Source organism: Emydura macquarii, unplaced genomic scaffold (assembly GCF_026122565.2).
Source record: "Emydura macquarii macquarii isolate MOO-44397 ecotype Brisbane River unplaced genomic scaffold, CSIRO-AGI_Emac_v2 contig_1447, whole genome shotgun sequence".
Taxonomy (NCBI): domain Eukaryota; kingdom Metazoa; phylum Chordata; order Testudines; family Chelidae; genus Emydura; species Emydura macquarii.
The window spans coordinates 126,001-197,053 of record NW_027131584.1 but is presented as its reverse complement, the minus strand read 5'-3'; the positions used below and the strand labels follow the sequence as shown (position 1 = coordinate 197,053).

The following is a 71,053-nucleotide window of genomic DNA, read 5'->3' as shown; positions in this document are numbered from 1 at the left end:
CAGCACTGCTCCCCACAGGGGGAACCACAGAGGAAACCCAGGTACAGCTTGGGGGCAGGACTGATACCGCTCCTACCTAGGGCTGCACCACCATGACTACAGCTCCACTGAAGGAGCCAAGAAGAGGTACTCTGCCGGGGTTTGGGTGGTCAGACTTACAATGCCTGCACCTCCCCCATGGGTCACAGGGACATTCCTCAGGCCGAAACCACGGCCCACTCCCAACACTCTAGGGCAGATTGACCCCAGGCCAGTTTGGCCAAAGGAGGCAGCCCCGACACGGCCAGACTGAGAGGGAGCTTTGCCACAGTAGCAAGTGCTCCAGCTGGGACCAAAGAGTTTAGCTTCTGAGGGTCCACAGATCAGCCCCACAGCCCAGTGCCAAAGGTTTCATGTTGTTCTGCACATCCTGTCCCAAATGTCTATGGAGGGGGGTGTGAGATTGAGACAGAACTGCTGCTTAGCCAGTCGGTCCCCAATTTTTAGCAGTGCACGGGATTCTTCCATACTTCATCTTTGCATCAGGGATTTTTCTCTTAAATAGACTTTTTGTTTATTTTGACCCCAGTCCATGTGCAATGTGTGTCCCAAAATGAACTGATAATTGAGGGCAGATTTCATGCCTCTGTCGGGCAGAAAGCAGAGGGAACACTCCAAGTGTCTGCTAGATAAGAATTCAGAGGGACTGATTTGGAGAGACTCAGGACTGGATGACATTGCTGGGGCCTGGAAGTCACAGAAAGGCCGAGTGACAGGGTGCATGAATCTAGGGGATCACAGGTAATTCTGAAAGAGATCTGGTGATGGTTAGAGAGATGGAACTTAGCAATGGAGTGAGAAGACATTAGGTGTGAAGAGCTTCTGAAACTGTGAAGTTCCTCAAGCCTGAGCTCAACCAAATTAAGACAGAGCACCATTGATTAATGAGGACACATCCTTTCCCCCTCCTGACATGCAGGTTTAAAGTCAGTGGCGCCAGGCAATCACATTCTGCAGGTGTATTTTCAGTTATGTTATCTTAATAAGAGCTTATAAAATTATACAAATTTGGCTATCACTGTGAACCTTCTTGTCGTGCACCCTAGGGTCCCTATAAAATTCTTCTGGAGCCTGATTTTGGGACAAGGACCTTCTTATCGTCTGATCAGATCAATTGGTGAGCCTATAACCCCATTCAAATTACTAAAACACCCAAAAACAGGCTACACCAGGGAAGTTAGCAACTTTCCTGAAGCTACAGTGTGAGGCTGCTACTTGTAGGGTCCCTGGGTTGGGGCCTGTAGTAGAGGGTGTGTCCCGGCCCTCCCAAGAGCCATTCACTGGAGGGGCAAGAGCCCCAGAGAAGAGTCAAGGACCTGTGAGAACCAGAGACAGGACTGGGAGCCAGCAGGGAGTGGCCATCTTAGAGCAGCTGTATTACCCTCCCCCACCACTGGAGGGTGGAAGAACACTAAATGGTGAAGCAGTTCCCTGACCTACCACTAGATGGAAGTGATGGACCCACTGAAGTAGAGAAGAGCTTTGTCACAAGCAGCTATAAGAAAAATAAGGAAAAATGGGAAAGGTTAAAGGAAAGAAGGAGCCCTGCCCTGTGGGCATGGGGACTCCCCCAACTGATAGTCTCTGGGATGTAAGAAAACGTCACAGTCTGTCCCTTACACATTACAGGCCCCCCTCCCATGCCCTGGCTGTGCTGCGCTGATGCCACAAATAAGACGCCTGCTCTGGAGGTGGCCACACGCCCTCAGGCTCCAACCAGGTCACTGTACGTGTGAGAAAGAAGTTCAGCCTTGTAGTTTCTTCCTTTGTCTTTGGCTGTCTGAAAGTACAAAATACGTTTGTCAAACTGAGCAAGAACCCTGCTGTGACCCATCCGTGCCCAGGGCAGCCAAATGAGTATGCCAAGGTCAGGGCAGGCTGCAAAAGGAGAGCAGATTCTCCCCATGCTGGTGGGTGACACTGAAACCCGGCTTCCCAGCCAACCACAAACTGCTTCTGATTTCCCCACACTGGATATGAAAAAGCCAGTTCACAAATGCCCACAGCCCCCTTCACTGCATTCCAATTCCTGGCTCCGAAGTCAGCACTAGGTCCAGTAAAGAGACCAGTTATTTAAACTCTATGATCTTTACTAAAAAGGTTCCCTCTGACCCCAAGGGGTCAGCCACAGCACCAGACCAATGTAAGGTTGGATCTTACCTAAAACACCATGCTGCCAGCCAATCCTTTAGTAATTAAAACTAAAGGTTTATTGTAACATGAAAGAAAGAAACCATAAGAGAAATGTTAAAAGATTAGAGCAATCACATACATACAGATGATTAAAAGTCCATATATATCAGGTTTCTGGAACAAATGTGGAGCTGCAGGCTTGTTCAGTTCCTCTGGTTCACAACCAGTACCTGAATGGGTCTAAGTCCTTCAGTTCAGTTGCAAAATGAATTGATCCAGAGGTAGGTGTGTGTCTGCAGCTGAACAGGAACGCAGATAAAGTTTATTCTGTGGTTTGATCTTATATACCCTCCGGCCTTGGAAAGTCACAAAAACTAAACTGGAGTCCATAGTCACATGGGCCAATCCTGTTGACTCTTCAGGTGTGCTTGGGCCCTTCCCATCTGTGAGTGTCTCAATGGGCCATTAAGCAGGCTATTGTCTTGCCGCCTCTCTGCCTGGGGTGTGTCCCAGCCAGCCCAAATTGACATACAGAAGTATCAATACACCCATAACTTTTATTTTACATATAATACATGAACATAAGTCTTAGCATTTTACTCAGCATGATATATTCTTTCTAAAGGTACCTGACATGATGTATCTCACATGCATTATGATGATTCTGCCATACTGATGTCCCACAATTACTAAATGCCCCCCACTCAAGCCAGCCCATGTGACACCTGCTCACACAGGGACCGATGGAAAGCCACCTAGTGTCAGAAAGCTGCAGCATCGTCAGTGACTTCTCCCCAGCATCGGCCTCCCTTGGGGTCACGTGTCTCCCCTTCCCCCACACTAAAGGCCAGCCTACAAGGCCTTCTTGTCTGGCGACTTCTTCCTATGCTGGGCCCTTGCTCTCCCCAGCCGCTCACCACGCTGGGCTGCTGTGTTACTTGTAGCACAGCCAGCACTCGCTATCCCAGCTCTGGGCCCTCAGCTCCCTGCTGTAGATCAGCCCTGGCTCCCTGTTGTCACAGCTGGTCTGGGTTGCTCCATCTCCTTGGCTCTGGCTCAGCACTGCTGCTCTGCCTTCTGGGCTGCTTCTTTGGATCCTCTGATTCTGGCTGCTGCTGATCTGCCCCAAGCTCCACTCGGGCATCTGCTCTCTCCTTACCTCTGCCTTACGCAGGGTTGCCAGATTTCTATTGTGTCCATGGCTCAAAGTCCCTTAAAAACTAGCCCCAAAGTAGCCCAAGCTAGGTATTGAAACAAAGATTTTATTATTAACACATTGGTCCCTACATCAAATAACAAAGGAAAGCTGTCATTAGAGATGCAGCCTTTTTTATGTAATCCAAGCTGTGCTACAAGCCTGTAGCCTGATTTTAAGCGTATTCGTTATTTTATAGGGTTATAGGTTTGCCAATTGCTTGGATTAGAAGGTTTTTGTCCTAAATCAGGCTCCAGAAGAATTTTATAAGGACCCCCGGGTGTACAACAGGAAGTTCTTAATGATAACCAAATTTGTATAATTTTAGAAGTTTTATTAAGATAACATAAAATGATAGACAAATAACTGATATAGAAAATAAACAATCAAATGGATAATGGATAATACAATCTTAATTTAGAGATTCATATAATATATATTTCTAGGATATGCTTTGGATTCTTATACTCACACCCTTCCTTGGGTGAGAGAGATGTTTGATTCCTCAACTCTTGAGCAGAAGGGTGGAATAAGCACTGCTAGACAGCTAAGAGCTATAAACTAAGACTACAAATAGGACTATAAAATGAAGAAGGGAAATCTTAACACAAACTAAAAGAAGCTTCAAGAAAGAGTAGATGACGATCGCACCTAATAGCTCGATCTTCCCCTTCTTATACCCCAAGAATATAGGTCCTCCTTCTAAGTCCATATTTGGATTTTCCACTCCCAAATTATTGGGGTATGCATACTCTATAGGCCGGCAGGTTCATGAATATTAAGGATATACATGATATTATCACTTATTCCATGACTTCACCCATGTGGGTTTTGTGGTGTAGTAGTTTAGGCCTGACATCATTACTTTCAACACTTGTCTAGGCCAAAGGTCCCGAGTATGTCTGCTAACTGCTAACTCATTTAGGACAAACACGACCATATATGTCTTGTTTTTGTTATACCGTCAACACTTTCAACACTAGCTCCCGAATATGTGTATAATAATAATAATGTAGCTGTCATCCAGGATGTCCTGTAAGGTACCTTGCATTACAGCAAAATAGATATAAATTTATAATTCTATTATAATCACACAATCATACTTAAATGTATGAGAAAAGATACATATCTATATATTATGCAAGCAAGCAGGCTAGTTCTATGGGCTACAAAGCCCCAGCAGGAGTTGCTCCACATTAGCACCAAAGCTATGAGCGGACAATCAAATTCAAAATCAGAACCTCAGTCCTGGCACTTGTGCCCTGCCGGGGGGTTGGCAGATGTTTCAGACTAAAAACAGCGAATGACAGCAGCCTGGCCACTCCAGAGCACCCCTTATGGATTTTCCCAACTTTTTTGAATTCAGGACCTGCCCCTGCAGCCAGATTTCTTTAAAGTCCCACTCCTTCTGTACAGTAATGTCCTTCAAATAATGTCCTCCACCAGCATGGAAGCAAAATGTTTCCCTTCCCTTCTGAGACTTTCCTTGGATGAGAACTTGGGGAGACAGATTTGCAGAGGCTGTTGGCATCACCCTGCATGGAGTAAGTCGGCTGCTGGAAGCCAAGGTGAGACCATAATGCTTGTGGGCTGGTTACTGGTGTCAGGGCCGTGAGCCTTAAAAGCGCAGCTTTCACATCTTCACGGTTACAAGGCTGGTGGTGACAGACCCCTTCATTGGTCTAGTTGATGCCCAAAATATCACAGATGATGCCACTTTGCAGCATGTAAGTGAGGTGCTCTGTCGGAGCCACCGTATTGCCCTGATGACAGAGGGCATGTGGGAAACTCTTCAAAGACAACAGGTCACTTGCACTAGAAAAGGGAATTTGACGAGTATAGAACTGGAAAGCCTGAAGTTATGTCTTTGTTTATTTTCTGTGTAATTCATCTATGTATCTATCTATCCTCACTATTTCAGCATGTCCTTTTCTGCCAAACTGCTGCCTAACCAGTCGTCCCTATCTGTAGCGGTGCATGGGACTCTTCCATCCTTCATCTTGCATCTGGGATTTGCTATTAAATAGACTTCTTGTTTATTTTGTCCCCAGTCTCTGTGCAATGTATGTCCCAAAATGAACTGATAATTAAGGGGAGATTTCATGGCTTTAGGGGTACGAAGCAAAGGGAAAAACTCCAAGTGTCTCCTAGTTAAGAATTCAGAGAGACTGATTTGGGCAGACTCAGGACTGGAAGGGATTGTTGGAGTCTGGTGGATGGCACAGCTGGGGACCTTGTGATTGCAGAGAGGGGCAAAAGAGTCAAAGGTGGAGAAGAGTGAGGAATGATGAGAATCAACATACATAGTGATGGAAAAAGGTGGTGTTGTGGAAGTCTCAGATAGGCTTTGTGACAGGGTATGTGGGGCTGGGGGATGACAGGTGATTCTGACAGACATCCGGTGATGGTTGGAGAGATGGAAGTTACCAATGGAGAGGGCAGTGCTTGGTGATGCAGTGATAAGACATTCGGTGTGAGGAACTTCTGAAACTGTGAACTTCCACAAGGCTGAGCTCAGCCAAATTGGATCAGAGCACCCTTGATTAATGAGGAGACATCTTTTCCCCCTCCTGTCACACAGGTTTAAAGTCTTTGGTCCCAGGCGATCACATTCTGCAGGTGTATTTTCCCACTTTGTCACAAAGCTCTTTGGTTTTGACCCCATAAATGATAGGTTTGAACATGGGGGACAGAAGGAGATAGAGGTTGGTCAAAAGGATGGGAACGCGGGCACGGATGCCCTGATCGAACCTGAGATCCTATGAGAAGTCGTCAGAGCTGGTGGTCTGCAAGTCACAGAAAGGCCAAGTGACAGGATATGTAGGGCTCGGGGAGGGCAGCTGATTTTTTAAGAGATCAGGTGATAGTTGGAGAGATGGAACTTAGTAACGGAGAGGGCAGTGCTAAGATATTAGGTGTGAGGAATTTCTGAAACTCGGAAATTCCTCAACACTGAGCTCAAATAAATTGGGACAAAGCACCCTTGATTAACAAGGAGACATCCTTTCCCCCTCCTGTCACACAAGGTGAAAGTGAGTGGCCCAGGCGATCACATTCTGCAGATGTATTTTCCTACTTTGTCACGAAGCTCTTTGGTTTTGACCCCATAAATGATAGGATTGAGCATGGGGGGCACAAGGAGATAGAGGTTGGCCAATAGGATGTGAACGTGGGCAGAGATGCCCTGACCATACCTGTGTGTCAGGGTGGAGAAGAGGTTGGGAGTATAAGACATCAGCATCACACAGATGTGGGCTGTGCAGGTGTTGAGGGCTTTCTGGTGGGATTTCTTAGAGGAGATCCTGAGGATGGCCCTAATGATCAGCCCGTAAGACAGGCCAATGAGTGTCAGGTCTAACCCGATGATCATAAATGCTATTACCAGGCCATACATCCGGTTGATTGTGGTGTCACCACATGACATCTTCACCACAGCGAGGTGCTCGCAGTACGTGTGGAGGATAACACGGTTGGCGCAGAATGGCAGCCTCCGCAGTAGCAGGGGCACTGGCAGAATCAAGAGAACAGCTTGTATCAAACACACTAGCCCTAGCTTAGCAATTCGTGCATTGGTGAGGATGGTGGCGTATCTCAAAGGGTCACATATGGCGACATAGCGATCGAAGGCCATTGTTACAAGTACGGCTGAGTGCATAGCAGCAACCGCATATAGAAAGAACATCTGGGTGAGGCATCCATCCACAGTGATGCCTTTGAAACCGAACCAAAATATGCACAGTGCCTTCGGCACAACGCAGGTAGACATGCCGATGTCTGTGAGCGCCAGCATGCAGAGCAGCAGGAACATGGGTTTGTGCAGGATCTGCTCTTTGCTTACAGCAAACAGAACTGTGACATTTCCCAACAGGGTGATAAGAAAGAACATAGAGAAAGGGATGGAAATCCAGATGTGAGCAGCTTCCAGGTCCGGGATGCCGTTTAGGATGAATGTTGATGGATCAAAGTGGGTGAGGTTAAAAGCTGCCATAAGATGGTCAAAGTGCCAATCAAGCTCAGGAATGCTCTGGATACCTGTAAAGGGAGAGAAACCTAGTGAGGGGCTCGCTTGGTATGAAACAGCACAGTAAATATTTTATAGTTATTAACAATCTAGAAAGGGGGGGTGAGCAGTGAGGTGGCAGCATTTGCAGATGGCACCAAATTATTTAGTCCGTAATCCAGTCCAGAGATGTTCTGAGAGGCAGCTAACGAAGCCGGTGAATGAGGAGCATGGTGGAAGATGACATTCGATTTCAATAAGTGTAACATATATGCCCATTGAAGAGAAAAATGTGAACTCCTCAGACACCTTACAAGGTTCTAATTTAATTGTATAAACTCAGGGTAGGGACCTGGTGTCACGGTACACGGATCTGTGAAACCCTGCTGAAAGTGCCAGCATGGACAAAACTGAGGAAAATGTTGGGACAGAGGAGGAGCGGAATAGGGAATAATAACGAAAATACAATGCCATGAGATCAATCAGTCAATGTTTCAATCTCCTCCAGATGTGTCTGTGTAGTGCTGAGCACCCTTCAGAAATAGGATATTGCAGTACCAAAGGGGTTCAGGGAAGGCCTCGGAAACTTTCCTAGAAAGGGAGCTTGAAAAGATTAGGATTGTTTCCTTAGAATGGAGAGGAATAAAAGGGAATTTAAGAAGAGTCTATAAAATACTGACTGGTAGAGTGTATATGACGAATGTGTTCTCTCTGTCTCATAACACAAGGTCAAGAGGACATTCAATTCAACTGAAACATGGCAAATTCAAATCTGATTAAAAATGAATGCTTTCTTCACTCAGTGCATAATTAGACAGAGAACGTTACTGCCACAAAATGAAATTGAGGCCAGGAGCTAAGCAATAATCGGAAGGGTTTAGGACATCTTGGAAAGCCTTTATGCCCACGTGTTTCAGGGGACAAGCCAATCTCTGGCTGTTAGGCGTTAAGGTGACACCCTCATGTTTTTCAGGTTATCCCCCCGTACCTCCTTCGGCAGTCCCTGGAATGTCACTGTGAGACAGAGGACACTGGACTGGATGGACATTAGCTCTGTTCCACGATACACTTCCTTTTTTGGAAAGGGGCAACATTTTCCCCATGGAAACAGATATTATCATGCCAGGCTACGACTTTGTGCGCTGTTACTTCCCTTGTAGCTTTTGGTGAGACATATCTCTGACTTCAAGAAAGTAACAAGTACAGTGGTTTCGTTATTCTGCTTTGTTAACTGACAGGGGTAACCAGAGACGCCCATCAGCAAACCAGCTATTTACCCTTCTCATAGACACATGTACTATAAGGTGAGAAGAGACGACTATAATTATCTAGTCTGACTTCCTGCACAACGCAGGCCACAGAGCCTCACTCCTCCACTCCTGTATTAGACCCTGACCTATGACTGAGTTATTAAAGTTCTCAAATCATGGTTTAAAAACCTTAAGGTAGAGAGAATCCACCAGCAAGTGAGCTGTGTCCCATGCTACAGAGGAAGGCGAAAGAGCATCAGAGCCTTTTCCAATCTACCCTGACGGAAAATTCCTTCTCAGTTCCAAATATGGCAATCAGCGAAACCCTGAGCATGTAGGCAAGACTCACCAGTCAGACACCCAAGAAAGAATTCTCTGTAATAACTCAGAACCCCCAATCTAACATCCCTTCACAGGATACTGGCATATCTACCACCAGTAGTCAAAGATCAGTCAATTGAGAAACCAGGCTATCCCATCATACCATCCCCTCCATACATTTATCAAGCTCAGATTTGAAGCCAGCAAGGTTTTTTGCCTCACTGATCCATTTGGAAGGCTATTCCAGAACTTTACTTCTCTGATGTTTATAAACAGGAGTCTAAACCTCCTGATGGGCAGTTTATACTTCCTCTCCCAGCCTCGTATTTATCCCTCTGATGTATATATAAAGAGCAATCATATCTCCCCTCAGCCTTCTTTTGGTTACGCTAAACAAGCCAAGCCCTTTGAGCCTCCTCTCCTAAGGTAGGCTTTCCATTCCGCAGATCATCCTAGTAGCCCTGCTCTGCATCTGTTCCAGTTTGAATTCAGCTTTCTTAAACATGGGGGACCAGAACTCCACACAGTATTCCAGAGGAGGTCTCACCAGCGCCTTGTATAACAGGACTAACACCTCCCTATCTCTACTGGAAATATCTCGTGTGATACATCCAAGGAACGCATTAGTTTTTTTCATGGCCATATAACATTGTTGTCTCATAGTCATCCTCTGATCAACCAATGCACACAGATCATTCTCCTCCTCTGTCACTGCCAGTTGATACATCCACAGCTTATAGCAGAAATTCTTGTTATTAGTCCCTGAGTGCATGACCTTGCACTCTCCACTATTAAATTTAATCCTTTTCGTATTACTTCAGTTTACAAGGTCATCCAGATCTTCCTGTGTGATATCCTGATCTTTCCCTGTATTCTCATGCTTGAATACTGATAAAGTTTGCAGATTCCAGAAAAAAAGTGGGGGATCGTAAATAATGAAGAGGACAGATCACTGATTCAGAGCGATAAGGATTGTTTAGTAAATTGGGTCAAGGCAAACAAAATATGTTCTAATAGAGCTACATATACATATATGTCGAAGAATAAATAAGGTGGGTGATCCTTACACAATGGGGGACTGTATCGTGGGAAGCAGTGACTCTGAACAAATTTGGGTGGCATGAAGGGGTAATTAGCTAAAAATGATGAATCTCAACTAGGGAGAGAGAAGTTATTTTAATTCGTTTTTTAGCACTGGTGGAAGAGCCAGTGTGAGTAACTCCTCCTCAAAACAACATAAACCTTTAATGAATTCCTGCCAGTTAGAAACCCAGACACACCTTCCTCATGTTGCTTCTCCAAGTTGGCAATTGCTAAAGTTCCCAGGAAAATGTTGCGGGATTGGTCACAGGAGGGTGGATGGGCTGAATGGAGAAGGTGTCAGAAACAATCTACTACAGTATGCCCACATTACCTTACAATCTGAGACACCCCCCTGCCCTGGGAGATTGCAGGAGGCCTAGTAGTTACACCTCTTTGGTGTGTGAGATAGGCAGCATGTCCATTCCCTATTTCACCCTGTTTCAGGATTCTGCACCACTGCTATCTGGATACTGCATGTCCTGTCGTCCCCCCGTCCCCCGTCCCCCCCCCCCACACACACACACACTGTGTGTGCCTGAATCTACCCCAGTGGGATTTCCAACACTGCCTAGTTTCCTCTACCCAAAAACATTTTTTAATTTTTATTGCATTATGTTGCTTTTCATACTCTATAGAAGAAGAGATGCCGGGGAACAGAGAGAGCAGACCCCCCTACAAAAATTGTTCATTCTAATGGTTTTGAACCTCTAAGCTGTGAGTTTAAGATTTCAGCTACTCTCTTGTCAGTTCTTCCCTGATCCAGATGACCTCACCCATCCTTTGAGGCTGCAGGATGACAGAAGTTGAAGTTATTAGAGGCTCATGGCTAGTGAAAATCAGTCCATTTATTTAAGGCCCTCCGTGTGGATTTAGGGTGAATTCCTGGCCCTGATGGAAGTTTTGCCACTGATCTCAAGATGTCACCCTTAAGCGTGGAACTTTAGGCTCCCTGCTATGAAAATTCTGATGTCAGGTCCTCCGGGAACAGCAAGAGCTATTTTGTTAGGATACTGAAAGAGTCATAAGGAAGAGCCCCGGTTTATGTGACGTTCTGAGACAGTGCATCAATGATGGGGATTTCAAAACAAGGGGACGTGACTTTGCTCTCAATGATGCCACTGTGAATCTGGAGTGAGCTGCTGAAGACAGAATGTGAGAGCAGAATCTGGACAGTCTGTAAAACCCTGTGTGACTCATTTGTGTTGTGAAAACTCTGCTCTCACACATACCCCCTGCAGAGTCTTAACAAGGCAGTAAAGTTGCTGCATTGGGAAGTGAGAGCGAACCAGAGGAAAAAGGACAGAGACCAAAAAGAGGAAGATACTGAGAAAGAGAGAACGACACAATAAAAGAGACGGAAGTAATCTTAAAAACAAATATTTGTCTAAACTCTTTACAACAAATCTTTAGTTCCAATTTTAAATCACTTGGCTTTTCTGACAATACTAAACAGTTTTAGTCTCCATGTTGGAGAATTCCTGCCCAAATGGTTCTTGACCTGAACATTAACCAAGCCCTTAGCACTAACTTTATTGCAGAAACAGGCAACTCACCGAAATCCCATGCAGCAGAGAGAGGAAATCTCCTTACTGTGACCTGAAAATCAGTGTATGAGCCTCACGTCTGACACTCGCAGTGCTGAACCGGGACTTATATCAGTCCCCCGTACAGTCCCTGTGAACTCTCAGGTTGGCCAGGTTTCTGGGAGAATTCTCTGCGCTCCATGAGCAGTGGCAACAGCAGAAAATAGACCCTTGAGAATTTCAGTCTAAGAGCCTCCCCCGAGAGTGAAGAAACGATTCACTGATAACAGAGGCTCAGCTTGTCAGGGGAAACTTAGTCTTGCAGACTTGCTAGAGTTGTCCTTCACTGCTAAAACCCCAGAGAGAAAGGAAGAGCCAAGGGTTGGACGTGCTCATTTATCTCTCAGCATTTCTGTGCTGCTGCTCATTGTCATAGAATCTGAGCATCTGCTGCTACTCCCGGCTGATGGGCCCTGTGCTGAATTCCTGTGACCACAATGTGCACGTGGACAAGCTCTTTCGCATCCTTGTTTCAAACGTAGGATTTCCACACTGAGTAACAGTCCCTCCCATCCGATAGCATCTCTGACAGAGGGCAGCACAGATTGCTCCAGCTTAGTCATAAACCCCTCATGGTGCAATATCCTGCCATGGGAAAGTGCAGCTTCCTGAGCCCCCTTCAGTAATCAGCACGTGCCCTGAAGCCTCTGGACTGATGGCTTTTGCCTCTATTCCAGGTAGAGTAACTGCACAGACTATCACTGGGAAGGAAGGGTGGAGGCGAAGGGAGATGTTCAGAGGCAGGTTACGTGGCCATTGTCCTTCCACATTCAATGGGACTCTGCTCCCTGCAGTGCTTGTGCCTTTGACAACCATCCCAAGGGATCTAATGGATCATGCATTTGTCTAGAACTCAGGAGACTTTATTAATCCATGGCTCGGGCACAGAGCTCCTGTGTGACCTTGGACGTGTCATCTCATAATCTACTCTGGGCCTCAGTTTCCCCTCTGTAAAATAGGGAGAGCACTTCCCTGCCTCAGGGGGTTGTGGAGATAAAAATCCTTTAATTGTGGGGCACCCATATGGGGACCAGCAGTGTGGACGGCCATATGAGGCCCCAGAGGTACAGCCGTGCTTCTTTATCTCAAGCAGCATTCCTGCCTATTCCAGGACTCCATTCCACCATGGTCTGGATACTGCACACCCTGCCCCGTACACTGTGCATTCCTCCCCCAGTCAGTGCAGGAACACTCCCCTTCCACGATCCCCACAACTCCTGCTAATATCCGCAATCCAGTCTTGTGGGAACTTTATTTAGGCTTGGTCTACGCTTACCTCTGCGATTCGGCGGCAGTTGGCGGGAGCTATGCAAAGAAAGCAAAGAACTTACTGCACTTGCGGGGGTGGATTACTAACATCAACTTCTGGATCGACTGAGCGGAGCCTCACTGACCACTCAGTTGATCCAGATAAGTCAATCTGACAGTGGCAACTTTGCAGATTTCTCAGACTTCCTATGAATTAATTATCACTAACTGACTTCCAGTTATTGTGGAAAATCCGTAGTCCTTGTTGTGCTGCTCCGTAACACGTCAGCAGGACTCCCTCATTTCCTGCCCCTTTGTCCCTCGTCCTGGTGGATCCCAGGTTTTGCATTGCTGTGGTAGCTCTGTTCCCCTGGGAATGCCACAGCTGTTCCTGCAGGTGCTCCTCTCTGCACAGTCCCAGGAAGCCAGACCTAGGCTCTATGAAATGTGTTTTATTATTGTGGGTTTGGGGATTCATTATTTTCTATTTTCATTTTTTTCCATTAAAAAAATAAATCCATAATAAGGCGTTTTTAATTAAAATGGTTTGATCCATTAACCATTTCAGTAGCTTTACTATAAATGTATAAATATATTCAGAACTGGACTGCAGTTGGATTCACTGATTTCACACAAAAAGTCCTACAATTTCAACAAAACATTCCGCAGATATACAGGATATGGTAAAAAGAATCATTTTAAATTGGGGCACCCCATAGGGGGAGGGTGGTCTTCCCCCTGGCAATCTGGGGCCAGACATAGGGTGTCGATCTCATTCAATACAGAGCAGAGATTCCTTCCCGCCACCATAAGGGCTTCCCCGGCAGCAGCCGCGGTGACGGTTGCCACGGTGCCAACGGGGGGCCCAGGTAACAAAGGGGTCTGGGGATTCCTGCCGGGGCCCCCTCGAGACGGATCCCAGAGAGATGGTGCGGCCCACATCCGCTGCTTTGGTTGCCTTGGCTGCTGCCACCCGCCGGGGAGTGGAGAAGGGCTCGGCACCAGCAGCCCCTTGCATGGTCTTACAGGGGCTCCCCCAGCACCCCGCAGTGAGGGGGGGCTGGGCTCGAGCCTTGCGCTTGCCACGCTTGCCCTGCACGAGCACCTGGTTAGCGGGGACAGCACTGGGGGGCAAGGGCACAGGGGTTGGGGCTGGGGAAGGCAGGGGCAGGGCAGTGGGGAGGGAGAGGGATCCCCCTGGGGGAAGTCCCCACCGGCACCCAACAATGCTGGCCCTGGCTCCCTCGCCTTCTCAGGCCTGGCGGGCCCACCCGCTCGTCTGGGTGCTCCGAGGGCACCACCCTCAGCACCCGAGTGGGGGTGCCATCATGCGATGAAGGAGGAGGGGTGACCAGAGGGACTGATTGGCTAGGGTCACTGCTGCTGACCGGGCCAGCGCCCTCCAGAGTCTCGGCGGTCCCAGGCATCCAGGCCAGGGCATCACCCTGCAGAGATAGCACCGGGCCTTGCCCACTGAGTAGAGGACCTGGTACTGAGCCCCTTGATGGGGCACCAGAAACAGCCCCTCAAGCACCTCACCATCACGTGTGGGTCTTACAGCTGAGGGGAATAGGGCTAATCACAGAGAGGGGGGAAGAAGAGAGGCAGAAAGGCAGCTCTGGGGAGGAAGGCCGGGACGGAGAGAGCACCTGGGTCCTCCAGGGATTTCCCCCGAGGCAGGAGACAGCACTGTTCCCCTCATGGGATTCCAGGGGGGATGGAGCTAGGCTGTTCTCAGTGGTGGCAGATGACAAAACAAGGAGCAATGGTCTCAAGTTGTAGTGCAGGAGGTCTAGGTTGGACATTAGGTAAAAGTTTTTCCCTAGGAGGGTGGTGAAGCACTGGAATGGGTTACCTAGTGTCAGGGTCTATTAGCACCTTACTGAAACTCAGTGGGTCTTTTTGGCTGGTATCTCTTGCATCCATTGCCCCGGAACCTCCCCTCTCCCACCCTCCTTGCTGGGGTCTGCATTGGTTCAGGCTCCCGGCAGCTTTCCTGGCTCCTCCCCAGCTGGCCCCCTCGGTAGCTCAGTCCCTTCCCCCCCGGCTGAGCGAGGGCAGCCGTCCTTCCCTGCTGCTGTCACCATGTTCTGAGAGAAGAGGCAGTCGGCCCTGCTCCCACGGCTCCTGTGGGTGGCAGGGAGTGAGGGGAGCCAGGCCCTGCCCTGCACTACAAGGCTTTGGACTCAGGCCCGTAAAGAAGCAGCAGGCTGGGATTTCCCATATGTCAGGGTCTGTCAGCCCCTCACTGAGACTCTGTGTGGCGCCATCTGCGGAGGGAGCAGGGCCCATGACAGACACAGCCCCAGGGCCAGTGCAGAGACGCTAACTCAGGCCAGCCTGACTGACAGGGCGGCCGGCCAATGAGGGAGCCAGGAGAGTGGGGTGGTCCTGTCCTCCGTGTGAGCTGCAGCTGCCTGGCCTGGGCCGAGCCGGGCCGAGCTGAGGCAGAGCAGCCGGGCTGGGGGCAGAGGAGAGGCCCAGGAGCTGGGCAGAGAGCGGGGCCGGGCTGGGGCTGGGGCTGGGGCCGTCTGGGCCGGGTGCAGTCAGTGAGCGGTTGGGCAGCTCACTGTGCAGGAAGGGACATTTTGCTTGGATATTATGAAATACTTTCTGAGTATGAGGAGAGTTAAGCAACAGAAGAGCTTGCCTAGGGGGGTCGTATTTGCTTCCACCCTGAAAGCACATTCCAGAAGGGCACAAACTTTTTCAGCAGCATTCCTGGCATAGGTCCCAATTCAGAACATGCTCAACCTGGTCTTCATTTCACACTTTAGCATCGCACTGCGCCATCACTCGGCAAGCCTGAGACGTGCCGTGTTTGGCAGAGTGGCTCTGCAGTCTGCATCCCAATGAACATCAATCCCTCCTCCTGCACAACCGCTTGGGAGTTACCTACATTGTAAACAACATGAGTAGGAACTCAAAGAAGAAAAAACAGTTATTAACAGTTGTTCTTCAAGGTGTGTTACTCAGGTCCATTCCAGGACACCCCTTGCCTGCCCCTCTGTTGGAGTTAGGTGGCAAGAAAGAACTGAGTGGATGGAGGGTCGGCAGGGTCCCATATACCAGCACCGTGAGGGCACAACTCCAGGGAGCACGAAAGCTGACCCGACGGATGCCAGTAGAGGAAAAAAAAAACCTTCCACTATGGGTGCGTGTGGTGGTACTTTGGAATGGAAATGAGCCACGCCTCTCAAAGAACAACAGTTACGAAAGGTTCTGAACTGTTTTTTTCACTGGGTTGAATGATCAGTGATTCCCCACAGCCATATTTTATGGACAGTTGAAAATGGGACACAAATGCTGAGAAGCCAATGAAAACAATACAAGGAGACTCTCAATGTGTACACTACATAAAGTTCCCATGAGACTGGAGTTGTGGGTATGCTGGAGGGAGAGAAAAGGGGCGTAGAACTGTTCCTGCACTGACTGGCAGGAAAGCACAGTCTGTGGGGCAGGGTGTGCAGTATCCAGATCGCAATGGGGTGGTGTTCTGAAATAGGATAAAAGACATAGTTTGAGATAAACAAGCACGGCTCTGGGTCCTCTTATGTCTCTCCTCACTGTTGATACCCGTACGGGCACCCAACAATTAATGTTTTTTTATACTCAACCCCCTGAGGCAGGGAAGTGCTCTACCTATATTACAGAGGGGAAACTGAGGCCCAGAGATTATGAGATGATACGTGCAAGGTCACACAGGACCTCTGTGGCCGAGACAGGAATTGACCAGTTCCCCTGAGTTCCTGACCAGCGCATGATCCACTAGACCAAAGGGGGAGTTACTCAAAGGCACAAGGTCAGTGGGCAGCAGAGTCCCATTGAATGTGGATGGACAATGGGCACCTCACTAGCCTCTGAACATCTCCCTGCACCTTCCCCACCCCAATGACAGCACGTGCAGTTATTGTAGCTGGAATAAAGAGACAAAGGCCATCAATCCACAGGCTTCAAGGTACGTGACTGATCAATGAAGGGGGATCAGGAAGCTGTGCTTCCCCACGGCAGGGGTTTATGATGTAGATGGGGCAATCTGTACTGCCCTCTGTCAGAGAGGCTAGCGGATAAGAGGGACTGTTACTCAGTGTGGAAATCCTACGTTTGAAACAAGGATGCGCAAGGGCCTGTCCACGTCCACTTCGCGGCCTCAGCACAGGGCTCATCAGCCGGGATTAGCAGCAGATGCTCGGATTCTATGACAATGAACAGCAGCACAGAAATGCTGATAGAGAAGTGAGCACGTCTAACCCTTGGTTCTTCTTTTCTCTCTGGGGTTTAGGCCATACAGGACCACTCTAGCAAGTCTGCAAGACTCAATTTCCCCCAGACAATCTGAGCCTCTGTTCTCAGTTAGTCATTTCTCCACTCTTAGGGGAGGGTTTTAGCCTGAAATTCTCTAGGGTCTATTTCAGCTCTTCCTGCTGCTCACAGAGTGCAGGGAATTGTTCAACATTCCTGGCCAATCTGAGACCCCGCAAGGACTGTAAGGGGGAGTTATAAAGGTCCCTGTCTAACACTGTGAGTATGTGATGTGAGATTCGCACACTGATTTTCAGGTTGCAGGAAGGAGATTTCCTCTCTCTGCTGCGTGGGATTCTGGTGAGTTGTCTGTTTCTACAATAAAGTTAATGCTAAGAGCTCGGGAAAGATTCAAGTCGAGACCATTCTGGGCAGGAATTCTCATGCATGAAGAGTTGAAGTGTTTAGTGTTCTCAGAAACACCAAGAGATTTAAAATTGAGCTAAAGATTTATTGTAAATTATATAGATAATTTTTTTAAGATCATTTCCTTTCTCTTACTGTGTCTTTCTATCTGTCTCTGTATCTCCCTTTTTTTTTGGTCTGTGCGGTGTTTACTCTGATTCTCTCAAGTTTTCCAATTCAGCAACTTTACTGCCAGGTTAAGACTTGTAGCCAGAACATCAGCAGTGGGTATTTGTGTTAGCTGAGTTTTCACAACACAAATTAATCACACAGGGTTTTACAGATAGGCCAGATTCTGCTCTCACATTCTGCCTTCAGCAGCTCACTCCATATCGATGCTGGCATCACTGAGAGCAAAATCAGTGCCCCTGTGTTTTGAATTCCCTCTCTTCCATGCCCTGTCTCAGAGTGCCACATAAACTGAAATCCTAAACAATTAAGGTGACAGTTTTTTTGGGAGCGGTCTGCTCTTTCCATACCCCTGCATCTCTGGTTCTGCAGTAAAAATAAAAGCATGCCTCTCACTTAGAGGAAACCAGGCAGTGCTGGAAATCTCACTGGGGGAGATCCAGGCACACACAGTGTGTGTGGGGGGTGGGACGTGCAGTATCCAGATCGATGTGGCACGGAGTCCTGAAATAGGGCAAAATAGTGAATGGGCATCCTGCCTAATTCACACACCAGAGAGTGTAACTAGCCCTCCTGCAATCTCCTGGGGCAGGGGAGTATTTCAGACTGTCATGTAATGTGGACACACTGTAGTAGATTGTCTCTGACACCTTCCTCCATCCAGCATATCCCTCCTCCTGTGATCAATCCCACAACAACTAAAACTTTGTGTCGTTCTGAGGAGGAGTTACTCGCGCTGGCTCCTTTTAGTCTCCAGGTCCTCTCCCCCTCCATGCACAGGCTGAGCTGCTGCTGGGGTTCCCTTCCCACCTGGAAAGACTGTGCAGACTGCTCCTCCATTCCCCTTTTCCCCAGTGCAGCCAGACCCAGAATTTAACCCAGGCTATGTAGATATTTGTACGAGCTGTGTGGTGTGTCCGGCACCTGGTGTTGATCGTAGTTGAGTGGGATCACTGTGTGGCAGGTCAGTGCATTGTGAGAGTGGGGAGGGGGGTGGACATGGATAGGCAGAAAGCCCTGGGGTTTGGGGGCGCAGAGAGTGGAAGGAGAGGCGGGCAGCACCGCTGAAATACAATTTTTCTTTCTTTCTTTCTGATTGTTGGTCCCAGGCCAGTGCTGGGAGCTTTCCTGTCCCCAAATGTCTCTGAGAAGATCTCAGGGCCTCTTTCCCCTGGCGAGCCATAGAATTGCAGCCTGGGTGTCACAACTTTTTTACTCATTTTTTTTTCCAGGTTATTTTTACAGTTATTGAATGTTAATTATGGAACTCGAGGCATTTCCCCAGTGGAAAGAACCTTTGATCTTTGCTCCTTAGCTGGTTCCATCTCCCACTGTATATGACCCTGTCTATAATCTCCTCCCCGCTTCCAACACTACGCTGGACACCAATTTCTATTCTGAACCGCCCCAAGCTCCCCACAACTCTTCCTTTGCAAGGTTGAGGTGCCTCTGTCCCCCTGTACCTTTGCTAGGGGGATCAGTGATGGTTGCTCTCCGGTGAGGAACGTCACACCCTGAGTAGAAGATGCTGTGCTGCTGCTCTTGTTGCTCCCACACACACTGCGTGGGGCTTCGAGGGACACTGCACAACAACGAGCAAGCTGAGAAGTGTGCACAGTTAATAACGAGAGCTGGGAATGCTGGGGCATGTCAATGCCTATGTAAATACAGCTGCCATTTTTCTTACACTAAATAGATTGAGCACTTTGAGTCTATCACTATCACCGTAAGGCAGGATTTCTGATCTTTAAACATTCTTGTGGATCTTCTCTGACCCCTCTTCAGTGTATCAACATCCAACTTTAATTGTGGGCACCAGAACTCGACACATTATTCCAGCAGCAGTTGCACTAGTGGCAAAGAAAGAGGTAAAATAACTTGTATCCCTCTACTTGAGATTCCCCTGTTTACCATGCCTAGATTACGTTAACTCTTTTGGCCACAGAATCACTCTGGGAGCTCATGTTTAGCTAATTACCCTTTCATGCCTCCCAATTCATGTTCACAGTCACTGCTTCCCACGATAGAGTCCCCGGTTGTGTAAGTATTTGTTATCTATATAGCTATATTAGAACACATCTTTTGTTTCAACCCTGTTTACCCACAAGTCCAGATTGCTGTGGATCAGTGACCCGTCCTATTAATTATTTACCATCCCCCAATTTTTTTGACATCTGCAAACATTAGCAGTATTCATTTATGATAAGGGTAAGCAGCTGTGTTGCCGACTGGTGTCTCTGCTTACCCTTGTCAGTTAACAAGACAGTATAATGAAACCACTGCACTTGTTATGTCTCAGAGAAAATGGAATGCCTTCAAGAAAGTGTCTCACCAAAAGAAACAAGGGAAGTAGCAGAGCACAACCTCCCAACCCGGCATGATAATGTGTATTTCCATGGGGCAAAATTGGCTCATTTCCAAAGAGGAATTGCATTGTAGATCAAATCTATGGTTCATCTAGTCAACTGAACTCTCTCTTACAGCCACAACCCAGGGGTTGCTGAAGAAGGTGCTGGTGGAATAACCTGATTCTCATGAGTGTTCCACCTTAATGCCTAACAGCTAGAGATTGGCTTGTGCCGTGAAACATGCAGGTGTACAGGCTTTCCAAGATATTTATTTAGCTCTAAGTGTTGTAAATGAAGATTCTTACTATCCATATAAATGTCTAAATAACCATTCTAATTATTCCTTAGCTCCTGGCCTTAACTTCATTTTGTGGCAATACTATCTAATTATGCACTGAGTGCAGAAAGCTTTTTTTTTAATCAGTTTTGAATTTGCCACCTTTCAATTTACATGAATGTCCTCTTGACTTGTGTCGTGAGACAGGGAGAACATATTTGTCATATACTCTCTACCAGTCAGTAATTAATAGGCTCTTCTGAAATCACTTCTTATTTCTCTCCTTTCTAAGGTAACAATCCCAGTTTTTTCAACCTCCTTCCCTAGGAGAGTTTCCCCAGGCCCTTGATCTTTCTCGTTGCCCTTCCCTGAACCCCTCAAGTTCTGCAATGTCCTGTTTGAGAAGGGTGCTCAGTACTGCACAGAGAAATATAGAGGAGGGTGAAGCATTCACTGACTGATCTCATGGCATTGCATTTTCAGTATTATTCCCCATCCCACCCCTCCTATGTTCAAATGTTTTGCTTACTTTTTGTCAATACTTGCACTTTGAGCAGCATTTTACAGAGCTGTAAACCATGACACCAGGTCCCTGCCCTGAGTTAAAACAGTTAAATTGGAACCTTGTTTAAGTGTTTGAGGAATTCAAGCTATTCCCTCCAGTAGGCATATATGTTTCACTTATTGACATTGAACGTCATCTCCCATCATGTTCCTCGTTCACCAGGCTTGGTAGGCTCCATCTGAGAACATCCCTGGATGGGATTATGGCCTAACTAATTTGGTGCGATGTGAAAATCATAGAATATTAGGTTTGGAAGGGACTTTAGGTGGCCATGTAATCATCCCCCTACTCAAAGCAAGAAAAACCCCAACTAAATCATCCCAGTCAGGGCTTTGTGAGGCCAGGACTTCAAAAACCTCAAGGGATTGAGATTCCATCACCTCCCTAGGTAACCCATTCCAGTGCTTCACCACCCTTCTAGTGAAAAAGATTTTCCTCATCTGCAACCTAGACCTCCCCCACTGAAACTTGAGACTATTGCTCCTAATTCTGTCATCTACTACCATTGAAAACAGCCTAGCTCCATCCTCCCTTGAACCCCCTTCAGGTAGTTGAAGGCTGCTATCAAATCCATCCCTGTTCTTCCCTTCTGCAGACTCAACAAGCCTAGTTCCCTCAGCCACTCCTCATAAGTCATGTGCTCCAGCCCCCTAATCATTTTTGTTATCCTTCACTGGACTCTCTCCAATTTCTCCACATCCTTCCTGTAGTGGGCAGCTCAAAACTGGATACAGTACTCCAAATGTTGCCTAACCAGTGCCGACCAGAGGGGAATAATATTTCACCTTACTGTTCACCCCTCTTTCAAGATTGTTGGAACTATAAAATATTTACTGTGTTATTTGTTATCACAGTGTAACCCTCTCGCTGGGCTTCTCTCCCTTCACAGAACATGCCTCCCTGAACATTTTCTGAGCCTGATTGGCGACTCGACCATCTCATGGAGGCTTTCAACCTTACCTCCTCCGACCTGCCAACCTTCATCTTAAACGGCATCCCGGGCCTGGAAGCTGCCCACATCTGGATTTCTATCCCTTTTTCTATGTCCTATATCATCAGCCTGTTGGGAAATTTCATCATTCTGTTTGTTGTCGCCAGAGAGCAGACCCTGCACAAGCCCATGTACTTGCTGCTGTGCATGCTGGCACTCACAGATATCGGCATGTCTACCTGTGTCATGCCGAAGGCACTGTGCATATTTTGGTTCAGTTTCAAAGGTATCACTTTGGATGGCTGCCTCACCCAGATGTTCTTCCTTTATTTTTTTAGTACTATGCAATCATCCATCCTCGTGACAATGGCCTTCGATCGCTATGTTGCCATATGTGACCCTCTGAGATATGCCACCATCCTCACCAACGCACGAATTGCTAAGCTAGGGCTAGTAGGTTTGATACGAGCTGTTCTCTTGATTCTGCCGGTGCCCCTGCTTCTGCAGAGGCTGCCATTCTGCACCAACCGTGTTATCCCCCACACGTACTGTGAGCACATCACTGTGGTGAAGATCTCATGTGGGGACATCACAGTCAACCGGACTTACAGCATGGGGATAACATTTGTGATCATTGGGTTAGACCTGACACTCATTGGCCTGTCTTACGGGCTGATCATCAGGGCTGTCCTCAGGATATCCTCCAAGAAAGCCCACCAGAAAGCCCTCAACACCTGCACAGCCCACATCTGTGTGATGCTGATGACTTATACTCCCTTCCTGTTCTCTGCCCTGACACACAGGTTAGGTGAGGGCATTGCTTCCCACGTTCACATCCTCTTGGCCAATCTCTATCTCCTTGTGCCCCCCATGATCAACCCTATCATTTATGGGGTCAAAACCAAAGAGCTTCGTGACAAAGTGGGAAAATACACCTGCAGAACGTGATCGCCTGGGGCCATAGATTTTAAACCATCTTTATAAATGATCTTCACAGAGGTGGTTACCAACCACTCAAACACAGCAAGCGTTATACCTAAGAACATAGGAATTTTCCAACCTGGATCAGAGCATTTGCCCATTTGAGCTTCTATCCTATCTCTCAAAGAGCCCAGTAGTGAATACACCAGAGGAGGACCATAAGCAGTTGTCATGTGCCAAATTGTACAACACTACCTTGTGGAGAGGGGGCAGGATTCCTTTCTGACCCCAGCTGGTGCTCAGTTGATGTCCTAAAGCATGACGATAGTTCACCGTTCTAATTCCACCTAAAGGTACAGGAGATGTGATTCAGAAATGAAATAGTTTCATCTTTCTCTCCACTTTAAAAGAGAGCCCTAATGATATTTTAATGCTTTTTGATGGCACTCTCTCTCTCTCTTCTACCTTTTCTTCAGTGTACTTTTTTTTCCAAGCAGTTTAACTTTTCTCTATCTGGATTCTGGTGTTCCACATACATCCCCATGCTTCTTTCTCGGGCCTCCCTTTGATCCCAAAGGATGATAAGATGCTTCACATACTTTTAGATTTGATTTACAAACGTATACCGAAGTCACCTGCCACTGAAATACAGCCACCTCTTGGGTGGAAAGCGATGTGTTTAACAATGCACAGCAACATTACACAGTAATTTTACACCAAGAAGCAAAGGATACTGTGTTTGAACTTAAGGTGCCGTGGACACTTTTAGATTTGTTTTACAAAACAATGCAAAAGGATAAAAGTCAATAGCGATAAAAGACCACAATCCTTGCCTCGTTTTTACCAGTGTCCACTGAGGCAAGACTCTACTAGCAGATGTGGCAGGAGCTATAAGAGAAAGCCTCTTCCCTCTTGGACTGACAGGCCTAAGTCCGTGAGACAATCATGAATATGAAATCAAACTTTTTGTAGGTATGACTGAGGATAGCACAATGTAACATTTTCTGTATCTAATCCCCGTGTTTTTTGGACTGGTTATCCAACTTCTATCGGGGGTCGGCCCATCTTACTTCAGATTGTAGGGTGCTAATAACGATAGGACGGGGATATTCTCTACAGTTCAATTGTTCCCCTCATTCCCACCCTCCCTCTCCATCCCTCTTCAGGGACCCTTCTCATGAGCAGCTTCTAATCCAAGGGGTGCAAACGCCCCTAAAAGTGGGAGTAGCAGAGGAGGTTCCTCTGGAGCTGAGGGGCAAGGCTTTCTACTCCCGTTATTTCCTAATACCAAAAGCAAAGGGCTCTCTCAGAGCCATCCTGGACAAGTGAAACCTCAACAGATTCATGAAGAAGGTGAAGTTCTCCTTCGTCTCCTTGCCCTCCATCATCCCTTCTGTGAATCCAGGCAACTGTATGCTGCCCTCGACTTGAAGGATGCATACTTTCACATCTCAGTCCTTCAGAGTTACATAAGAGTCCTCCAATTCATAGTGAACTAGGGTCACTACCAGTTTATTGTCCTCCCCTTTGGCCTACTAGCATATCCTCACATATTTGCCCAGTGTGTTGCAGTTGTTGTAGCTTTTCTAAGGAAACAAAGGATTCAAGTTTAATCTCACCTCGACAATTAGGTATGTTAATAAATGTGAGACGTTACATCTCTCACTTGTTCAAATAATAGATTTCAGATGGATAGTCATCAACTCAGTTCAGGCCAGAGCTATCCTTCCAAAGAGCTGGTTCCAGGCCAGGGGCTCCATCATAGAAAGTGATAGAAACCATCCTACCACTACACAAAAACTTGTGTGAAACACCTATGGCATATGGCCACATACATGTACGTTGTGCAACATGTGAGATTGAGGCTCAGACCGCTGCAGCCCTGGCTAGTGTCAGTGTATGGACAAGACGAGGATCGCTTAGACATGGTGGTCACACTTCCTCCCTCAGTAACCGATACCGCCTTTTGGTGGAATGACCCAAGGTCAGTTTCTCCAGGGGTCCCATTCTCGAGATGACACCCTTCACTTTCTCTAGTTACGGACACATTGGCGCTGGAGTGGAGGGCTCATGTGGGGAGCTTCAGGACCCAATGTCTTTGGTGACAGGCAAAGCCCTTCTGCATATCAATGTCAGAGAGATCAGAGAGGTGCGGCTTGCCTGCAAAATGTTCCAGAATCACCTGGAGGGCAAATGCATGTTGATTCTTACAGAGAATATGACAGCGATGTTCTAAATAAACAGACAGGGTGGAGCACACTCCTCTCCCTAGTGCCAAGAAGCCCAACCCCTGTGAGAATTCTGTGTGACCCCCTCAATCAATCTTGAGACTTCTTGTCTTTCGGGCACACAGGAAGAGCTATGGATCATTTCAGAAGATCCTTCTCCAACCACAAGTGGTCTATTCACCAGGACACTGTGAATAACATCTTTCGAAGATGGGATGTTTCCATAGAGGCTTGTTCAAAACAAGGCACAACAGGAAGTGTTTGTAGTTCTGCTCCTTTCTGAACCTTTAGCCAGAGCTTGGTTGCAGGAGTATTCCTTTTCTTTATTTCTTTACTTTGTGTTTTTGCCCATTCCACTCATACACAGAGTTCTGCTGAAGATCAGGAGGGAAGGAACTTCCATGACCATGGTAAAGCCCCAGCCTGGCCTCGTCAACGTTGGTTCTCATCCCTTCTGGATCTTTAGACCTGGCTGAACTCTTTAGAGTCGACATGTTCTGGACCCCCTACAGGGGTCCTTCTAGGGAGTAGAAAGCCATTCAGTAGAGTGATTTATCTGGACAAGTGGAAGAGGTTCTCCATCGGGCCTGTACATAAAGGTGTTTTACCCTTGCAGTCATCCACGCCATTCATCCTGGAATGCTACAATTAAATAGCAGTGGCTATCAGTGTCATCGATGAGCATCCACCTGTCTGTGATTTGGCGTTCTATTCATGGGTCAACTGCCGATCTGTCTTCACCAACTCAATTGCCAGCCATTTTATCAAGGGCCTGGACAGACTGTACCCTCAAATGTGCCAGCGGATCCTAGTCTGGGATCCACGCTAGTACTATCAAAACTCATGGGGCCCCCATTTTAGCCCCCGGTGACGTGCTCTCTCTATTCTACTTTCGTAACTGTTCTTCGAGATGTGTTGCTCATGTCCATTTCAAGACAGTCCCCCCCTGTCTGCCCCTCTGTTGGAGTTTGGTGGAAAGAAGGAACTGAACAGGCGGAGGGTCAGCAGGGTCCCATATGACAGCGCCATGAGGGCATGACTCCAGGGAGCATGAGAGCTGACCTGACGGGTACCACTAAGGGAAAAAAATCTTCCGCTGCAGTGCACGTGGCATGCACACACCTACATTAGAATGGACATGAAACACGGCTCCTGGAGAACAAAAGTTATGAAAACTTTGGAACTGTTTTTTCAGTGGGCTGGATGATATGTGATTCCCCACGAATACTGAGAGGACAATAAAAACGATAGAAGGAAACTCTCATAGCTGTTGACTAAATAAAGTTCACACAAGCTTGGATTGGGGATGTTATCAGGAGTTGTGGGGACCCTGATTGGGGAGAATAGCGGCGCTGGACTGTTCCTGCACTGACTGGGGGAGGGACGCACAATGTGTGGGGAAGGGTGTGCAGTGATAGTATCCAGATCACAGTGGAGTGTAATCCTGAGATAGGATAAAGGAAATAGCTGGAGATAAAGAAGCACAGCTGTACCTCTGGGTCCTCATATGGCCCTCCTCAATGTTGGCCAGAATTTGGGTGCCCCATAATTAAGTGTTTTTTACCCTCACAACCCTCTGAAGCAGGGAAGTGCTCTCTCTCTTTTACAGAGGGGAAACTGAGGCCCACAGTATATTTTGAGATGACACATTCAAGGTCAAACAGGACCTCTCTGACCGATCCAGGAATTGACCAGGTATCCTGAGTTCCAGACCAGCGCATGATCCACTAGACCCCAGGGGGATGTTGTCAAAGGCACAAGAGCAGCGAGTATCAGAGTCCCATTGAATGTGGATGGACAGAGGACACTTGACTCGCCTCTGAACATCTTCCTGCCCCCTCCCTACCCCAGTTACAGCCCGTGCAGCTACTCTAGCTGGGATAAAGAGACAAAGATAAAGAGATGCTAGTTCACATGCTTAAGGGCCCATGCTGATCCCTGAAGGGGCTTAAGAAGCTGTGCTTTCCCATGGTAGGATATTGAACCCTGAAGAGTTTGTGACTAAGCTGGGGCACTCTGTACTGCCCTCTGTCAGAGAGGCTATGGGATGGGAGGAAGCCTGGCCAGGTGCACGTTGTGGTCTCAGGGATTCAGCACAGGGCTCCGCAGCCGAGAGTAGCAGCAGATGCTCAGATTCTATGAGAATGAGCAGCAGCACAGAAATGCTGATAGATAAATGAGTACGTCTAATGCTTGGCTCTTCTTTTCTCTCTGGGGTTTTAGCAGTGCAGGACAACTCTAGCAAGTCTGCAAGTCTCAGTGCTCTGACAATCTGAGGCTCTGTTATTCGTATATCATTTCTTTAATCTCAGGGGAGATTTAGACTGAAATTCTCTGGGGTCTATTTTCTGCCCTTCCCGCTGCTCATGGAGCGCAGGGAATTGTCTCCGAGTCCGGGCCAACATGAGAATCCACAGGGACTGTACGGGGGAATCATAAAGGTCCCTATGCAGCATTGCTAGTGTTAGACATGAGATTAGTACACTCATTCTCAGGTCACAGTCCGGAGATTTCTTATCTCTGCTCCGTGGGTTTTCAGTGAGTTGCATTTCTGTAATAAAGGTAGTGCTAAAGACTTGGGAAGGGTTCAAGTGAACAACAATCTGGGCAGGAATTCTCCAGCACGCAGACTAAAGTTTTATTATAAATTGTTTAGACAAATATTTCTTTTTAAGATCATTTCCTTCTCTCTTACTGTGTCCTATCTGTTCGGAATCCCCTTTTTTCTGATGTCTGTCGTTTTTTTTCTGTTTCGCTCAAGCTTTCCAATTCAACAACTTTATTGCCATGTAAAGATGTGTAGTCAGAGCCTCTGCAGTGGCTATCTGTGAAACCCTCTGAGATACGCCACCATCCTCACCAATGCACGAATCACTAAGCTAGGACTAGTGGGTTTAATATGAGCTGTTCTCTTGATTCTGCCAGAGCCTCTGCTACTGCAGAGACTTCCATTCTGTGCCAACCACGTTATTTCCCACTTTCCCATTTATTTCCCATTTACTGTGAACACATCGCTGTGGTGAAGATCTCGTGTAGGGAAACCACAGTTAACCAGATGTACAGCTTTTGGATAACAGTAGTCATCATCGGGTTAGGCCTGACACTCATTGGCCTGTCCTACAGGCTCATCATCAGGGCCGTCCTCAGGATCTCCTCTAAGAAAGCCCACCAGAAAGCCCACAATACCTGCACAGGCCACTTCTGTGTGATGCTGATGTCTTATACTCTCATTCTCTTCTCTGCCCTGACACACAGTTTCAGTCAGGGCATCGCTGCCCATGTTCACATCCTCTTGGCCAACCTCTATCTCCTTGTGCCCGCCCCTGCTCAACCCCATAATTTATGGGGTCAAAACCAAAGAACTTTGTGAAAAAGTGGGAAAATACACCTGCATAATGTGATCGCCTGGGGCCACTGACTTTAAACTTGAATGACAGGAGGGGGGAAGGATGTCTCCTCGTTATTCAAGGGTGCTTTGTCCCAATTTGGTTGAGCTCTGTCTTGAGGAATTTCCAAGTTTCAGAAGTTCCTCACACCTAGTACGTTATTTCTGCATCATCAAGCATTGCCCTCTCCATTGCTAACTTCCATCTCTCCAACCATTATTGGCACTGGTGAGGCAACATTTGGAATAGTGTGTACAGTTTTGAGCATCCCACTATGGAAAGTATGTGGATAAATTGGGGAGAGTCCAGTTGAGGGCAACAAATATGTTTAGGGGGCTGGAAGAAATGATTTATGAAGATAGATGAGGGAACTGGGGTTCTTTAATGTACAGAAGAAGAATGAGGGGGGATTTGATAGCAGCCTTTAACTACCTGATAGGCAGTTCCTTGGAGGATGGAGCAAGGCTGTTCTCATTGGTAGTAGATGACAGAACAAGGAGCAATGGTCTCAAGTTGCAGTGCTTGGAAATTAGGAAAACCTTTTCACTAGGAGGTCGTGAAGCACTGGAATGGGTTACCTTGGGAGATGGTGGAATCTCCATCCTAGATTTTTTTAAGGCACAGCATCTTAAAGCCCAGGCTGGGATGATATAGTCGCAGTTGGGCCTTCTTTCAGCAGGGGGTTGGATTAGATGACCTCCTGGGGACCCTTCCAACCCTAATCTTCTAGGATTCGAATTATATCTGTAGCTGAAATTTGAAATGAGATACAGCACTGATGAGGCAAGGAAATACAAGAGGGCTACCCCAGAGGCTCGTGCAATAAGAATGAACTTTCAAAATATGCAGCCTGAAGCAATGCATCTTTATTGTTCACCTGAAACTAACTGGATACAGGATGTTATAGAAACAAGCCAGAGGAGGGAAATCCAGCCGAGCAGTCATAATGTGGAATTCCAAAGTGAAGAGCTTCAGAGAGCACAGTGGAGGTTACCGAACACTCAAACAGAGCAAGCCTTAAACATAAGAACATAGGGATTTTCCATTTTGGATGAGAGCATTCACCCATTTGAGCTGGTATCCTGCCTCTCAAAGCACCCAGTGTTGAATACTCCAGAGGGGGACCATAAGCAGTTGTCATGTACCAAATTGTAGAACACTATCCCATGGAGAGGGGCAGGATTCTGTTTGTATCCTGAAGGATGACGATAGTTCACTTTTCTAGTCTCATCCCACTAAGGGTGCGCATATTTATACAGCTGTCTCAAACTCACAGCCCCCCTGCATAGACATTTGGGACAGGACGTGCAGGACAACATGAAACCTTTGGCACTCAGGTTTGGGGCTCATCTGGGGACCCTCAGAGCCTAAACGCTTTGGTCCCTGGTGGAGCACTTGCTGCTGTGGCAAAGCTCCCTCAATCTTGTCTGGTCAGGGCTGCCTTCTCTGGCAGGATGGGCATAGGGTCAAACTGCCCCACACTGGACTAGTCTTTTTGCTTCTCCTCCCAGCATCTCCATCCTAGAGTGTTGGGAGTGGGCCGAGGTTTGTGCCTGAGAAATGCCCCTCCGACCCACTCGGGGGTGATAAGTGTAACACCCCCAGACCCTGACAAAGTATAATTATTTGGCTCCTGCAGCGGGGCTGCAGTCGTGGTGGTACAGCCCTAAGGAGCAGCGGTATCAATCCTGCCCCCAAGCTGTACCTGGGTTTTCCCCTGGGGTGCCCCTGTGGGGAGCAGTGCTGTCTCCTGCTTTGCCCTTCCTCTCCAATGCTGCCCTTCTGCCTCTTCTCTTCACCCTGGGGAAGCCCCTCTGCGTGATTAGCCTTATCCTCCTCAGCTGCAAGGCCCCAAACGTGATGATCAGATGCTTGAAGGGCTATGTATGGTGCCCCATCAAAGTGGGATGCCTGGGACCCCCGAGACCCAGGAGGGTGCCGGCCAGGTAGGTGGCAGTAACCCTAGCCCTCCAGTCCCTGAGGCCGGCCCTCCTCCTCCATCGCATGATGTTACTCGCACTCGGGCCCTGTGGGTGCCCCCCCAGGGCACCCAGAGGAGCAAGGGCCCCACTGGGCCCGCAGAGGAGAGGAAGCAGCCTCCCACCCCCACTATCCTGCCCCTGCCTACCTGAGCCCCAACCCCTGTGCCCTTGACGCCCGGTCCTGTGCCCGCTGAATATCCTGACACCTCGGCAGACTGGGTTCTTGTTTCCGGCAAGTGTGACAAGGAGGCTATCGGATGGGAGGGACTGTTACTCAGTTTGGAAATAAAACATTTGAAACAAGTATGTGCAAGAGCCTGTCCATGTGCATGTCGGTGTCACAGGGATTCAGCATAGGGCTCATCAGCCGGGAGTAGCAGCAGATGCTCAGATTCTATGACAATGAGCAGCAGCACAGAAATGCTGAGAGATAAATGAGCACGTCTAACTCTTGGCTCTTCTTTTCTCTCTGGGGTTTTAGCAGTGCAGGACAACTCTAGCAGGTCTGCAAGACTCAGTGCTCTGACAATCTGAGCCTCTGTTATCAGTGAATCATTTCTTCACTCTCGGGGGAGGCTCAGACTGAAATTCTCAAGGGTCTATTTTCTGCTGTTGCCACTGCTTACGGAGTGCAGGGAATTCTCCCAGAGACCTGGCCAACCTGAGAGTCCACAAGGACTGTACGGGGGAATCATATAAGTCCCGGTTCAGCACTGCGAGTGTCAGACGTGAGGCTCGTACACTGATTTTCAGGTCACAGTAAGGAGATTTCCTCTCTCTGCTGCATGGGATTTTGGTGAGTTGCCTGTTTCTGCAATAAAGTTAGTGCTAAGGGCTTGGTTAAGGTTCAGGTCAAGAACCATTTGGGCAGGAATTCTCCAACGTGGAGACTAAAACTGTTTAGTATTGTCAGAAAAGCCAAGTGATTTAAAATTGGATCTAAAGATTTATTGTAAAGAGTTTAGACAAATATTTGTTTTTAAGATTACTTCCGTCTCTTTTATTGTGTCATTCTCTCTTTCTCAGTATCTTCCTTTTTTTGGTCTCTGTCCTTTTTCCTCTGGTTCGCTCTCATTTCCCAATTCAGCAACTTTACTGCCTTGTTAAGACTCTGCAGGGGGTATGTGTGAGAGCAGAGTTTTCACAACACAAATGAGTCACACAGGGTTTTACAGACTGGCCAGATTCTGCTCTCACATTCTGTCTTCAGCAGCTCACTCCAGAATGACACTGGCATCATTGAGAGCAAAGACAGGGCCCCTGTGTTTTGAAATCCCCATCTTTGATGCACTGTCTCAGAATGTCACATAAACCGGGGGTCTTCCTTATGACTTTTTCAGTACCCTAACAAAATAGCTCTCGCTGTTCCGGGAGGACCTGACATCAGAATTTTCATAGCAGGGAGCCTAAAATTTCACGCTTAAGGGTGACGTCTTGGTCCCATTGAGATCAATGGCGAAACTTCCATCAGGGCCAGGAATTCACCCTAAACCCACACATAGTGCCTTAAATAAATGGACTGATTTTCACTAGCTATGAGCCTCTAATAACTTCAACTGCTGTCATCCTGCAGCCTCAAAGGATGGGTGAGCTCATCTGGACCAGGAAAGAACTGACAAGAGAGTAGCTGAAATCTTAAACTCACAGCTTAAAGCAGTGTTTCTCAATTATATTTCCCCCCGGAACCCTTGCCCAGCCATGCCAGATCCTCCATCGAAACATTCCAAGAAATCTACCCCTTTTCGGCGGCGCGGTGTAGGCGGCTTTTGGCGGTGCGCTATCTAAGCTGCGATCAGCTGTTCGGCGGCGCACTAACACCTGTTTGGCGGCCCCATCAGCTGTTCAGCAGCGCAATAGCAGCTGATCAGCGGCTCGCTGACAGCTGTTCAGCGACGTGCGATTTATGTTTATTTTGGCGGTGCAGTTTCGCTTTTTCCCGGAACCCTTCAACTCGACCCGCGGAATCCCAGGGTTCCATGGAACACTATTTGAGAAACACTGGCTTAGAGGTTCAAAACAATTAGAATGAGAACTTTTCGTGGGGGGTCTGCTCTCTCTGTTCCCTGGCGTCTCTGGTTGTATAGAGGATGAAAAGCAACAAAATGCAATAAAAATAAAAGCATGTTTCTGGTTTAGAGGAAATCAGGCAGTGTTGGAAATCCCACTAGGGGAAATCCAGGCACACACACTGTGTGTGTGTGGGGCAGGATGTGCAGTATCCAGATAGCAGTGGTGCAGAGTCCTGAAACAGGGCGAAATAGGGAATGCCTAATTCACACACCAAAGAGGTGTAACTAGGCCTCCTGCAATCTCCCAGGGCAGGAGGTTGTCTCAGACTGTAATGTAATGTGGACACACTGTAGTAGATTGTCTCTGACACCTTCTCCATCCAGCACATCCCTCATCCTGTGACCAACCCCACAAGAATCACGTGGCAACATCAGCAATTGCCAACATGGAAAAGGAACATCAGGAAGTTGTGTCTGGTTTTGAGGAAGAGTTACTCACGCTGGCTCCTTTTAGTCTCCACGTCCTCTCTCCCATCCCCTCGGGTCTGTCACTTTCTACTTCCCTGCACATGCTGAGCTGCTGCTGGGATTCCCCTCTCCCTCGGACAGGCTGTGCAGGCTGCTCCTCCTCCATCCTCCCTTTTCACCGGCACAGCCAGACACAGAGTTTAACCCAGGCTGTGTAGATATTCGTACAAGGTGTCACTGTGTGGTGTGTCCAGCACCTCGTGTTCGTTCTGGGTGAGTGGGATCACTGTGTGGCAGGGTTGTTGGTTGTGGGGTGGGGAGGGAGGTGTACACAGACAGGTGGGCAGTGCTGGGGGCTTTGGGCACAGGGAATGGGTTACACAGCATCAACGAGCAAGCTGAGAAGTGTGCACAGTGTATAATGAGAGCTGGCAATACTGGGCCATGTCAGTGTTAGGTAAATACATGCAGGAGCCCCTGGCCGCTGGCTGGCACATTGAGCCACTCTTCACAGATGCTAAACCCAGCTCTCATTGGGATAATTAATTAGACAGTTTTGTTAGCCATTAACGGGACAGTTGTACATACATTTCTCAGGGTGGAGATTTCATGGGGTCACTTTTTCCTCCGGGGCTAAATTCAGCACCGTTATGAGTAAAAAAGATGCCTTCAGTAAGGCTCAGACACCAGTTTTCAGGAAAAATGCCTCCAGCTGACTCCTGTATGTGCTGCAGGGACATGTTCACAGAGCCCCAGGCCAGAAGGGACCACTGTGATCATCTAGTCTGACCTCCTGTATAGCACCGGCCAGAGACCTTTCCTTAAGGAATTCCTAGAGCAGAGCTTATGTAGAAACATCCAACCTTGGTTTAGAAATTCTCAGTGATGGACAATGGTTAATTACTCTCTCTATTTTAAAACTATACATATCATTTATAGTCAAAGCTTTTCTAACTTCAACTTCCAGGCATTGGATGGTGTTAGACCTTTCTATGTTAGCCTGAAAAGCCCATTATTCAATATCAGTTCCCTATGTGGGTACTTGTAGACTGTAATCAAGTCACCACTTAACCATCTCCTCGTATCAACATGCATATTGTGACAGGGCCAGACCGGACAGCTATGAAAGGGTGCTGGAAGGCATGTATATTAGCCCTTCTCTCCATAAAACCCACTGCCCTGGGTAACCCAGCTGCGGCTAATTCAAGACAATTGGGCCAATTAGGCCACCTGGAGCCTATCAAAGAAGCTGTCCCAGCAGGTAAAAGCCTCCACTTCAGACAGGCCAAAAAGGCTGAAAGGGAGTTAACAGCCAGAGGAGAGAAAGCAGAGCAAAGCAAAGCAAAGCAAAGCAAAGCAACGCAGAGCAACGAGAAGCTGCAGCCGCAGGGCTTGGGACTATCATCTGCTGCTGTTACCACACCAAGATGGAGAGGCTCCAGCCGGGGAAGGCTGAACAACCCTTCACGCTGGTTCCAGGTGTGATACGACCCGTGCCCAGGGTAGACAACTGATAATGCCAAGGTCAGGGAAGGCTGCAAAAGGAGAGCAGATTCTCCCCACACTGGTGGGTGGCACTAAAGCCCGGCTTCCCAACCAGCCACAAACTGCTTCTGATTACCCCACACTGGATATCAAGAAGCCAGTCCACAAATGCCCACAGTCCCCTTTACTGCATTTCAGCTCCAGGCTCCCAAATCAGCACCAGGTCCAGCAAAGAGACCAGTTACTTAAACTCTCTGCTCTTTACTAAAAAGGTTCCCTCTGACCCCAAAGGGTCAGCCACAGCACCAGATCAATGTAAGTTTGGATCTTACCTAAAATACCACGCTGACAGCCAATCCTTTAGTGTCTAAACTAAAGGTTTATTGTAAAAAGAAAGGAATAAATCACGAGAGAAATGTTAAAGTAAATCACAGATATACAAATGATTAAAAGTCCATATACTTCAGGGTTTTGGAAGACGTGGATTTGCAGGCTTGTGTAGTTCTCTCTGGTTCACATCCAGTACCTGGATGGGTCTAAGTCCTTCGGTTCAGTTGCAAGATGAATTGGTCCAGAGATAGGTGTATGTCTGCAGACTGGACAGGAACAAAGACAAAATGGTTTCTCTGGCTTGATCTTATAAACCCCCTCCTCCGGCCATGCGGCCTGTGGGCAGTCACAAGACCCAAAATGGAGTCCATAGTCACATGGGCCAATCCTGGTGACTCCTCTGGTGTGCCTGGGGTCCATAGTCACATGGGACAGTCCTGATGCTTCATCAGGTAGGCTGCCTGCAATGGAGTCCAGAGTCACGTAAGCAGGTTCTGGTGACTCAGTGGTGATGCTGGCTTCTCCCTCAGGGCCCCTTGCACCTGGGAATGCCTTAATGGACCATTAAGCAGGCCATTGTTCTGCAGCCTTCCTATCTGGGTGTTGCCCCAGGCAGAACAATTTGAACTACAGATATCTCAAATACATCTATAACTTCCATTTCAAATATCACACATGAACACAAGTATTATTAACTTACTTAGCACATTATAACCTTCCGAACAGTACCTGACATGGCCTATCCCACATGGATTATTATGATTCTGCCATACTGATGTCACACAATATACTAAATGCCCCCCACTCAAGACAGCCCGCATGACACCAGGGAGCAGGCCACAAGCTGGGGGGCCATGCACAAGCAGCCCAGGGAAGGTAGTCGGTCTCAGGGACTAAGCAGGGTGAGACTACTCCTCACAGGACTGGACCCCCCCTTCACTTCCCTCCCAGCCGCACCACTGGCGTAGCTGGTGAAGCACAGGATCCACAGGGCAGAACAGGTGCACCCCGCCACAATATTCAATTGTCCAAACCAGAACTGGACACATATTCCAACAACAGTTCCACCAGTGCTAAAGAAAGAGTTAAAATAACGTCTCTTCCTCTATTGAGATTCCCCCCTTTATCATCCCAGGTCATGCACTCAGGGACTAATAACAACAATTTCTGCCATAAGCTTTGGATGTGTCAGTTGGCAGTGACAGAGGAGAATGACCTGGGTGCCTTGGTTGATCACTGGATGACTAAGAGCCTCCAATTTGATGTGGCCGTGGAAAAAACTAATATGTTCCTTGGATGTATCACAGGAGGTATTTCCAGTAGAGATAGAGAGGTGTTTGTCCAGTTATACAAGGCGCTGGTGAGACCTCATCTGGAATACTGTGTGGACTTCTGGTCCCCCATAGTTAAGTTGAATTCAAACTGGAACAGGTGCAGAGCAGGGCTACTAGGATGATCTGCGGAATGGAAAACCTGCCTTATGAGAGGAGACTCAAAGAGCGTGGCTTGTTTAGCCTAACCAAAAGAAGGCTGAGGGGAGATATTATTGCTCTCTATAAATACATCAGGGAGAAAGAGGAATTATTATTGAAGTTCAACGCCAATGTGGACATAAAAAATAATGGATATAAACTAACCTTCAGGAAGTTTAGACTTGAAATTAGACATACATTTCTAGCCATCAGAGGAGTGAAGTTCTGGAATAGCTTTCCAAGGGGAGCAGAGTGGGCAAAAAACATAGTTGGCTTCAAACCTGAACTTGATAAATTTGTGAAGGGGATGATCTGATGGGATACCGTAGTTTAGCAAGTGACTTATCTTTGACTACTGGTGGTAGATATGCCAATATCCTGTGAAGGGATATTAGATGGAGCATGAGGTTCTGAGTTATTGTGGAGTATTCTTTCTTGGGTGTCTGGCTGGTACGTCTTGCCCACATGCTCAGGGTTTAACTGATCGCCATATTTGGGGTTGGAAAGGAATTTTCCCACAGGTCAGATTGGAAAAGGCTCTGGGGGTCTTTCGCCTTCCGCTGTAGCATGGGGCATGTCTCACTTGCTGGTGGATTGTCTGTACCTTAAAGTCTTTAAACCAGGATTTGAAGACTTTAATTACTCCGTCATAGGGCAGGGGTCTATTACAGGAGTGGGTGGGTGAGGTTCTGTGACCTACATTGTGCAGGAAGTCAGACTAAATGATCATATTGGTCCCTTCTGACCTTAGAGTCCATATGTCTATGTCTATAACTGGTTTGCTTAACAATGACCTTAGAGTCCATATGTCTATGAGACATATGTCTATGTCTATAACTGGTTTGCTTAACAATGTCTCTGTTTACCCCTGTCAACAAGGCAGAATAACAAAACCACTATACTTGTTACTTTCATGAAGGCACCCAACTCTCAGAGATATGTCTTACCAATAGAAGCAATGGAAGTAACGGAGCACAAAGCTCCAGCCTGGCATGATAATTTCTGTTTCCATGGGGAAAATATGGCACATTTCCAAAAGAGAAACTGTATTGTGGAACAGAGCAACGGTCCATCCATTCCAGTGTCCTGTGTTTCACAGTACATTCCTGGGGTTGCTGAAGAAGGTATTGGGGGGATTACCTGATGGTGATGAAGGTGACACCTTAATGTCCAACCGCCAGAGACTGGCTTGTCCCTTGAAACACGCAGGTGTACAGGCTTTCCAAGATGTTTATTTAGCTCTAACTATTGTAATCGAAGATTCTTACTATCCAGGCAAATATCCTAAACGTTCCCGATTATTGCTTAGCTCCTGCCCTCACCTTCATCTTGTGGCAATGAGTTCCTCTGTCTAATTGTGCACTGAGTGAAGAAAGCATTCTTTTTTTAATCAGTTTTATAATCAAATTTGCCATATTTCAGTTTAATTGAATATCGTCTTGACTTAGTGTTATGAGACAGAGAGAACACATTCTTGATATCCTATCTACCAGTCAGTATTTTATAGACTATTCTTAAATCCCCTTTTATTCCTCTCCATTCTAAGGCAATAATCCTGGTCTTTTCAATCTCGTCCCCTAAGAGAGATTCCCCAGGTCCTTGATCTTTCTCCTTTCCCTTCCCTGAACACTTTTAGTTCTGCAATATCCTGTTTGAGAAGGGTGCTCAGTGCTGCACAGAGAATTCCGGAGGAGGTTGAAACATTGACTGATAGATCTCATGGCATTGTATTTTTCATATTATTCCCCATCCCACTCCTCCTGTGTCCCAAAGATTTCCTTAATTTTTGTCTAAGCTGGCACTCTGAGCAGGGTTTCAAAGAGTCGTGTACCTTGACAGTCCTGAGTTCATACAGCAATGGGCGTATATGTTTCATTTATTGACATTGAATGTCATCTTCGACCATGCTGCCCATTCAATAGCTTCACTAGCTCCCTGCCAGGACATCTCTGGATGGCCTTAATAATTTGGTGCCATATCCAACACTGCCACCTCACTGCTCATCCCCATTTCTCGATTGCTAATAACTATTAAATATTTACCGTGCTATTTGTTACCAAGTGCCTAATCCCTCCTGCTGGGGGCTTCTCTCCTTTTACAGACATCCTGAGCATTTCTGAGCCAGATCAGCTCCTCGACGATCTCATGGCAGCTTTTAACCTCACTCACTCCAGTCCGTCAACGTTCATCCTAAGTGGCATCCCGGGCCTGGAAGCTGCCCACCTCTGGATTTCCATCCCTTTCTCTATGTTCCACCTCATCACCCTCTTGGGAAATTTCACGGTTCTGTTTGTTGTCAGCAAAGAGCAGACCCTGCACAAACCCATGTTCCTGCTGCTTTCCATGCTGGCGCTCACAGACATCAGCATGTCTTCCTGCGTCGTGCCGAAAGCACTGTGCATATTTTGGTTCTATTCCAAACACATCACTGTGAATGGCTGCTTCACCCAGATGTTCTTTCTTTACTCAGTTGCTGCTATGCACTCAGCTGTCCTCGTGATAATGTCCTTTGATCGCTACGTTGCCATATGTGACCCTCTAAGATACGCCACCATCCTCACCAACACACGAATCGCTAAGCTAGGGCTAGTGGGTTTGATACGATCTGTTCTCTTGTTTCTGCCAGAGCCCCTCCTGCTGCGGAGGCTGTCATTCTGTGCCAACCGCGTTATCTCCCACATGTACTGTGAACACATCGCTGTGGTGAAGATCTCGTGTGCAGACACCACAGTCAACAGGATGTACAGCTTTTGGATAACATTAGTAATCATCGGGTTTGACCTGACACTCATTGGCCTGTCCTATGGGCTGATCATCAGGGCCGTCCTCAAGATCTCCTCCAAAAAATCCCACCAGAAAGCCCTCAACACCTGCACAGCCCACATCTGTGTGATGCTGATGTCTTATACTCCCATCCTCTTTTCTGCCCTGACACATAGGTTCGGTCAGGGCATCCCTGCCCATGTTCACATCCTCTTGGCCAGTCTCTATCTCCTTGTCCCACCTATGCTCAACCCTATCATTTATGGGGTCAAAACCAAAGAACTTCGTGACAAAGTCGGAAAATACACCTGCAGAATGTGATCGCCTGGGGCCATAGATTTTGAAGCTGCCTGACAGGAGGGGGAAAGGATGTGTCCTCATTAATCAAGGGTGCTTTGTCCCAATTTTCTTGCGCTCTGTCTTGAGGAATTTCCCAGTTTCAGAAATTTCTCAAACCTAATATATTATTACTGCATCACGAAGCACTACCCTCCGCATTGCTAAGTTCCATTTCTCCAACCATCACCTGATCTCTTTTGGAATCACCTGTCATCCGAAAGACCCATATACCCTGTCACTCAGCCTTTCTGTTACTTCCAGACCACCAGCTCTGATGATTTCTCATATGCTCTCCTCCATCTTTAACTCTTTTGCCCCTCTCTGCAATCACAAAGTGCTCAACTCTGCCATCCACCAAGCTCCAACAATTCCTTCCAGTCCTGAGTCTCCCCAAATCAGTCTCTCTGAATTCTTAACTAGGAGATACTTGGAGTTTCCCTTCTCCTTCCTTCCTCACAATGCCATGAAATCTGCCCTCAATTATCTGTTTATTTTGGGACACATATTGCACGGAGACTGGGGTCAAAATAAACAAAAAATGTATTTAATAGATGTGGTGCAGATTGATTAGTTCATGTTAGAGAAGTACTTTGGGAGCCTAAGAAGGAAGGAGCTAGACAAAGGACATAGTGTGTTATTAATTACTTATCTGTTTAGGGAAACACCCAAACTCTTGGCATCAAGGAAGGATTTTCCTCACCAACTATAGTCAGTTAGTGATAATAATTCATTCATATGAAGTCTCAGAAATCTGCATCTACCTCCTCATTTTAGTGCAACACTTAGTAATATTTTTAGTGCTTTTTAAATAACAAAAAAAGCTACCTCCTATCTATGTTTCAAAGTACTTTATGAAAAGAGTAATATCAGTGTCTGCACCATTCAGTGTGGGAGAAATCCAAATTGATAATGAGTGACGTTCCTTTAACTTCTACTCTACTAGGAGATGTCGCAGGAGCTATAAGAGAAAGCCTCTCCCCTCGTGGACTGACCGGCTGGGCCCGTGAGACTATTATGCAGATGAAATCAGACCTTTTGTAGTTGTGATTGAGGATAGCACACAAGAACAGTTTCTGGATCTAATCCCCCTTTGTTTTTGACTGGTTATCCAACTTTAATTGGGGGTCAACCCATATTACTTGAGACTGTAGGGTGCTAATCACGATAGAAAGGGAATACTCCCTACAGTTCAGTTGTTCTCCTCCTTCCCACCTTCCTTCTCCATTCCTCTTCAGGGACCCGTCTCATGAGCAGATTTTAATCCAGGGGGTGCAAATGACCCTAAAAGTGGGAACAGTAGAAGAGGTTCCTCTGGCACTAAGGGGCAAGGCTTTCTACTCCTGTTATTTCCTAATCCCGAAAGCCAAGGGCCGTCTCATACCCATTCTGGACCTGTGAAACCTCAACAGGTTCATGAAAAAGCTGAAGTTCTGCATGGTCTCCTTGCCCTCCATCACCCCTTTTCTGCATCGAGGCAACTGTATGCTGCTCTCGACTTGAAGGATACATGCTTTCACATCTCAGTCCTTCAGAGTCACGTAAGTGTCCTCCAATTCATAGAGAACCAGGGTCACTACCAGTTTACTGTCCTCACCTTCAGCCTTTCAGCAGTTCCTCGCACCTTCTCCAGGTGCATGGCATTCGTGGTATTTCTGAGGAAACAAAGGGTCCAGGTTTACCCTCACCTTGACAATTGGCTGATCACACACCGCATGAAGGGACAGGAGGAGTCCGAAGTGAGCTTGATACCAATAAGCTTTGAAAAGTTAGGCCGGCTAATAAATGCACAGAAGTTAACTCTCTCACTTGTTCAAATAATTGATTTCAGAGGGACTGTCCTCAACTCGGTCCAGTCCAGAGCCTGCCTTCCAGAGACCTTTTTCCAGACCACGGGGTCTATCATAGATGGTCACAGAAACCATCCTACCACTATACAAGACATTGCCTGAAACGCCAGTCTCATACGGCCACATACACCTACACTGTGCAACATGACAGATTGAGCCTTGGACCGCTGCAGTCCTGGCTACTGTCGGAGTACGGACAAGACAGGGACCACTTAGATATAGTGATCATACTTCCTTTCTCAGTAACTGATACCATCTTTTGGTGGCAGGACCCAAGGTCAGTTTGTCCAGGAGTCCCATTCTCGAGACGACACCCTTCACTCTCTCTTGTTACGGACGCCTTGGCACTGGAGTGGAGGGCTCATCTGGGGAGCCTCAGGACCCAATGTCATATAAATGTCAGAGAGCTCACAGGTGTGGCTTCCCTGCAAAATCTTCCAGAACCACCTGGAGGGCAAAGGCATGTCATCTCTTACAGACAACACAACAGTGATATTCTAAATAAACAGACAGAGTGGAGCACACACCTCTCCCTAGTGCCAGGAAGCCCTACCCCTGTGAGAATTCTGTGTGACATCTTCAATCCCTCTTGAGACTTCTTGTTTTTCAGTAACACAGAAAGAGACAGTGCATAATTTCAGAAGATCCTTCTCCAACCATGAGTGGTCTATTCACTGGGATACAATGAAGAACATCTTCCAAAGATGGGATGTTTCCCATACAGGCTTGTTTAAAACAAGGCACAATAGGAAGTGTCCGCAGTTCTGCACCTTCCGGAACCTTTAGCCCAGGCTTGCTTGCAGGCATATTCCTTCTACACATTTCCTTTCTGCGTGTGTCCACCCACTCCACTCATACACAGAGTTCTGCTGAAGGTCAGGAGGGAAGGAACTTCCATGATTGTGATAAAGCCTCGGCCTGGCCTCATCAACATTGGTTCTCCACCCTTATGAATATTTAGGCCTGGAAATTCCATGGCTGATTTCCATGGAAATTCCATGGCTGATTTCCATGGAAATTCCATTCCTTAGGCGGTCCTGCACACAGGTGAATGTTGCCGGCTCCCAAAGTAACCCAGAAATAGAAGGGGGTTACATTAGTGTTGTCAGAAATACCAAGGGATTTACTTCATAAAAATGGAGCTAAAGTTTTATTGAAAGTAGTTTAGAAAAATATTTATTTTTAAGATCATTTCAGTGTCTCTTACAGTGTCCTTCCATCTGTCAAATATCTTCCTTTTTTTGATCTGGGTATTTTTTTCTCTTATACGCTCAAGTTTTCCAATTCAGCAACTTCACTGCCAGGTTAAGAAGTGTAACTACAGCCTCTGCAGTGGCTATCTGTGATACCCAAGATTTCAGAACACGAATGGGTCACACTGAGTTACACACACTCTGGCCAGATTCCGCTCTCACATTCTGCCTCAGAGGCTCACTCCAGATTGACACTGGCATCACTGAGAGCAAAATCAGGGACCCTGTGTTTTGAAATCCCCATTTGCATTCTGGGTCTCAGGAAGCCATGTAAACTGGGGGTCTTCCTTCAGACTCTTTCAGCATCCTAACAGAATAGCTCTTGCTGTTGCAGGATCTGAAGCAGTGATTTTCACAGCAGAGAGCCTAAAGTTCCACCCTAAGTATGCAATCTTGGTCCCATTCAGATCAATGGCAAAACTCCCCTCAGGGCCAGGATTTCACTGAAAATGCATATTTAGGGACTTCAACAAAAAGCCTTATTTTCTCCAGCCATGAGCCTCCAGTGACTTGAACTGGATTCGTCCTTCGGTCTCTAAAGATGGGTGAGCTCATCTGGACCAGAGAAGAACAAAGAGGAAAGTAGCTGAAATCTTAAACGCACAGCTTAGAGGTTCAAGATCGTTGGGTAACAATTCTCTGTTCCCCTGCTTCTCTCGTTTCCTAGAGGATGAGAAACACTGAAATACAGTAAAAATTAAAGCATGTTTGTAGCTTACAGGAAACCAGTTAGTGTTGTAAATCTAACTGGGAGAGATCCAGGAACGCACAGTGTGTGTGTGGGGTGGGACGCGCAGTATCCAGATCGCAGTTATGCAGAGTCCTGAAACAGGGCCAAAGAGGGAATGGACATCCTGCCTAATTCACACATCAAAGAGGTGTAACTAGCCCTCCTTCACTCTCCTGGGGCAGTGGGGTGCCTCAGGTTGTAATGTAATGTGCACACACTGTAGTAGATTGTCGCTGACACTTTCCTCAATCCAGCCCATCCCTTCTCCTGTTACCAGTCTGACAACAGCTTCATGGCAGCTTCAGCAATTGCCAACTTGGAAAAGCAACATCAGGAAGTTGTGTCTGGGTTTATAACTGGCAGGAATTCGCTAAAGCTTTGTGTCGTTTTGAGGAAGAGTTACCCATGCTAACTCCTTTTAGTCTCCATATCCTCTCTCTCCTCCCTTCAGGTCTGTCCATGTCTCCTTCTTTGAACACGCTGAGCTATTGCTGGGAACAAGGATTATATGATAACAGATGACAATTCTGGGTCATGTCAGTGCCTAGAAAAATACAGCTGCCTTGTACAGAGCCCCCAGTCGCTGGCTGACACAGTGAACCAATGGGACAAAGATGCTAAATCCAGGACTCTCTGGGAAAATTTGTGAGCCAGCTCTGTTAGCCTTTAATCTCAATGAGTATAAATAAATGCCTTCAGTAAACTCAGGAACCGCCTTTCAGGCACAATGCCTCCAGGTGACTCCTGTATGTGCTGCAGGGACGTATTCACAGATCCCTCAGCGAGAAGGCACCACTGTGATCACCTAGTCTGACCTCCTGTATAGCACAGACCAGAGACCTGCCCCCAAGGAATTCCTAGAGCAGAGCTTATAGAGAAACATCCAACCTTGGCTTAGAAATTCTCAGTGACTGAGAATCTGCCATGACTCTTGGTAAATTGCTCCAATGGTTAATTACTCTCTCTGTTTAAAAAGTGCACACTGTATTTATAGTAAGCATTTGTCTGACTTCAACTTCCAGACATTGGATGGTGTTACATCTCTCCAGGCTACCCTGAAAAGCCCATTATCCAATATTAGTTCCCTATGTGGGTACTTATAGACTGTTTTAAAGTCACCCCTTAACCATCTCTGTGTATCAACATGCAAATTTTCAAACAGCAGTTCCATCAGTGCTAAAGAAAGAGATAAAATATCTTCTCTCCATCTATTGAGATTCCCCTGTTTATGTCCAAGGTCCCATTAACTCTTTTGCCACCAGATGACACTGGGAGCTGATGTTTATCAAATTACTCCTTCACACACCCAAATCTTGTTCAGAGTCACTGTTTCCCACGATAGATGTGTGAGCATCACCGACCTTCTTTGTTCTTAGAAATATATGTCTACCTAACTCCGTTAGAACACATTTTGTTTGCCTCCACCCAGTTTACCAACCAATCCATACCGCTCTGAATCAGTGACCTGTCCTCTTCATTATTTACACCCCCCATTTTATGTGGCATCTGCAAACTTTATCAGTTTCAAGCACGAGAATGTAGAGATGGCTCAGGATATCAAACAGGAAGATCTGGATGACGTCGTAAACTGGAGTAATAGAAATAGGATGAAAGTTAATAGTGGAAAGTGCAAGTTCATGGATTTAGGGACTAATAACAAGAATTTATGATATACACTGTGGATATATCAGTTGGAAGTGACAGAGGAGGAGAAGGACCTGTGTCTACTGGTTGATCACAAGATGACTATGAGCCGCCAATGTGATGTGGCCATGAAGAAAGCTAATATGGTCCTTGGATGCATCAGACGAGGTATTTCCAATAGAGATAGAGAAGTGTTAGTTTCGTTATACAAGGCGCTGGTGAGACCTCATCTGGAATAGTGTGTGCAGTTCTGGTCCCCCATGTTTAAGAAAGCTAAATTCAAACTGGAACAGGTGCAGAGAAGGGCGACAAGGATCATCTGCGGAATGGAAATTATTTAAGTTCATCACCAATGTGGACACAAGAACTAATGGAAATAAACTCCGCCATCAGGCAGTTTAGACTTGAAATTAGATGCAGGTTTCTAACCATCAGAGGAGTGAAGTTCTGCAATAGCTTTCCAAGGGGAAGACTGAGGGCTAAAAAGTGTAGCTGGCTTCAAATCTGAGCTTGATAAATTTATTGAGGGGATGGTATGATGGAACAGCCTAGTTTGTCAATTGACTGATCTTTGACTATTGGTGGTAGATATGCTAGTGTCCTGTGAAGGGATGTTAGATGGGGTGGGTTCTGAGTTATTACAGAGAATTCTTTCTTGGGTGTCTGGCTGGTGAGTCTCACCTACATGTTCAGTGTTTAACTGATTGCCAAATTTGGGGTCAAGAGGGTATTTTCCCTGAGAGCAAATTGGCAAAGGCTCTGAAGCTTTTTCACTTTCCTACTTGCTGGTGGATTCTCTGTACCTGAAAGTCTTTAAACCAGGATTTGAGGACTTTAGTAACTCAGTCATAGGTCAGGGTCTATTACAGAAGTGAGGCTCTGTGGCCTGCATTGTGCAGGAGGTCAGACTAGATGATCATATTGGTCCCTTCTGACCTTAGAGTCCATATGTCTATAAGAAGGATAAATAGCTGGTTTGCCGATGAGCGTCTCTGGTTACCCCTGTCAGTTAACAAGGCAGAATAATGAAACCACTATACATGTTACTTTATTGAAGGCTTTCTCAGAGATATGTCTCACCAAAAACACAAGGGCACACTGCTGATTCATATCCAGATTCTTGTCCACTGTAACCCCCAGGTCCTATTCTGCAGAACTGCTGCCTAGCCCGTTGGTCCCCAGTCTTTAGCAGTGTATAGGATTCTTTGGTTCTTCATCTTTGCATCTGTGATTTTTCTATTAAATACTCTTTCTGTTTATTTTCAGCCTATTCTCTCTGCAATGTGCGTCCCAAAATGAACTGATAAATTAGGTCAGATTTCATGGAGTTGTCAGGGAGGAAGCAGAGGGGAAAACTCCAAGTGTCTGCTAGGTAAGAATTCAGAGAGTCTGATTTGGGGAGACTCAGGACTGGAAGGGATTGTTTGGGCCTGATGGGTGGCAGAGTTGGGGACCTTGTGATGGCAGAGGGGGGCAAAAGAGTCAAAGATGGAGGACAGTGAGGAATGGTGAGGATCAACAACCATACTGATGGAAAAAAAGTGTGAAAGCATATAAGAAATCATCAGTGCAGGTGATATTGAAGTCACAGAAAGGCCGAGTGACAGGGTGTGTGGGGATGGGGACGACAAAGTTCAGGTGATGGTCAGAGAGATGGAACTTAGCAATGGAAAGAGCAGCGCTTGGTGATGGAGTAATAAGACATTAGGTCTGAGGAACTTCTCTGACTGTGAAATTCCTCAAGTCTGAGCTCAACCAAATTGGGACAGAGCACCCTTGATTAACCAGGAGACATCTTTTCCCCCTCCTGTCACGCAGGTTTAAAGTCAGTGGCCCCAGGTGGTTACATTCTGCAGGTGTATTTTCCCACTTTGTCACGAAGCTCTTTGGTTTTGATCCCATAAATGATGGGGTTGAGCATGGGGGGGACAAGGAGATGGAGGTTGGCCAAGAGGATGTGAACATGGGCAGCGTTGCCCTGACCAAATCTTTGCATCACGGCAGTGAAGAGGAAGGGAGTATAAGACATCATCATCACACAGATGTGGGCTGTGCAGGTGTTGAGGGCTTTCTGGTGGGCTTCCTTGGAAGAGATCCTGAGGACAGCCCTGATGATCAGCCCGTAGGATAGGCCAATGAGTATCAGGTCTAACCCGATGTTCACAACTGTTATCACCAGGCCATACGTCCGGTTGACTCTGGTGTCCCCTAACGAGATCTTTACCACAGCAATGTGCTCACAGTATGTATGGAGAATAACAGGTTTGGCATATAATGGCAGCCTCCTCAGTAGCAGGGGCAATGGCAGAATCAAAAGAACAGCTCGTATCAAACCCATGAGCCCTAGCTTAACGATCCTTGAATTGGTGAGGATGGTGGCGTATCTCAGAGGGTCACATATGGCAACATAGCGATCGAAAGCCATTATCACGAGGACCGCTGAGTGTGTAACTGCAAACATGTAAAGAAAGAACATCTGGGTGAGGCAGCCATCCACAGTGATGCGTTTGAAACCAAACCAAAATATGCACAGTGCCTTTGGCACGACAGAGGTCGACATGCCGATGTCTGTGAGCGCCAGCATGCAGAGCAGCAGGAACATGGGCTTGTGCAGGGTCTGCTCTTTGCTCACAACAAACAGAAGTATGAAATTTCCCGACAGGATGATGATGTAGAACGTAGAGAAAGGGATGGAAATCCAGATGTGGGCAGCTTCCAGGCCCGTGATGCCATTTAGGATGATTGTTGGCAGGCCAGAGGAGGTAAGGTTGAAAGCCTCCATGAGGTGGTCGAGTCACTGATCAGGATGTGAGAAGCTCAGAATCCTGTGAATTGAGAAAAGCCCAGCGAGGGAGTTACACGTGTGATAACATAGAAAACGGTAAATAACTTATAGTTACTAACAATTTAGAAAGGGGGATGAGCAGTGAGGTGGCAACATTTGGAGAATGGCGTCTACTTTTGGGCACTCCTCTAAAGGAAGTATGGGGAGAAATTGGAGGGAGTCCAGTGGAGGGGAACAAAAATTATTAAGGGGCTGGGAAACGTGGATGGATGGAGCTAGGCTATTCTCAATGTGGTTCTCACATGAAAGAACTAAGAGCAATGGTCTCAAGTTGCAGTGAGGAGGTCTAGGTTGGATATTAGGAAAATCTTTTCCACCAGGAGTTTTCTCAATCACTGGAATGGGTTACCTAGGTGGGTGGTAGAATCTCTATCACTTGAGGAATTTAAGCTGTGACTTGTTAAATTCCAGGCTGGGATGATTTAGTTGGGGTTAGTCCTGCTTTGAGCAGGGGCTAGAAAAGATGACATCCTGAGGTTCCTTCCAAACCTAATATTCTATGATTGTAAGATTTCCATGTGGCACGAAATAATTTAGGCCATAGTCCAGGCAAGAGATATTCACAGAGGGAGCTAACCAAGCCCGGTGAATGAGGAACATGATGGGAGATGACATTCAGTGTCAATCAGTGTAACATATACCCCTACTGGAAGGAAAAACTTGAACTCCTCAAACACCTTACAAGGTTTCAATTTAACTGTATGAACTCAGGAGAGGGACCTGGTGTAATAGTTTACCGCTCTGAGGAACCCTGCTCAAAATGCCAGCATGGAGAAAAACTAAGGAAAATGTTGGGAGACAGGAGAAGTGAGATGGGGAATAATACCGAAAATAAAATGCCATGAGATCAATCAGTAAATCCTTCACTCTCCTCTGGACTCCCTTGTGCAGTTTTGAGCACCTTCTCAAACAGGATATTTCAGAACTAGAGAGTTTCAGAGAAAATCAACGAGAAAGATCAAGGGCCTGGGGAAACTCGCCTAGGGAAAGAGGTTTAGAAGCCAGGGGTTGTTTCCTGAGAATGGAAAGATATAAGAAGGGAATTGAGAAGAGTTCATTAAATACTGACTTGTAGAGAATATATGAAGAATGTGTTGTCCCTGTGTCATAACACGATGTCAAAAGGACATTTAATTAAACTGAAACATGGGAAATTCAAAACCGATTAGAAAAAGAATGTTTTCTTCACTCAAAACAAAAGGAACTTATTGCCACTAAATGAAGTTGGGACCAGGAGCTAAGTAAGAATCTGAAAGGCTTTTTGGACATTTATCTGGATAATAAGAATATTCCTTTACAGTAGTTACTGCTAAATAAATATCTTAGAAAGCCTGTACACCTGCGTGTTTCAGGGCACCTGCCAATCTTTGGCTGTTGGGCATTAAGGTGACTCCCTCATGACGCTAAGGTTATCCCCCCAACATACTCTTAAGCAACCCCTGGGGTTATTGCTCTCAGAGACAGGACATTTGACTATATGAACCATAGATTTCATATACAATGGAATTCCTCTGTTGGATATGAGACAATTTTTCCCCATGGAAATACAGATTATCATGCCAAGCTGGGACTTTGTGCTCTATTACTTCCCTTCTTTCTTTTGGTGAGACATGTTGTAGAATACATCCATCTTCCTCTGAGATATAACAAGTACAGTGGTTTCGTTATTCTGCCTTGTTCACTGACAAGGGACACCCTTCAGGAACCCAGCTACTTACCCAATTCAAAGATGAATACTGAAAATTTTGCAGATGCCACAAAAATTGGGGCATTGTAAATAATGGAGAGCACAGGTCACTCATTACAAGTCATCTGGATTGGATGGTAAACTAGGACGAAGCAAACATATGTGTTCTAATAAAGCTAGTTGGACATATATATCTTAGAACATGGAAGATAGGCAATGATTATGCAATGGGGAACTCTATTGTAGGAAGCAGTGACCTTGAACAAGATTTGGGGGGCAAGAAGGAGTAATTTTCTAAACATGAGCTCCCTGTTTGACCCTGTGGACAAAAGAGGTAATGTGATCCTGGGACGATAAACAGGGGAATCTCAAGTAGAGGAAGAGATGTTATTTTACCTCTTTCCTTGGAAATGGTGCAACTCCTGCTGGAATAATGTGGCCAGTTCTGGTGTCCACAATTAAAGATTCACGTTGATACACAGTGAAGATTAAGCAGTGACTTGATAACAGACTAGAAGTACCCACACAGGGAACAAATATTTAGTAATGGAACTTTTCAGGCTAGCATAGAAAGGTCTAACATTATCCAATGGCTGGAAGTTGATGTTAGACAAATTCTGACTATAAATATGGTGTACACTTTTTAAACAGAGAGAGTAATTAACCCCTGGAGCAATTTACCAAGGGTCATGGCAGATTCTTCATCACTGAGAATTTCTAAACCAAAGTTGGATGTTTCTCTATAATCTCTGCTCTAAGGAACCTTTAGGGGTAGGTCTCTGGCCTGTGCTATAGAGGAGGTCAGACTAGATGATCCCAGTGGTCTCTTCTGGCCTGGGGCTCTGTGAACACGTCCCTGCAGCACAGACAGGAGTCAGCTGAGGCATTTTGCCTGCAAGCTGGTGCCTGAGCCTAACTGAAGGCATTTTTATACTCATTGAGATTAATGGCTAAAAGAGCTGGCTAAAAAATGATCCCAGAGAGTCCCGGGTTCAGCATCTGTGCCCCAGTGGCTCACTGTGTCAGCCAGCGGCCAGGGGCTCCTGCACGTGCCATCTGTTTTTATCTAGTCATTGACATTACCCAGAATGGCCAGCTCTCATTATATAATGTGCTTGTTCGTCTTTCCTGTGTAGCAGTCCCTGAAGCACCATCTGGGCTTCAGTGGTGGGAAAGGAAGGAATGGAGGAGGAGCAGCCTGTCTGGAGTAAAGGGAACTACAGCAGCAGTTCAGCATATGCAAGGAAGAAGAGAGGGACAGACCTCAAAGCTTTTGATACGGTCTCTCACAGTATTCTTATCAGCAAGTTAAAGAAGTATGGGTTGGATGAATGGACTATAAAATGGATAGAGAGCTGGCTAGATCATCGGGCCCAACAGGCAGTGATCAATGGCTCCATGTCTAGCTGGCAGCTTGTAAAAAGTGGAGTGCCCCAGGGCTCAGTCTTGGGGCAGATTCTGTTCAACATCTTCATTAATGATCAGCACGTGTGATTGGACCCTACCATCTGGAGGATGGGGTAGATTGCACCCTCAGCAAGTTTTCAGATGACACTAAGCTTGGGGGAGTGGTATCCTGGAGGGTAGGGATAGGATACAGAGTGACGTAGACAAATTGGAGTATTGGGCCAAAAGAAATTTGATGAGGATCAACAAGGACAAGTGCAGAGTCCTGCACTTAGGATGGAAGAATTCCATGTACAGCTATAGAATGGGGACAGACGGGCTAGGCAGCAGTTCTGCAGAAAAGGACATGGGGGTTACAGTGGATAAGAAGCTGGATATAAGTCAGTCGTGCCCTGTTGCCAAGAAGGCTAATAGTAGGAGCATTGCCAGCAGATCGAGGGAAGAGATTATTCTCCTCTATTTGGCATTGGTGAGGCCGCATTTGGAGTATTGTGTCCAATATTGGGCCCTGGCTGGGATTATTTAGCTGAGGTTAGTCCTGCTCTGAGCAGTGGGTTGGACTAGATGATCTGCTGAGGTCCCTTCCAACTCTAATCTTCTGTGATTCTTCTATGATTCTATGACTCCCTGAGGGGAGAGGAGAGACAGTAATAGGAGCCAGCGCGAGTAACTCTTCCTCAAAATGGCCCAAAGCTTTAGCATATTTCCACCAGCTAGAAAACCAGATTTAACTTCCTGATGTTGCTTCACCAAGTTGCCACGAGGCTATTGTGGGACTGGTCACAAGAAGAGGGATGGGTTGGATTGTGGAAAGTGTCAGAGACAATCTACTACAGTGTGTCCATGTTACATTAAAGGCTGAAAAACCCACCTGCCCTGGGAGATTGCAGAAGGGCTAGTTACACCTCTTTGGTGTGTGAATTAGGCAGGATGTCTATTCCCTAGTTGGTTCTGTTTCTGGACTCTGCGTCACTGCGATCTGGATACTGAACGTCCCATTCCCCAGCCCACCCACACATTATGCGATCCTGTATCTCCCCTAGTGAGATTTCTAACACTGTCTAGTTTATTTAAACCAGAAACATGCTTTTATTTTGGTGTGTCTTATCCTCTATTAAAAGGGAGATGGAGGAGGACAGAGAGAGCAGACTCCTAATTATCTTACACCTCTAAGTTGTGAATTGAAGATTTCAGCAATCCTCCTGTCAGTTCTTCTCTGGTCCAGATCATCTCACCCATCCTTAGAGGCTGCAGGACGACTCCAGCTGAAGTCCCTGGAGGCTCATGGCCGGTGAAAATCAGACCAGGGAACAGAAAGAGCAGACCCCTCCAAAAACTGTCACCCTAATTGTTTTGAACCTCTAGGCTGTAAATTTAAGATTTCAGTTTATGTGGCGCTCTAAGACCAGGCGGGCAGGGAAGAAAGGGAATTCAAAAATCAGGGGCCCTGATTCTCCTCACAATGGTGCCAGTCTCAATCTGGAGTGAGCCACTGAAGGCAGAACATGAGAGCAGAATTGGAAAACTTGAGAGAACCAGAGAAAAATCCTGACAGATCTAAAAGATGGAGATAGAGAGACAGATAGAAGGACAGAGGAAGAGACAAGGAAATGATTTTAAAAAACAAATATTTCTATAAACAATTTTCAATAAATCTTTAGTTACAATTTTAAATCTCTTGGTGTTTCTGACAATACTAAACATTTCAAGTCCCAAGCATAAGAATTCCTGCCCAGATTGTTCTTGACATGAACCTTTCCCAAGCCCTAAGTACGAACTATATTGCAGAAACAGGCAACTCACCAGAGTTCCACGCAGCAGAAAGGAAATCTCCTTCCTGCAACCTGAAAATCATCATACGAATCTCACATTTTAAACGTGCAGTGTTGGACAGGGACCTTTATAATTCCCCCGTACAGTCCCTGTGGAATCTCAGATTGGCCAGGAGTGTTGAACAATTCCCTGCACTCTGTGAGCAGCAGGAAAAGCCGAAAACAGACCCTAGAGAATTTCAGCATAGGATCTTCTCCCGAGAATGAAGAGTTGATTTACTGATAACACAAAAACAAGAGTTCTGTAGCACTTTAAAGACTAGCCAATTTAATTTCTGCAGACATAAGCTTTCGTGGGCTGGAACCCACTTTGTCAGATGTAAGGAACAGAAATCAAATAGCAGGTGTATATATATACATATCCAAGACTAAGGAACAACGATGGGTAAGTAGTTGAGGCTTATTCACAACCATTGATTAGTAGGTGAGAATGTGTGAACAGTGACAATTACTTCTTGTATTGGCCATGTTTCAGTTTAATTGAATATCATCTTGACCTTGTGTTATGAGACAGGGAGAACAGATTCTTCATATACTGTCTGTCAGTCAGTATTTTATAGACTCTTCTAAAATATCCTCTTATTCCTCTCCATTTCAAGGAGAGTTTCCGCAGGCCCAATTTAAAACTGATTAAAAAAGAATGCTTTCTTCATTCAGAGCATAATTAGACAGAGGAACTCATTGCCACAAGGTGAAGGTGAGGCCAGGAGCTAAGCAAGAATAAGACAGGTTTAGGACATTTGCATGGATAGTAAGATAATGAGTGAGCAGAGCACCAGGGCTGCCAATGCCTTCCTGGGTCTCGCTCTGAAGGACCGGCGTTGCAGCCCATGACGGAGTTATGCAGGGCACAGGTGAGACAGAGGAACGTGAGCTGCGGGGCTCAGATCCCATAGCTAGGAAGGCTCTGGGAGTGCTGTGTGGGGAAATGGGAGGCCCATTCAGCTTGGGGGGGTCAAATCTTTAACTCTAGCAACAGCCAGGGCTGGAGCTGGTGAGACCCTGACGTCAGCGCCAACCCAGGGACAGTCCGTCGATGGAGCTACGGCCATTGATGCCAGCTGGGTACCTTGCCCTCAGTCTGTAACGGCACACTGAGGGGCTGAGGCTGATCTGATAAGCAGCACCCCACCGGCCTGGCGGAGTCATTCCGGATTCACACCAGTGTGCAGGGGATCAGGGTCCAGCCTGAAGGGGCAGCTCTGGAAAAAGCATTTAGGTGTTGCTGTGCTCAGCCTGGCAAGGCCTGACAGATTAAGGAGCCCAAGTGATTGAGGTACATGGAGCCTAAATCCCATCAACAGGAGGGATTCTGGCTCCTCCATTGGCTAGGCATGGCCACCCGGGGGCAGCGATGCCAAGACTCTTTAGCAAACCTGGGTCTCGGGTGCCCCCAGCGTCTCCCTTTTTCCTGGTAACCCGCAACAGCGGCAGCCTCTGGGGAGCTCCACTGGCTTCTCTAGGGGCTGCTCCCAGCCCTGTGTGCCTCAGTTTCCACGTCTGTAATACAGACAGTCACGACTCCGCCCATTTCCAGGGATGCAGGAGCCCCATGGATTTACCGGCTGTGCTCACAAGCAGGGGGGAAGAAGCTGAGTGTGAGGCTCTCACAGTTTGATCTGGCAGTGGGGACCAGGGGGTCTGGCCAGAGTGGAGAGCTCCCGGAGCTTGCCCCCTTGCCCCAGCCACACCCCCTATCCATGGTTCTGACAGTCAGGGCAGCCTGGTGCTAGGTATGGCAGCTCTGCACCCCAGGCACGCCCCTGTGGGCAAGAAACGTGTGCCCCGTACGCCTTTCCTCCAATCCCCGAGTGCCATTCCCAGGGTAATGCATGGCGCCGCGCCCATCCCACGGCACTCCTCGGTGAGGAATGCCTCTCCCTGGCACGCGTTGGCGGGGTGAACCCAACGGGCATCCTTCAATGATCAGCATGTGCCCTGAAGCTTGTGGACTGACAGCCTTTGTCTCTTTATCCCAGCTAGAATAACTGCTCAGGCTATCTTTGGGGTAGGGAGGGTGGAGGGAGATGTTCAGAGGTGAATGTGGTGCCTATTGCCAATCCACATTCAATGGGATTCTGCTGCCCACTGTCCTTGTGTCTTTGACAACCTTCCCATAGGGTCTAGTGGATCATGCGCTGGTCTGGAACTCAGGAGACCAGGTCAATTCCTAGCTGTGTCACAGAGGTCCTGTGAGACCCTGGATGTGTCATCTCTTAAGCTACTCTGGGCCTCAGTTTCCCCTCTGTAAAATAGAGAACACACTTCCCTGTCTCAGGAGGTTGTGCAGATAACAAAACTTTAATTGCAGGGTGCCCATATGGGGACCCACATGAGGAGGACCATACGAGGACCCAAAGTTACAGCCGTACTTGTTTATCTCAAGCTGATTCCTATATTCTACCTCAGGAGTACGCCCCACTGTGATCTGATTACTGCACACCCTGCCCCGCACACTGTGCGTTTCTCCCCGAGTCAGCGCAGAAACAGTCCTGTGCCCCTATTCTCCCCCCCCATGGTCCCCACAACTCCTGATAATATCCCCAGTGCAGTTTTTGGGGACCTTTATTTAATCTACAGCTTTGAAAATCTCTTTGTACCATTTTCAGTGCTCACATTTTCAACTGTCCATAATATAGGTCTTTGGGGAATCAGATATCATCCAGCTCAGGGAAAAAACGGTTACTAACCTTTCGTAACTTTGCTCTTCAGGAGGCGTGGCTCAGATCCATTCCCTGAGTGGTATTCATTGTGTGAACTCTAGGGCTCACTGGAGTCACGCAGTTATGGTGCTGGTACTTGGGACCTTGCCGACTCTTCATCTGTTTAGTTCCTTCTTGCCACCTAACTCAAACAGAGGGGCAGCTGGGAGGTGTTTCTTGGAATGGACACATCTTGAAGAACAACAGTTATGAAAGTAGAGAAGAGAGCACATCATCAGGGACTAAAATGGGGGCCCCATGAACCTTGATAGCACGAGAGTGAGATGCCAGACTAGAATCAGCTGGCATATTTGGGGTACAGCCTGTCCAAGCCCTTGAGAAAATGGCTGGCAATTGAGTTGGTGAAGACAGATCAGCAGTTAGCCCAAGAATGGAATGCCAAAACCAGAGGCAGGCGGACACTCATCGATGAGACGATAGCCCCTGGTATTTAAGTGTAATAAGTATTCCAAGATGAATTGTCTGGATGACTGAAGGGGTAAAACGTTTCTCCACTGGCCAGAAAACCTCTTCCACTTGTCTAGGTACATCACTCTACTGCATGGTTTTCTACTCCCTAGAAGGACCTCTCTAGTGGGTCCAGAGCATGTCAACTCTAAGGAGTTCAGACATGGAACTTCCAGGCCTAAAGATTCAGTATTTTAGCTGTAATTGAAGGTACCTTACGGGCCACATACTGTATGAAATCTAAGGCAGTTAGCATATATATATTCGGGATCTTTGGCCCAGATAAATAATAATGAGTTAAAGGATGAGACATATATGGTTATAACCTTTACACTAGATAAGTCAGGAGGTATCAAAACTTGGGGGGCGGGTGTCTTAAGTTATGCCCTGGGTAAACTTCACAGATACACCACAGAACCCACAAAAGGGCCAGAAATAACAAAGGTGAGATAAACAAACCATCTGGCATTGTCTGGAAAGGATGTGAATATTTCTTTAATACGCACAAAACTGCAAGCCTAAAGAATAAGTCCACCCTAATAATTTTGGAGGCTAAGAATCCAAATCTGGACATTGAAGGAGGAACCCTACTGTTCAGGGTATAAGAAGAGGAAAATCGTGTTACTTGGGGGGAGCGATCGTCAGTTATTTCTTCTTGAAGCTTCTTTTAGTTAGTGTTAAGATTTTGTTCTTCATTTATACTTAGGATTATTTGTAGTGTTAGTCTGAGCCTTATAGCTCTTAGCCATTGAATGTTGCCTACGTCACCCTACTATTCAAGAGTTGAAGAACCAAACATCTCTCTCAACCAGATCATCAGGGAAGGGTGTGAGTTTATTAATCCAAACCATACCATAGATAGATATCACATGAGTCTTTAAAATAAGACCGTATTATCCATTCGATGATTCATTTTCTTTAATCAGTCATTTGTCTATCATTTAATGTTACCTTAATAAAAACACCCAAAATCATGCTGCAGTGCCTGGAAGACAAGAAGTCTCACGATGGATTGAGGGGGTCACACAATTCTCACAGGCAGAGGGCTTCCTTCACAAAGGAAAGGAGCGTGCTCCACCCTGTGTGTTTATTTAGAACATCGCTGTCGTATTCTCTGTAAGAAACAACATGCCTTTGCCCCCAAGGTGATTCTGAAACATTTCACAGCCAAGCCGCACCTCTCTGAGCTCTCTGACATTGATATGAACGAAGAGCTTTGCCTGGCCCCAAAGGCATTGGGTCCTGAGTCACATGAGCCCTCCACCCCAGCGCCAAGGCGTCCAAACTAGATAAAGTGAAGGGTGTCATCTCTAGAATGGGACCCCTGAACAAACTGACCTTGGGTCCTGCAACCAAAAGACGGTATCGGTTACTAAGGGAGGAAGTGTGATCACCATGACTTAGCGGTCCCTGTCTGGTCAGTACACTGACACTAGCCAGGACTGCAGTGGTCTGAGCCTCAATCTCGCATGTTGCACAGCGTAGTTGTATGTGGCCATATGCCATTGGCTTTTCACACAGTGTCTTGTGTAGTGGTACTATGGTTTCTGTAACTTTCTGTAATGGTGCCCCTGGCCCAGAACCAGGTCTCTGGAAGAAAGGCTCTGGACTGGACCCAGTTGAGATCTGCCCCTCTATTATTTGAACATGTGAGAGAGTTGACTTCTGCACACTTATTAGCTAACCTAAATTTTCTATGCTTGACCATGTCAAGCTTATTTCAGACTCCACCTACGCCCTGATTCGGCCCTTGATCAGTCAATCGTCAAGGTGAGGGTAAACTTGGATCCTTTGTTTCCATGGAAAAGCTGCAATGACTGCCATTAAGTGGACAAAAATGTGAGGAGCTGCTGATAGGCCAGAGGGGAGGACAGTAAACTGGTAGTGACCCTGGTTCATTATGAATTGGAGGACTCTTACGTGACTCTGAAGGACTGAGATGTGAAAGTACGCATCCTTCAAGTCGAGAGCTGCATACAGTCGCCTGGATGCAGAAAACAGATAATGGAGGCCAAGGAGACCATGCAGAACTTCAGCTTCTTCATGAATCTCTTGAGGTTTTGCAGGTCCAGGATGGGTCTGAAGCAGCCCTTTGCTTTCGGGATTATGAAATAACGGGAGTAGAAAGCGTTGGCCCTTAGCTCCAGAGGAACCTCCTCTACTGCTCCCAACTTTAGGGATATTTGCAAATTCTGCTTTGGAAACTGCTTATGAAAAGGGTCCCTGAAGAGGGATGGAGAGATAGGGTGGGAAGGAGGGGAACAACGGAACTATAGGGAGTATCCCCGACCTATTGTGATTAGCACACTAATATCTTAACTAATATGGACTGACCCCCGATAGAAGTCAGATAACCACTCCAAATAAAAAAAGGGAGATTAGATCCAGAAACTGTTATGTTGTGCCATTCCCAGTCACACCTACAAATGGTCTGATTTCATCCGCATGATAGTCTCACTGGCCCTGGTCTCCAAGTTGAGGAGGGACGAGGCCTTCTCTGATAACTCCTGCCACGTCTCTTAGTAGAGTCTTTCCTCAGTGGAGACTGGTAAAAGCGAGGCAAGATTTGTGGTTTTTATCGCTATTGACTTTTATCCTATTGCATTGTTTTGTAAAACATAATAATCGTTCCTTTCCTGTTGTAAAGTTACTGTGTAATGTTGCAGTGCACTGTTAAGGACATCGCTTTCCACCCAAGAGGTGACTGCATTTCAGTGGCAGGTGACTTCTGTATACGTTTTGTAAATCAAATCTAAAAGTATGTGAAACACATTATGATCCGCTGAGATCAAAGGCAGGAGTTAAATCTACATCACTCATTATCAATTTGGATTCCTCCCATTCTGAGTGTTGCAGACACTCATATTACCTCCTTTGTAAAGCACATTGAAACCTAGATAGGAGGTAGCTATTTTTGTTATTTCAAAAGCCCTGAAAATACCACTGAGTGTAGCAGTAATGTGAGGAAGTAGGTGCAAATTTATGAAACTTGATATGAATAAGCTAGGGGGAGTGGTAGATACCCTGGAAGGTAGGGATAGGATACAGTAGGACCTAAACAAACTGGAGGACTGGGCCAAAAGGAATCTGATGAGGTTCAACAAGGACAAGTGCAGAGTGCTGCACTTAGGAAGGAAGAATCCCATGCACAGCTACAGACTGGGGATCGATGAGGTAGGCAGCAGTTCTGCAGAAAAGGACGGGGGGTAACAGTGGATAAAAAGCTGGATATGAGTCAGCAGGTTGCCAAGAAAGCTAATAGCATATTGGGCTGCATTAGTAGGAGCATTGCCAGCAGATCACGGGAAGTGATTATTCTCTTCTATTCGACACAGGTGAGGCCACATTTGGAGTATTGTGTCCATTTTGGGGCCCTCACTATAAAAAGGATGTGGACAAGCTGGAGAGAGCCCAGCGGAGGGCAACAAAAATGATGAGGGAGCTGGAGCACAAGACTTATGAGGAGAGGCTGAGGGAACTAAGCTTGTTTAGTCTGTGGAAGAGAAGATTGAGGGGGTATTTGATAGCAGCCTTTAACTACCTGAAAGGGGGTTCCAGGGAGAATGGAGCTAGGCTGTTCTCAGTGGTGGCAGATGACAGAACAAGGAGCAATGGTCTCAAGTTGCAGTGAGGGGGATCTAGGTTGGATATTAGGAAATTATTTTTCACTAGCAGGATGGTGAAGCACTGGAATGGGTCACTTGGGAAGGTTGTGGAATCTCCATTTTTAGAGGTTTTTAAGCTGTGGCTTGACAAAGCCCTGGCTGGGATGATTTAGCTGGGGTTAGTCCTGCTTTGAGCAGGGGGTTGGACTAGATCAGTGTTTCTCAACCTGGGGGTTTAGAGGGGTCGCAAGTGCAGAGCTGGTATTGGGGGTGGCAAGAAAGGCAATTGCCTGGAGCCACAGGGGCGCCATGAAACTAAGTTACATGCCTCAGCCCCGTGGGGGTGGGACTCAGGCTTCAGGGGTACAGTAGTTTGGGAAGGTTAAGAACCACTGGACTAGATGACCTCCTGAGGTCCCTTCCAACTCTAATATTCTATGATTCTATGAGAGCATATGAGAAGCCATCAGTGCTGGTGGTCAGGAAGTAATGGAAAGGCTGAGTGACAGGGTATGTGGGAGTGGGGGATTATGGGTGATGCTGGTGATGGAGTGGTAAGACACTAGATGTGAAGAACTTCTCAGATAGTGAAATTCCACAAGGTAGAGCTCAGCCATTTTTGGGACAAAACACCCTTGATTAACCAGGAGACATCCTTTCCCACTCTTGTCATGCAGGTTTAAAGTCAGTGGCCCCAGGCGGTTACATGCTGCAGATGTATTTTCCCACTTTGTCACGAAGCTCTTTGGTTTTGATCCCATAAATGATAGGATTGAGCATGGGAGGGACAAGGAAATAGAGGTTGGCCAGGAGGATGTGAACGTGGGCAGCGATGCCCTGACCGAACCTATGTGTCAGGACGGAGAAGAGGAAGGGAGTATAAGACATCATCATCACACAGATGTGGGCTGTGCAGGTGTTGAGGGCTTTCTGGTGGGCTTTCTTGGAGGAGATCCTGAGAATGGCTCTGATGATTAGCCCGTAAGACAGACCAATTAGTATGATATCTAACCCAATGGTCACAACTGATATCATGAGGCCGTACATCCGGTTGACTGTGGTATCCCCACATGATATCTTCATCACAGCGATGGGTTCGCAGTATGTGTGGGGGATAACACGGTTGGCGCAGAATGGCAGCCTCCGCAGTAGCAGGGACTCTGGCAGAATCAAGAGAACAGCTCGTATCAAACCCACTAGCCCTAGCTTAGCGATTCGTGTGTTGGTGAGGATGGTGGCGTATCTCAGAGGGTCACATATGGCGACGTAGCGATCAAAGGCCATTGTCACAAGGACGGCTGATTGCGTAGTAGAAACCATGTAAAGAAAGAATATCTGGGTGAGGCAGCCATCCACAGTGATGTCCTTGAAATGGAACCAAAATATGCACAGTGCCTTCGGCACGACAGAGGTCGACATTCCGATGTCTGTGATCGCCATCATGCAGAGCAGCAGAAACATGGGCTTGTGCAGGGTCTGCTCTTTGCTTACAACAAACAGAACCATGAAATTTCCCAACAGGCTGATAATGTAGAACGTAAAGAAAGGGATGGAAATCCAGATGTGGGCAGATTCCAGACCCGGGATGCCGTTTAGGATGAATGTTGGCGGGCCAGAGAGGGTTAGGTTGAAAGCCGCCATGATAGGTTTGAGGAGCCGATCAGGATCTGAAATGCTCAGGGTGCCTGTGAAGGGAGAGAAGCCCAGCGCCTGAGGGGTTAGGCATTTAGTAACAAATAGCACGGTAAATATTTTATAGTTATTAACAATGTAAAAATAGGGGTGAGCAGTGAGATGGCAACATTTGCAGATGCCATCCAATTATTTAGGCTGTAATCAAGTCCCAAGATGTCCTCAGAGGGAGCTAACGAAGCTGATGAACGAGCAGCATTGTGGAAGATGACGTTCAATGTCAACAAGTCCAATGTATATGCCCATTGGATGGAAAACGTGAACTCCTCAAACACCTTAGAAGGTTCTAATTTAACTGTTTGAACTCAGGACTGGGACCTGGTGTCATGGTTCACGGCTCTATAAAACCCTGCTCAAAGTGCCGGAACAGACAAAAACTAAGCAAAGCTTTAACAACAAAAGTTCTGTAGCACTTAAAGACTAACAAATTTAATTTCAGCAGGCATAAGGATAAATGTATTAGTCTTCAAAGTTATACAGAACTCTCGTTCTTTTTGCTGTTAACAGATTAACACAGCTACCCCTCTGGAATTCTTAAGCAAAGCTTTGGCACATAGGAGGGGTTGGATGGGGAATAATACCAAAAATACAGTGCAATGAGATCAGTCAGTCGAAGTTTCACTCTACTCTGCACTTCTCTGTGCAGTACTGATCACCCTTCTCAAACAGGATATTGCAGAGGTTCAGGGAAGGGCAGCAGGAAAGATCAAGGCCTAGGGAAACTTTCCTAGGGAGAGGGATTGAAAAGCCTTCGATTTTTACCTTAGAACGAAGAGGAATAAGAGGGGATTCGAGAAGAGTCTATAAATTACTGACTGGTAGACAGTATATCAAAAATGTGTTCTTCCTGTCTCATAACATAAGGTCAAGAGGACATTCAATTAAACTGAAATATGGTATATTGAAAACTAATTTAAAAAAGAATGCTTTCTTCACTCAGTGCATAATTAGACAGAAAAACTCACTGCCACAAGACCAAGTTGAGGCCAGGAGCTAAACAAGAATCAAAAAGGTTTAGGACATTTGCATGAATAGTAAGAATGTTCCGTTACAATAGCTACAGCTAAATAAATATCTTGGAAAGCCTGTATGTTCACGTGTCTCAGAGCAGAAGCCAACCTCTCGCTGTAAGGTGTTAAGGGGACACCCTCATGTTGGTCAGGTTATCCCCCTCAACACTTTCTTCAGCAACCCCTGGAGAGACACTGTGAGAGAGAGGACACTGGATTGACCATAGCTCTTCTCCACTATAGAATTCATCTTTTGTAAAGGAGCCAAGCATTCCCCGTGGAAACAGACGTTATTATGCCAGACAGGCACTTTGTGCTCCTTTACTTCCCTTGTTTCTTTTGGTGAGACATATCTCTGAGAAAGCCTTCAAGAAAGTAACAAGTACAGTGGTTTCGTTATTCTGCCTTGTTAACTGACAGGGGTAACCAGGGACACCCATCAGCAATTCAGCTACTTACCCTTCCAATGGACACATGGATTCTAAGGTCAGAATGATATGATCATTTAGTCTGACTTCCTGCACAACGCAGCCCAGAGAACCTCACCTCCCCTGACCTATGACGGAGTAATTAAAGTCTTCAAATCATGGTTTAAAGACTTTAAGGTACAGAGAATCCACAAGCAAGTGAGACATGCCCCATGCTACAGAGGAAGGTGAAAAAGCCCCAGAGCCTTTGCCAATCTGCTGTGAGGGAAAATTCCTTCTCAACCCCAAATATGGCAATCCGTTAAACCCTGAGCATGTAGGGAAGACTCACTAGCCAGATACCTAAGAAAGAATTATCTGTAATAACTCAGAACCCACCCCATTTAATATCCCTTCATGGGCCATTGGCATACCTACCACCAGCAGTCAAAGATCAGTCAACTGCCAAACTAGGCTGTTCCATCATACCATCCCCTCCATACATTTATCAAGCTCAGATATGAAGCAAGCTAACTTTTTTGCCCTCACTGCTCCCCTGGGACAGCTATTCCAGAATTTCACTCCTCTGATAGTTAGAAACCAGAGTCTCATTTCAAGTCCAAACTTTTTGATGGCCAGTTTATATCCATTAGTTCTTCTGTCCACACTGGCGCTTAATTTAAATAATTTCCATTCTGCAAATCATCCTAATAGCACTTCACTGCACTTGTTCCAGTTTGGATTCAGCTTTCTTAAACATGGGGGACCAGAACTGCACACACTATTCCACATGAGGTATCACCAGCAGCTTCTACAACGGGACTAACACCTCCCCATCTCTACTGGAAATACCTTATCTGATGCATCAAAGGACCACATTAGCTTTCTTCACAGCCACATCACGTTGGCGGCTCATAGTCATCTTGTGATCAACCAGTAGGCCCAGGTCATTCTCCTCCTCTGTCACTTCCAACTGAGACATCCACAGCGTATATCAGAAATCCTTGTTATTAGTCCCTAAATGCATGAACTTGCACTTTCCACTATTAACTTTCATCCTATTTCTATTACTCCAGTTTACAAGCTCATCCAGATCTTCCTATTTGATATCCCAAACCATCTCTGTATTCTCATGCTTGAATACTGATAAAGTTTGCAGATGCCACAAAAATTGAGGGATCGTCAATAATAATGAAGAGGACAGGTCACTGATTCAGAGCGGTCTGGATTGGTTGGTAAACTGGGTGGAGGCAAAGAAAATGTATTCTATCGGAGCTACATAGACATATGCTTCTAAGAACAAAGAAGGTAAGCGATGCTCACACATCTATCATGGGAAACAGTGACTCTGAACAAGATTTGGGGGCTGTGAAGGGGTAATTAGCTAAACATCAGCTCCCAGTGTAACCCGGTAGCCAAAAGAGTTAATGGAACCTGGGGACATAAACAGGGGAATCTCAATAGACTGAGAGAAGTTATTTTAAGTCTTTCTTTAGCACTGATGGAACTGCTGTTTGAAAATTTGCATGTTGATACACAGAGATGGTTAAGGGGTGACTTGATAACAGTCTATAAGTACCCACATAGGGAACTAATATTGAATAATGGGCTTTTCAGGCTAGCCTGGAGAGGTCTAACACCATACAGTGGTTGGAAGTTGAAGTCAGACAAATTCTGACTATAAATGATGTTTACATATTTTAAACAGAGAATAATTACCCCTTGGAGCCATTTACCTAGAGTCATGGCAGATTCCCCTTCACTGAGAATTTCTAAACCAAGACTCAATGTTTCTCTATAAGCTCTGCTCTAGGAATTCCTTGGGGCAGATCTCTGGCCTGTTGGATACAGGAGGCCAGACTCGATAATCAATCCCTTTGGGGCGAGGGATCTATGAACACCTCCCTACAGCACATAGAGGAGTCAGCTGTAGGCATTTTTCCTGCAAGCTGGTGCTTGAGTTTACTGAAGGCATTTTTTTTTTTTACTCATGACAGTGCTGAATTTAGCCCCAGAGGGAAGAAGTTTCATGTGACTTTGGAGCCTTGAAAACGACACGCTATGTGTGTTTCTCACACAGCTGAAGCAACCTGTGAGCCACGGCATGGATGAACATTTCGGATAAAAAAAATACTGATGTGACCCTGAGCATCTGTTCCCAGGAGCTCACTGTGTCAGCCAGCAGCCAGGGTGTCATCTGCCCGTGGCAGCTTTATTTACCTAGGCAATGACATGACCCAGCGTTCCCAGCTCTTATAATTTACTGTGCACACTTCTCAGCTTGCTAGTTGTTCCTGTGTACCAGCCCCCGTAGCCCCACATTGTGTGTGTGGGTGTAATAAGAGCAGCAGCACAGCACAGATGACTTGGCATATGCCACTGCGTGTGTGCCGTCTCTCACCACAGAGAAACCATCACTGATTCCCCTCGCCAAGAGAGAAGGTGGGACATGGGGGACCTCATCCCTGCAGAGGAAGAGTTGTGGGGAGCATGGTAGGGGGCTCGGAGGCTGTGGGGACCATAGGTGACTGGGAAGCAAGTAGAAGACACTGGCCCCAAGCACAGTGTTGGAAATGGGTCAGCCTGGGATGGGGAATGAGATTACAGACGGGGTCAGATCCGATGGGAGAAGGAACCAGCCAAGAAGCAAAGATCAATGGTTCTTTCCACTGGGGAAATGCCTCAAGTTGAGAAACCGTCACTGATCCCCCGTAGCATACAGGGGGGATGGATTGTTGATACTGGACACTTTATGATAAGTGTGGATACCAGTGAAACACTGTACGCACGGTTTGCAGATCAATAAGGTTTAATGTGCCAGGTTTTCCATAAAATGCTAGTTAAATACAAAGCTTAAAATTAACTACAATGTATCCTACTCACAAATCCTGGAGAGCTAAGCAGTGACTCAGAAGGCTATATACAGGAACGGCTTTCTTCAGGCACCCGCCAGAGAGTCAGTGGCCTTTGGTCCAATCGACAGGACCTCCCGTGGAGTAGGTGATGATGGAGCGCACCCCTTTGTCTAAGTGGTGACTTCTTATACCTTCCGTAAACAACCTTCACCTAATTATCTCGCTACTCATTATCATGTATGCTAATTACCTACAATTACCCTTAACTACATTCCATTCTCACCATGATAATTGGGGTCATCAATACAACATCTGGGGATAGAAGGGGTGGTGTAAAAATATGCCCTTTGGCAATGAAACAGTGCACCCCCAAAAATTCAAGGATAACTTGCTGTTCCCATCACCGTTCTCTTGCAGCTGCAAGCAGTACATGTTGTGTATTTTGTCCTGTTATGGCCGTATTACGCAGAAACTGAGACATCTACAAGGTTACTCAGGAGTCCTATTAATCTCTGCCAAATGGAAGATGTCATGCTTCAGGGGTCAGAATAGCCAAGCAACCAACTGAAGCTATGATAGGCCTATAGGACAATGGTCAAGAAACTCAAATTGTACTGCGCCTCCAACAGAGGGTACCTGTCTCCTGCAGGGAAAGAGTTGATTGGAGGTGGAGCTTGAGTCAGCTCAAAGTTTCTGGGAGCCACGGATAAGCGGGAAGCCTGGAGAAGATACTTGCTCCCGGCGTAGTGTAGGAATCAAAACAGCCTGGGAGGGGGAAGGAAATTATAGACAGGCTGTCAGATACGATGGGAGGCAGAACCAGCTGAGGAGCAAAGATCAATGGTTCTTTCCACTGGGAAAATGACTCAAGTTCCATAATTAACATTCAACAACCGTGAAAAAAACCCTGGAAACAAAAATGAGTAAAGTTTGTGACATCCAGGCTGGAATTCTATGGCTCACCAGGGAAAAGAGGCCCTGACAGCAGCCCAGACACATGCAGGGCCAAGAAAGCTCCTAGCACTGAGCTGGCACAAACAATCAGGGAGAAAAATTAAATTTAATCAGTGGTACCCGGCTGTCTGTGTAACCCCCACTCTCTACCCCCAAAAGCCCCAGTGCTTTTCACCTGTCCATGTCCACCCCACTCCCCACTCCCACAACCCCCTGCCCTGCCACACAGTGATCCCGCTCATCTAGGAGCGACACCAGGTGCTGGACGCAAAACACAGCTCGTACAAATATCTACAAGGTATCTACAAGGCCTAGGTTAAACTCTGTGTCTGGCTGCACCGGGGAAAGGGGGGATGGAGGAGAAGTAGCCTAAACAGCTTTCCAGGGGTAAAGGGAACCCCAGCAGCAGCAGAACAGCGTGTGCAGGGAAGGACACGGACAGGTGCAAGGGGAGAAGAGAGAGGACATGGACACTAAAAGGAGCCAGCGCAAGTAACTCTTCCTCAAAAAGACACAAAGCTTTAGAGTGTTCCTGCCAGTTATAAACCCAGACACAACTTCCTGATTTTGCTTTTCCATCTTAGCAATAGCTGAAGTTGCCACGAGGCTCTTGTGGTATTTGTCACAGGAGGAAGGATGGGCTGGATTGCAGAAAGTGTCAGAGACAATCTACTATAGTGGGTCCACATAATATGACAGTCTGAGACACCCGCCTGTCGGGAGATTGCAGGAGGCCTAATTACACCTCCTTGGCATGTGAATTAGGCGGAATGTCCATTCCCTATTTCTTCCTGTTTCAGGACTCTGAACCACTGTGATCTGGATGCAGCACGTCCACCCCACCCACCACACATATTGTGCATTTCCGGAACTCTCCCAGTGAGATTTCCAACACTGCCTGGTTATCTCAATTTCAGAAGCATGATTTTATTTTTAATACATGTTGGTGCTTCTCATCTTCTACTGACCAGAGAGGCAGGGGAACGGAAAGAGCTGACCCCCCAAAAATTGTCACCCTAGTTGATTTGAACCTCTAAGGTGTAAATTTAAGATTTCAGTTTATGTGGCATTTTGAGACCAGAAAGGCATGGAAGAGAGGGAATTCAAAACACAGGGGCCCGGATTTTGCTCTCAGTGATGCCAGTGTCAATATGGAGTGAGCCACTTCAGGTAGAAAGTGGGAGCAGAATCTGGCCAGTCTGTAAAACCCTGTGTGACCCATTTGTGTTCTGAAATCTCAGGTATCACAGAAACCCACTGCAGAGGATTTGGCTACACGTCTTAACCTGGCAGTAAAGTTGATGATTTGGAAAACTTGAGAGAACCAAAGAAAAACCACACCGACCAAAAAAAGGGGGATACGGAGACAGATAGAAGGACACAGTAAGACAAGGAAAATATTTATCTAAACAATTTTCAATAAATCTTTACTTCGAATTTTAAACCTCTCTGTGTTTCTGACAACACTAAACATTTTAAGTCTGTGTGCAGGAGAATTCCTGCCCAGATTGTTCTTCACTTGAACCTTTCCTGAGCCCTTAGCATTAACTATATTGCAGAAATAGGCAACTCACCGAAATCCCACACAGCAGAGAGGAAATCTCCTTCCTGCAACCTGAAAATCAGCGTATGAATATCACGTCTGATACTCTCAGTGCCGGACAGGGACCTTTATAATTTCCCCGTACAGTCCCTGCAGAATCTCAAATTGGCCGGGAGTGATGGACAATTCCCTGCACTCTGTGAGCAGCGGGAAGACAAAAAAAAAGACACTGGAGAATTTCAGCCTAAGAGCCTCCCCTGAGAGTGAGAAAACGATTCACTGATAACAGAGGCTCAGATTGTCAGAGCACTGAGACTTGCAGACTTGCTAGAGTTGTCCTGCACTGCTAAAACCCCAGAGAGAAAAGAAGAGCCAAGAATTAGACGTGCTCATTTATCTCTCAGCATTTCTGTGCTGCTGCTCATTGTCATAGAATCTGAGCATCTGCTGCTACTCCCGGCTGATGGGCCCTGTGCTGAATCCCTGAGAACGCGACGTGAACGTGGATAGGCTCTTGCAGATCCTTCTTTTAAACATAGGATTTCCACACTGAGTAACAGTCCCTCCCATCCGATAGCCTTTCTGTGACAGAGGGCAGTACAGATTGCCCCAGCTTAGTCATAGACTCCTCCAGGTGCAATATCCTAACATGGGGAAGCGCAGCTTCCTGAGCCTCCTTCAGTGATCAGCACGTGCTCTGAAGCTTGTGGACTGACAGCCTTTGTCTCTGTAACTGCACAGGCTGTCATTGGGGTGGGGAGGGTGCAGGGAGATGTTCAGAGGTGAATGAGGTGCCTATTGTCAATCCACATTCAATGGGATTCTGCTGCCCACTGTCCTTTTCGTAACTGTTGCTCTCCACGAGGCGTGGCTCATGTCCATTCCCTGAGTGGTATTCATTGTGTGAACTCTAGGGCTCACTAGAGTCACGCAGTTATGGTGCTGGTACTTGGGACCTTGCTGACTCTTCATCTGCTTAGTTCCTTCTTGCCACCTAACTCAAACAGAGGGGCAGCTGGGAGGCGTTTCTTGGAATACACACGAACCTGCAAACCCAAAGAATAAGTCTACCATAATAATTTGGGGGCTAAGAATCCAAATTTGGACTTAGGAGGAGAAACCCTACTGTTCAAGGTATAAGAAGGGGCAAATCATGCTACTTGGGGTAAGCAATCGTCAATTACTCCTCCTTAAAGCTTCTTTTAGTTAGTGTTAAGATTTTGTTCTTCATTTATACTTAGTATTGTTTGTAGTGGTAGTCTTAGCCTTATAACTCTTAGCCACTGAATGTTGCCTACGTCACCCTTCTATTCAAGAGTTGAAGAACCAGACATCTCTCTCAACCAGATCATCAGGGAAGGGTGTGAGTTTATTAATCCAAACCATACCATAGATATATAACTGTATATCACATGAGTCTTTTAAATAAAACTGTATTATCCATTATCCATTTGATGATTCATTTTCTTTTAATCAGTCATTTGTCTATCATTTAATGTTACCTTAATAAAAACATCCAAAATCATGCTGCAGTGCCTGGAAGACAAGAAGTCTCATGATGGATTGAGGGGTCACACAGAATTCTCACATGGGGGGAGGGGGCTTCCTGGCACTAGGGAGAGGAGCGTGCTGCACCCTGTGTGTTTATTTAGAACATCGCTGTCATATTCTCTGTAAGAACCAACACGTTTTTGCCCCCAAGGTGGTTCTGGAACATTTCACAGGCAAGCAGCACCTCTCTGAGCTCTCTGACATTGATATGCAGGAAGAGCTTCGCCTACCACCAACGACATTAGGTCTGGAAGCTCCCCACATGAGCCCTCCAGCCCAGGGCCAAGGCGTCCCTTACTAGAGAAAGTGATGGGTGTCATCTCGAGAATGGGACCCCTGGACAAACTGACCTTGGGTCCTGCCACAAAAGACGATATTGGTTACTGAGGGAGGAAGTGTGATCACCATGTCTTAGCGGTCCCTCTCTGCGCCATACACTGACACTAGCCAGGACAGCAGCGGTCTGAGCCTCAATCTTGCATGTTGCACAACGTTGGTGTATGTGGTCATATGCTATAGGCGTTTCACACAATGTCCTCTGTAGTAGTAGCATGGAAGGAAGGCTCTGGCCTGGAGTGAGCTGAGTTCTGCCCCTCTAAAATCTATTTTTTGAACACGTGAGAGAGTTGACTTCTGCACAGTTATTAGGAGACCTAACTTTTCCAAGCTAGTCCCTGTCAAGCTTATTTCGGATTCCACCTGTGCCCTGATGTGGTCCTTGATCAGTCAGTCGTGGAGGTGAGGGTAAACTTGGATCCTTTGTTTCCCCAGAAAAGCCGCAATGACTGCCATTAACTGGACAAAAATGTGAGGAGCTGCTCTTAGGCCAAAGGGGAGGACAGTAAACTGGTAGTGACCCTGGTTCACTATGAATTTGAGACCTCTTATGTCACTCTGATGTGAAAGTGACAGCCTTCAAGTAGAGAGCAGCATACAGTCGCCTGGATGCAGAAAACAGATAATGGAGGCCAAGGAGACCATGCAGAACTTCAGCTTCTTCATGAATCTGTTGAGGTTTCGGAGGTCCAGGATGCTGAGACAGCCCTTGTATTTCAGGGTTAGGAAACAACGGGAGTAGAAAGCCTTGCCCCTTAGCTGCAGAGGAACCTCCTCTACTGCTCCCAGTTTTAGGGGCATTTGCACCCCCTGGATTAGAAGCTGCTCATGAAAAAGGTCCCTGAAGAGGGAGGGTGGGAAGGAAGGGAACAACTGAACTGTAGAGAATATCCCGTCCTACTGTGTTTAGCATCCTACGGTCTGAAGTAATAGGGGCCGACCCCTGACTGAAGTAGGATAACTGGTCCAAAAAACACAGGGGGATTAGATGCAGAAACTGTTCTAGTGTGCCATCCTCAGTGACACCTACAAAAGGTCTGATTTCACCCGCATGATTATCTCACGGTCCCGGGTCTGTGAGCTGAGCAGGGACGAGGCCTACTCTGATAACTCCTGCCACATCTGCTAGTAGAGTCTTGCCTCAGTGGAGACTGGTAAAAGCGAAGCAAGATTTGTGGTCTTTTATCACTATTGACTTTTATCCTATTGCATTGTTTTGTAAAAATAATCGTTCCTTTCCTGTTGTAAAGTTACTGTGTAGTGTTGCAGTGAACTGTTAAACACATCACTTTCCACCCAAGAGATGGCTGCATTTCAGTGGCCAGTGACTTCTCTATACGTTTTGGAAACCGAATCTAAAAGTATGTGAAGCACGTATGACATTATGAGTCAGCAGTATGCCCTGGTAGTCAAGAAGGCTAATGGCATATTGGGCTGCATTAGGAGAGGCATTGCCAGCAGGTCACGGGAAGTGATTATTCCCCTCTATTCGG

General features: G+C 46.6%; 5 protein-coding genes across 6 annotated transcripts; 2 read left to right on the top strand and 3 right to left on the bottom strand.

Moving 5' to 3' along the window:
- Nucleotides 1-5,973: 5,973 nt before the first annotated feature.
- On the bottom strand, nt 5,974-7,358 carry LOC137156349 (olfactory receptor 52P1-like). Of its 2 annotated transcripts, XM_067553069.1 has the most exons (2): nt 6,452-7,355; nt 5,974-6,014 (listed from the first exon to the last, which is right to left on the bottom strand). In XM_067553069.1, exons 1-2 carry the CDS (start codon nt 7,353-7,355, stop codon nt 5,974-5,976), a joined length of 945 nt encoding a protein of 314 aa, XP_067409170.1. The 2 variants fall into 2 exon arrangements, with proteins under 2 accessions (XP_067409170.1, XP_067409171.1); XM_067553070.1 differs by lacking the exon at nt 5,974-6,014 and having other exon boundaries at nt 6,417-7,358.
- A 14,460-nt stretch (nt 7,359-21,818) lies between these two features.
- Nucleotides 21,819-22,757, top strand: LOC137156348 (olfactory receptor 52P1-like). The gene has a single exon (XM_067553068.1). It carries the CDS (start codon nt 21,819-21,821, stop codon nt 22,755-22,757), a length of 939 nt encoding a protein of 312 aa, XP_067409169.1.
- Nucleotides 22,758-38,235: 15,478 nt separating this feature from the next.
- LOC137156340 (olfactory receptor 52P1-like) lies at nt 38,236-39,174 on the top strand. Its single transcript, XM_067553059.1, has one exon. The coding sequence runs from the start codon at nt 38,236-38,238 to the stop codon at nt 39,172-39,174; it is 939 nt and encodes a 312-aa protein (XP_067409160.1).
- Nucleotides 39,175-46,509: 7,335 nt separating this feature from the next.
- LOC137156339 (olfactory receptor 52P1-like) lies at nt 46,510-47,448 on the bottom strand. The gene has a single exon (XM_067553058.1). The coding sequence runs from the start codon at nt 47,446-47,448 to the stop codon at nt 46,510-46,512; it is 939 nt and encodes a 312-aa protein (XP_067409159.1).
- A 12,462-nt stretch (nt 47,449-59,910) lies between these two features.
- LOC137156347 (olfactory receptor 52N4-like) lies at nt 59,911-60,853 on the bottom strand. The gene has a single exon (XM_067553067.1). It carries the CDS (start codon nt 60,851-60,853, stop codon nt 59,915-59,917), a length of 939 nt encoding a protein of 312 aa, XP_067409168.1. The 3' UTR covers nt 59,911-59,914.
- Nucleotides 60,854-71,053: the final 10,200 nt, after the last annotated feature.

What these genes read in the sequence shown, in the direction of transcription:
- LOC137156349 (XM_067553069.1), bottom strand. Translation starts at nt 7,355, where the DNA reads ATGGCAGCTTTTAACCTCACCCACTTTGATCCATCAACATTCATCCTA. An exon ending in GGTCAAAACCAAAGAGCTTC is followed by an intron (nt 6,015 to 6,451) that starts GTGACAAAGTAG and finishes TCAAAACCAAAG; the next exon opens with AGCTTTGTGACAAAGTGGGA.
- LOC137156348 (XM_067553068.1), top strand. Translation starts at nt 21,819, where the DNA reads ATGGAGGCTTTCAACCTTACCTCCTCCGACCTGCCAACCTTCATCTTA.
- LOC137156340 (XM_067553059.1), top strand. Translation starts at nt 38,236, where the DNA reads ATGGCAGCTTTTAACCTCACTCACTCCAGTCCGTCAACGTTCATCCTA.
- LOC137156339 (XM_067553058.1), bottom strand. Translation starts at nt 47,448, where the DNA reads ATGGAGGCTTTCAACCTTACCTCCTCTGGCCTGCCAACAATCATCCTA.
- LOC137156347 (XM_067553067.1), bottom strand. Translation starts at nt 60,853, where the DNA reads ATGGCGGCTTTCAACCTAACCCTCTCTGGCCCGCCAACATTCATCCTA.